The sequence below is a fragment of the Diadema antillarum genome, unplaced genomic scaffold (assembly GCF_040938485.1).
Source record: "Diadema antillarum isolate AM-2024a unplaced genomic scaffold, OU_Dant_1.0 seq00001904_RagTag, whole genome shotgun sequence".
Classification (NCBI taxonomy): Eukaryota; Metazoa; Echinodermata; class Echinoidea; order Diadematoida; family Diadematidae; genus Diadema; species Diadema antillarum.
The window spans coordinates 40,686-110,384 of record NW_027272570.1 but is presented as its reverse complement, the minus strand read 5'-3'; the positions used below and the strand labels follow the sequence as shown (position 1 = coordinate 110,384).

Sequence of the window (69,699 nt, the reverse complement as noted above, 5' to 3'; positions counted from 1 at the left end):
TTCAGAACTCCCCCTCCCCCACTTCCTCCTCCCCTGGGACATTGCACCACACCCCTGGGGGCCATTTTCAAAAGTGGGGAATGGTGTCCATTAGTAAAGGTTCCCATTTACCCTAGAGCTAATACCTGCCATTGCTGCCAATGTCAATGTGTTTTCAAGATAAAATTGAAAATGTGAAATTTGGACCACAACTTGGGACCCTAATTTGCCTCCCTGTCATCAATGTTTTGGCTGTTTCACATGCTGCTCAACTTCTAATTGGTTGTTCCATTTTAGCAATGTCATCAAAGTTTTAGTCAGCAATGTCATATCAATGTATAATGTTTAAAAAAAAAGTTTTTGAGATGTCTTTACAAGTCCGAAGCATATATTCCAAACTATTGAAATTATCTAATTCTTGCATTGTTTGAAATTTTCGAAACAAAGTGTGCAGGATTCAGCCAAAGGTTCATCAATTTTGCTAGGAATAAGCTCTCTCAAAGAACTTCTCATCAACTGATGCAAATGTAGATAAAACTGCAGTCATTTACATTACAATATATTTCCATCACTTTTTTTTTTACAATAAAGTCAAATAACTACAAGAATAAGAAAGAGAAAACATTCTTACAAAAATTTGTAATGTACAACTACATGTACAAATAGATAAACTGATGAACAGGCATTGCGCAACAACATCAAACATGAAGCTAGCCAGCAGGGCCAGGGCCAGGGGTCATGCACGATGCACGGAACATGGGGGGTCTTACATATTTCCATGTTACCGTGAAGATAAACTAAAGACAATGTGTGATTGCAGGGGAACACTGCCTACAAATTTATGCCCAGCTGCGCCCTAAAAAACCCAGGCGCTAGGCAGGCCTTGAGAGGTGTTGCTGCAACCAGTAACTAGACAAACATGCAGGGGTCGCCAGCGTGATTAGCCCAGCCCCATCCCCCACCAGCTTTTAGGGAAATGTACATTCCAATGTCTTTTGTTAATCATCCATCTTAATGAGACTCTAAATTTTATTTTAGTTTAGTTTAATAAGCAATGCCAGTGATTGACATTCAGATGATGTCATAGACAGAAAGATTGGTCTGTCCAGAGGAGTCTTTCATTCTTTTTGACGTAATCACTCTCCATGAAGCCAGACGCAGTCTTCGCGGAACATAGGTAAATTTATATTATGCATCACCAATGACCAGATACAGACTGATCTTTCGGTCAAATTACGTCGCTGGACATGCCGGTAGCTGGTGGCACTGGAAGAATCATTGGTAGGAAGATTATTGGTTTGGAAGGTTTTGTTTGTTTGTGGGCATAACAATCAATAAGCATTTAATCTGAAGAAAATTATAAAAAAAATTGAAATAGGTAAGTTTACCGTTGACCGAAAGATCGGTCTGTATCTGTCCGTCGGGGAATGTTCCGCGGAGACTGCGTCTGGCTTCACGGATCCCCTCCGTATACAGACCGAAGTCAATGATTGCGGCTCCTGTGTGGAGCAGTCGCGCACAGATCAAACGTTACGATAAACCAAATTTCAGACAGCTTTTTTACATTCAAACAAGTATGACATGACATGACATATTATGCAGCAATATTTGGGATAAATTTCTCACATTGTGCAATCGAAATACTCACATAACCTCGGTTATAATGCAGAAATTTTATCGATATCGCAACATCGCCGTTCGCGAGCAGTAAGTCGCCATTTTGAATCTGTAACAATTGCTAAGCCAATCACATGCGAGGTACGTGTTTTAGTAAAACAAATACGTAGAAACTACCTCGCATGTGATTGGCTAATAGATTCATAGTGTATGTTTCTGCAGTTTGAATGTGACGACGCGACAGGCTGTGTTTTACGTTGAAAATTCTCCTAAAATGTTGGATTATTCATTAATCTGGTGAGTGTAACGTATTCTTAAAAAAATAATTTCACCATACAAGCTTAAATTTGCCGACCTAGGGCCGTGAATTAGACGCAATCGAGAAGGGTGAGGTACCTCACCCAATTTTCCATAGAGACAGTGGTTAAGAACATCCACACAGCAATAAGTACTGTAACCTTCCGTCTGTCTACGGAGGACAGCGTTAATGGCAAAATATAAAAGAGTCCTCCGGACAGACGGATCTTTCTGTCTAAGTTTACCGGTACCTATAATATAGACGTCTATGGCATTGGTTCTAACATTAGACAGTTTATATTGCCTTCGTCTCGAGTCCACATGCACATCTGAGCTGCATTAGATGCATATCAATTCGACCTTAATGTCAGAATGTCAAATTAAATTTACTAGAAAAATTCTACTAATGTTTGTTAGACGATGACTGTGTCCTGTGATGACGCTTGTTTAGTGCGGTCATCATGGTACCGTTGACAATCACAGATCTAGAACCTAATTTTAGATCTTTACATGTATAATAGTATGATTTATACTCACGTCATTTAATACTCGCATAGCTGCTGAGTGCTGTTTGCTGTCATCCGTGGTACATTTGGCCAGAACATCGTATCTTATAGCGCTGTTGTTCTGAGGTAAATTTCACAATTCTTGTAATGTACGGGGCTACAGTGCATCCACAATGCAGTATAGTAGTACGCAGCACAGGGTCTGCATGCAGGGAGTGCTAGTGTTGCAGCAGTCGCCAGCAGTGAGCCAAACTTCGCGCACTGAGCGTGTTTATCACGAAAAGCTTACCCAATTTTCCGTGTGGTTGTTACGTTTTTGATAAGTTGGGCTGTTTTTGCTGTGCCAATCTGTCGCCAAATTCCATTAAGAACCCGCCCAATGAAGACATTACGAGCGACCTCAACGACACGTAGGTAGCACGCTGCAACTGATCATGATGTCATCTTCATAAGAGTTTCTCTTTTTGTAAGTACACTGTACATAATAATATACTTATAAAGAGTTGAATATATAGTAACATTTTACAGTAGGACAAACCGGCAACAATGCTATGAATAGATGTAGATACACGTACCAGTAAAGGGCATTGCTCTTTGAGATGCTATGAGTCTATGAATGCCGATATTCCTGAGTGGAAAGTGATGGAAGTGATGCAAATTGAAGGAATATATAAAAGTAGATCACCTATCAGAACATCAGCGAAGTGTGAGAAAATGTGACAATCTGTTCGAAATTTATGAATTTTTCAAAATTAAGGTACAGTCATCGCCGAATGAGAACTTTGCACTTTTTGTGTGACGTCATGACAACATACATGACAACATACACTAAAAAAGACATTTAAAGAAAATTCAACATAAATTATATCTTAACTTTTCTTGCATAATAAAAAAGCGTTTGACTTTACCTCTTTCAGAAAGTTGTTGAAATAAATCTAAACAAAAATGGGTTCTTGAAAAATAAAATGAAATCTCGTGAAGTTCTCTTTGTATTTTCTTAATATCGTTGCAGCTAACATTATCTTAATTACGGCTTGGAAATATATGACATCTTTAACCAAGGACATCTTCAACCACATTCATCCTAAGCAAAATTGTTATTCACATTTACTACCGTCCTTTTTTCACCAAACTATATACATGTGTAGGGCCTATTGGCCCTGGACATTCCTAACTAAAGTATATTGTATAACTGCTACGTTTGATCTTCACATTTGTTTCCATTCCATTTCTATTTTCCTTACTGAATGATGTCACTACTAGATATCATTAGCTGAGAAGTTTTGAATGGAAGAGAGAGAGAGAGAGAGGGAGAGAGATAAACTTTTTACGCGGAGTGAAGATAAAAGACAAAAAAAAAAAAGATAGAAGAAGACTATAACAAGACGAGAGAGAATCATTGTGAGAAGGTAGAAAAGGTCACTTATACAGTTTGTTTTTATACATGACGTTCTCTCTGGCGAACGTAATTGTCACGAGAATTGAAGAAATGGTCAATGTAGGTTTGTTTTATTTTTTTTTTGCAAGAGCAGTAAGAACAATATTGATTTGGACGCTAGTGAAGAATATACTAAGTCCAGTGCAGACTCTCATGAAGCTTCTTCAAAATGTCTTATAGAAATAACTTCATTCCATCAATAAGCTTTTCCGTATATTTTTTCTAGATGTATGGACTTTACAAATCAAGCCATGAATGCTGAACATAAGTGGATTACTTATTATAGTCCAACCTATTTTTTCTCTTTGTTGTATATATTTTCATGCTCCAGGGGGTGACTGAGGCATACCGTTTCCGGGTTTGCAGATAATTCGATGTTGATAAACGCGAATTTTCTTGATACTATACAATCATGATTTATTACAAAATGATGCAAACTTGCTGACAACATTTTGGGCACTTAAGGTCAATGATCTCCAACTTCAACGAAACTTTTTTTTTCTCTCTCTCTCTCCCTCACACACACACACACACACACACACACACACACAATCACACACACACTCTCTCTCCCCCTCCATCTCTTTCTCTCTCTCTCCCTCTCTCTCTCTTTCATCTCTCTTCCGGCATGACAGCGACTTATGTGTAGGGATTTGTCCAGGGTTTTTGTTTCGGATTAGTTAGGTCTTTTTGTCTTAGTTTCTTTGTTTCATCCACTTTTTACGTATATCAGTCAATCGTATATATATCTTGTATTACGTGTGGGGGAATGCATCCTACATGCCCAGCTTTTTAGCATTCCTCCCATTTCCAACATTTCCGTAAACTTATACGATTCCTTTTGTAAACTTATCCTTTATTTTGTACAGTAGCGTATCTAGGGAATACGGCGCCCGGGGCAAGCGTGAAAATTGCGCCCCTAATTTCTGAAAAAGTGTTCAACCCCAACCCCATCCCGGTAGGGACTTTAAACAAAGTCCACATGATATGCCTTTTCAAGCACTTTAAAGGGGTCTTTTGAGGGTGATTTAAATGTAATGAATTTGGATTAATTTTGGCGAGCGAGCCGAAAATGTTGGTATTTCAGCTTACAAAACATGGAATTCTTGTCATTTTTTGCTAATCAAATCAATCAAGATAAAGTGACGGCCTATAGAAAACGATTTATACCAACAAACTGCATGAGGAATTTCAAAAGTACATAGTACGCGCGAGTTAGCCGAAATTTGTATATTTCCACGTCATCATCACGTTTTGTTCTTATCTCTTTTTTTTTTCTTTCTTTTTTGATAAATTTTGGCGAGCGAGCGCAGCGAGCGAGCCGAAAATTTTGGTATTTCAGCTTACAAAACATGGAATTCTTGTCATTTTTTGCTTATTAAATCTTACAATTCTAATCGAAATATAGTGACGACCTTATAGATAACGATTTATACCAACAAACTGAGGACTTATAATACTAATACTCTAAATTAGTACGAGCGAGTGAGCCGAAATTTGCATATTTCCGTGTCATCATTACGTTTTTTTCTTATCTTTTTTGATTTTTTTTGCGCCCCCCCCCCCCATATGTTCGAAACCGTTGGCGTCCTCTCTTCATCCAATCGGCGATCGCTTCAGAACGAATGAAATTGCAGCCGCTGCTCCGTGTAACATTTTTCGTGCTTAACTATGACATGTGTGTACACAATAGACATTGTCATTTTGTGCGCGTCATCGTCACGTTTTGTTCTTATCTTCTTCTTTTCTTTTCTTTTTTTGATAAATTTTGGCGAGCGAGCGCAGCGAGCGAGCCGAAAATTTCTGAATTTCAGCTTACAAAACATTGAATTCTTGTCATTTTTTGCTTATTTAATCTTACAATCCTAATCAAGATAATAATGACGGCCTTATAGATAACAATTTATACCAACAAACTGTGGACTAATCTTGAAAAAAATACTCTAAATTGTACGAGCGAGTGAGCCGAAATTTGCATATTTCCTCGTCATCATTACGTTTTGTTCTTATCTTGCTTGATTTTTTTGCTCCCCCTCCCCCCCCCCCCCCCCCCCGTATGTTCGAAACCGTTGGCGCATTCTTTTGATCCAATTGGCGATCGCTTCAGAACGAATGAAATTGCAGCCGCTGCTCCGTGAAACATTTTGCTTGCTAAATATAAAATGACATGTGTGAACACAATAGACATTGTCATTTTGTCCGCGTCATCATCACGTTTTGTTCTTACCTTCTTTATTTACATAAATTTTGGCGAGCGAACGCAGCGAGCGAGCCGAAAATTTTTGTATTTCAGCTGACAGAACATGGAATTCTTGTGTGAACACAATAAACATTGTCATTTTGTCCGTGTCATCATCATGTTTTGTTTTTATCTTGTTTGATTTGGTGTTCTGCCCCCCCCCCCACCATTCTTCCCCCCCCCCCCTTTTTCCGGGCGAGTTTTTTTTTTCTTCTTCTTCTTCTTCTTGTTCTTTTCTTTTTTCTTTTTTCTTCTTCTTCGTTTTTTTTTCTTTTTCTTCTTCTTTTTTTTTTTCGTTTTTTGCGCCCCCTAGGAGTGGCGCCCGGGGCACGTGCCCCCCTTGCCCTATATTCAATCTCTGAAACGTTTTTATATGTTTCTGTTGGAAATGAAAAAAACAAATGAATGGATTTCCCCCCTTTTATCACTTTGTCTTCAAGGGGAAGAAAAACAGATGAGAAAACTAAATGGTATAACTTTCCGTGGCTCGTTGTGGCCATGCAGTCTTTTTAGACCCCCTTACGTTTTGTTCTGAACTTGCCTGGACTATACACGTTCAGTGCTTAGCATGGAATCTGTTCACATGATGACATTATGACACTTCCTGTCTTGAACTTTTCGACAATAGCGGTGGCAAGCTGCCACATTGTGACATGACAGCTATAGTCCAAGCAAAGCAATCTGTAGATTGAGTTATTTGCGCTAGAGTATGTAAGATTTTGAGGCAGCGATGTAGTCTGATCAATTGTCAATAGCCGAGAAAAAAAAAAAAGATCGCGGCAAGAAATCGAACGGAATACCAGTTACTAATAGTATACTACTCCTTAATTACATGATGCGCGTCACTGCACTGATGTTACGCGGGTGCTAATTGAATGTAAGCGCGAAACTCCTGTGTTTCATCACTCTCACGCATGCGCAAAAGTACAGTGGATAGCTATGGCAACATAAACGGTACCTGCCTATAAATACGATGATCACAATATAGTTGTTACCTATTTTAGGCCGTATGTACCTGGGGCCTGTCTTATAAAGACTTGTGATAGAAATCAATCACAAGTTTTTTGAGAGCTTCAATGCAAGTTGCGATTGATTTGGGGACTTGTGATTGATTTGAAGGCTTTATAAGACGGGGCCCTGAGCTCTTGACGCTTGACTATTGTCACACGTTGATTTTGAGATATTTTGTTTATCTTTCATCGAAATTTTACCAATCAACCATGAGTGACGAACGTAAGTTTTCCTTTATGGTTGTTTAGAGCATTGTTATTTTTCTTTAATGGTATGCAAATATACACCTTGATAAGAATGATCTCATCTTGCGCTGGTTCCCTGATGCCAGTGTCATTACTTTCTCACCGTAGCGTATTTCATGTATATACTTTTCACATTTCTACTTCAACTTCTGTGGTCAAATTTTCCTTTTTTTTTTTTTTTTTTGCTATAGTTACCATTCCATTTTCTTTCTTTGCCTACCGTTTTAATCGTCTTTAAAATCTTTAAGTTTCATTTCATAGGCCTTCACTCCGTGCAATCTTTATTTACTGTCACCAGAGAGTAATAAAGCGGGTTTTCTTTTTACTCATTAAAGCCCATTCCAAATTATGTATGTGATTATACGGATATTGCCTTTGTAGATTTATACAAACATGACATTCCCGCGGTTGTTATCCCTAGAGACTATTCCCCGAAGTGTACACCGCTAAAGGAAAATAATTGTCCGGGGGGGGGGGGGGAATATAACTTTCAAGGGACTGTCAAGTGCTATATAACAATAGACAAAATTATTACTTTATGGTCTACAAAAATATACATCATTTTCATTCTATGGCAAAGTCGGCCGACAATCTAATTCCTAAATTATACAATGTAACGTGACCTCACTGCTCGCAATATTGCCGACACTATTTCGATTCTCTCTGAATTAGTTGTAGGACCTATTATGATTAATCACCGACAAGTATTTTTGTAGACCATTTACTATAATATATCATTTATTCCATCCCCAGCCACTCGGGTGACTCCCGCTTTCAAGGAATATTTGAAGGCGATGAACGAATTCATCGAATTCGTCATTGTGAGAGATATCCCGGACACCATGCTGGATGATGACAACGGCAACACCAGCGAAGTCGTGTGAGATCCTGCGAGGCGACGGAGGCAAAGTGGAAGGTGCAGAGACAGACATCCGAGGATCAAGAGATTGCAGAAAGGGAAGGACTAGCTGACATCTCAGAGAAAGCTTACGACGAGACAGAAGGGGGGAATGTGTTTATAGAGAGCGAACACACGCCGGAAGAGAAGCCCAAAACAGCGTCAGTGGAGGACATCACGGCTCAGAAGAGAGAGGAGTACGCTGAAGAGGCGGAAGAAACGGATGACGACAGTGAAGAGAAAATCGTTGAAGAGAATGTGGGAGAGAAGGACGATGGAGAATTAATGTTGGAAGGAGAAGGAGGAATGACCGGTAAGGGTGACGTGACTGTTAACACATTTAAGATCCAACAACACGGAAACACTGGAAATGAGGCATCAGACAGCATTGAACCGGTTGCGAATTATCATCAAGAGTCTACGCATACTGTGGGCATGGTGGGAGAGGAGGAGGAAGAGGAAAGGAACGTCGGGAGCAGGAAGAGACGATGCAGATGGAGGAAGACGAGGACTGCTGGCTACAGGAGAATGAGCAGCTTGGGGAGGACACAGATGAGGCTAGGCTCGTGAAGGAGAAAAAGGAGATGGAGAAGGGAACAGAGAATCAGGAGCAGGAGGAGACGAAGATGAAAGCGGTTGAGGAAAAGGATTGCTGGAAAGAGGAGAATGACCATATTGAAGAGGAGGAGGAGGTGGAGGCGGAGGAGGAGGAAGAAGCGTTCAGCATGATGAAGAACATGGAGACTGAGGCGGAAGCATGAGTACAGGCTCGAGGAGATCAAGAAGCAGAATCTGGTCGAGATTGAGAAGGAGGAGGAGGAGGGGCAACAACAGAATATTTGTTCGAAAACTGAACATGGTGAGGAGGGGCAGAAGGGCAGGACAAGGGAGGAAAACGAGGAGGGCTGGAAAGAGGAGGATGTACAGATTAGGAAGGAGAAGGGTGAGGATAGGCTTGTGGAGGAAAACAAGGAAATGGTGATAGGAGCAGAGAGTCGGGAGCAGGAGGAGACGAATCAGGTAGCGGGCGAGGAAGAGGAGGAGAGACAACAACAGGAACTTGGTGTTGAAACCGAACAGGATAAAGAGGAGCTGGGTACGAGGGAGGAAAATATGCAAGAACGGGGACAGGCTCCAGGAAAGGTGGAGTCACAGTTGGACGAACATGAGAAATATGAGGTGTACGGACAAAGTCAGTGGGTGAGGAGCAGCAAAAGCAAGAAGTTGGAAATTATGAAGTAGAGGAGCATGATGAAGTAGTAGACCAGGATGAAGAGGGAGAACTAATATTACAGAAGTGGAAAATGACACAGACAGGAGATGAGGAGAAGAGGCAACCTTTAACAGGTGTTGTTCCAGATAAATCAGGAAGAGAAACAAGAAAAAGAGAATACGAAAGAGATGGAGAAGGCTCAGATAGGAAATGATTGTGGCGTTGATCCGAAGGAGCCAATATTTGTGGTAGAATCAGTGACTATTCATTCGAAGAGAGTGTAATTGTTGATGTGTAAGGACGCGATAGCATCTGAGGATGATTTCAAGTGCGTTGAAAGACACATTGAGGAACGCTGAGACCTCGGACCAGGGTGAGAAGAAGGACATGTATTTATAGCAAGGTCGCTGGTGAAAGACAAGTAGCAATTAATAGGGAAGGACAAAATCAGGATGAGGAGAGCATTATAGCAGATGTTGAAGGAAATGATATGGAAGAGTTGACCCAGGAAGTCTCATCACAAAAAGTCACAATTAAATACGCGCCTTCCAAAGGAAGAAAGAGGGCGAAGAAAACAACTCCGCGACGGTGGTGGAGAGTCTTCAACTGCTGTGTCAGTATAGGACTAGGAGGAGGCACAGCGATGAAGATGAAACTGTATAGGGAGGGAGACTCTGGGGTGCGTCGGTAGGAGGAGGCACAGCGTTTAAAAAAACGGGGAGGGATGCTCTGGGATGGGTGAAGTGAGGAGGCACAGCAATAAAGACTAAAAAATGGGGAAGGAGACTTGGGGTGGGTCGGTAGGAGGAGGCACAGCGATAAAGTTTAAAAATCAGGAAAGGGGCTTTAGAGCTGGGGTGGGTCGGTATGTGGAGGCACAGCGATGAGGACTAAAAAATGGGGAGAGAGGCTCTTCTTCTTCTCTTCTTCTTCTGATTAAGTCTGCCTCCTTCAATAGACTGAAGATTCTTGCAGACTGGTGCTATTTACATTGGGATGGATCACTATAAAAGTGAGGAGGCACAGCAATAAAGACTAAAAAATGGGGAAGAAGGCTCGGGGTGCGTCGGTAGGAGGAGGCACAGCGTCGAAAAAAATGGGGAGGGATGCTCTGGGATGGGTCACTATAAAAGTGAGGAGGCACAGCAATAAAGACTAAAAAATGGGGAAGGAGTTGGCTGACAGCCGGGAGAAGAACGTTTAATGTATAGTATCAATGCATTTGGGGAAATAAATATGGAAGAATTGCAGAGAGATAAATAATTTCTTTTACTTTTGTTTTCCTAATTTAAAAAATCCTTCTTAAGAATATTTTTTAATTCTAAAAAACGTCTCATAAAGATTCATAATGAATGAAAATGTGAACATTAAGGCTAAAATACTATAAGCTATTATTCACGATGATAACCGGGCTGGATACAAGTTGTGATTGGAAATTTGGTGACTAAGAGATTTATGGAGAGCCTAATCATGCTAATGTACTATCTCTTAATTAGCTAAAAGTGCGATCCCCGAGTAATAAGAATGTATTGGAAAAAAAAAATGTTTCTAAACTGAGATAAAACTGCCACAATTAGGGATAAAGCGGAGGCTAAATATATAAGCACCAGGAGTCTAGGAGTGTGTAATTAAGTGAGCATAAAATATGGGGATAGATAGGTCCTGAAGACATTCACTCACTCATTCATCACTAGATAAGGCGCGAGTTCAATTCTATAATGGATGTTAGACGTTTCCGTTTTGTATATGTTGACGAACACTATAGTCTTCCTTCGCGCAACTTATACTCTGCACTTATACACCACCACTATATCGCAACAACAACAACAGCAACAATATATATATATAATACATGTGTGTGTGTTGTGTGTGTGTGTGTGTGTGTGTGTGTGTGTCACACATGTCAAAAAAAAGGATGTTTTCCACAGTAATTGTTGGATGCTTTGGACAGTGCATTGCAGAGTGTAGCAGTCATGTTAATTACCCGTGTCCAGTTGGGAAGTGTATAACTCTATTATTCATAACTCATATTCTTCACGTTACAGAGAATATAAATGCATAATGACTTGATTGTTCTACTTTAGATGTGAGAAAGAAGATTGAGATGCACACCGTCCAGTTGACCGACGTCTTGGGCATTCGCCTACTATAGCCTATAGCCTACGCCACCCCCTTTCGGACCTAGCAATCCTTTGTGGAAAAAACTGAACCATTTTGTATCCTTTATCCATCAGTAAAAACTGGTAATGCTTATCTCCCCACAGTCATGAATAAGTTTTTAGTCAATATGCCCAAGAATAAGGGTCACATCTATATCAAGAGTGATGCAGGAGAAGTTTAATAAAAAATATTTTATAGTAATGGTATAAAAATCATGTCAAATGTATCCTTTGAGCTCCACGCCAAACTTATTATTCCCTTCATCACACCATCGGGCCACCATTCCAATGTCATCGAGACATATAATCATTCACCTCTCAGAGCATCGGAAAGTCATGTAGGTAAGTTTGTGATATAGGCCTATCTGCCTTCAAATATTGTAGCAAAGGACTTTACGAAAGGGTGTTGATTTGATGGATGTCAGTACGGTACCCAGTGTGAGTTTGAGGCCTTTCTCCGTCATGAAACTGGGTCATCGTAGTGAATTCTGGATGTGGGAAAAGAGCGTGCAGCATGCCTAAAAACGCTATGAGTAAAAGAGATTGCGCATACACCTCCTGCGCGCCCTTAGCAACTTTGCGCGCATTTGTTTTTTTATGCGCTCTGAATGAGTATTGTATTTCTAAAGATCCTACACATATTGCACTTCGATCTTTGGTATTTCTAGGTCTGTGGGGACTTCCTTTGATCTTGTTCGAAGAATGCTGATGTCCTGATATCTTCAAGAGTCTTCTAGAATAGAAAGGTAAGAGGGATACTTGTTTGTTTCGTTTCGGTTTTTTGGTTTTCTTTTTGTCTTCCCCGGGGGGGGGTCTTCAATGGGGTCTTACTCGGGTTATGCACCCTGCTCTTTGCGATGAATGAATGAATGAAGCGGGTTCTTTTTTTCTTTCTTTATAGGAATTATAATATTAGGTCCCTATGCAGACGCATTCAATGCGTCAGTGACAAAATACGAGTCGCCAATTTATTTCTGACAACCACGAATCTCTGTTTCTGTGTATTTCTTTTCTCATCACATAGACAACAGAATTCTTTATGAATGTCAGATGGGGACCCGAATTATGTTTCAATATCTTTATCGTGTCAAGTGTTTCACATGCACTAGAAATATATAACGTTAGGCTATAAGGATTCATTTTTCGTACTATGGTCCGTCGGAATATCGACGTAAAGCACGAATGTATTTTACACGAAGTTTCTTTTTATTGGGTTTCCAGCGAAATTATTGTAAATGAATGAAATAACCATTTCTATTCTAGAATATTTACAGTCGTACTTCCACTACCAGTGGGAGGTCGTATCCAAAAGAAAAACCTCGATTTGATCCGAAGTCGCACATCGAGAATCGAGCAATCTAACTCCCCCCCCCCTTCCATCTGACTCTATATGAACAGGGAGAAAGTACGTCTGTAGGACTAGATCTTGTTTTAGATCTAGATCTATTGCTGTTCAGTGTTTTGCATTGATAATTTCTTTACGTATTAGTAAACCTAATTTGTGAATTTACACATCATAAGTGATATTTTATTGAAATATATACGCGGTAGGCCTACATTTCATGGTGTTTTTAGGTCTGCATATTTTGCGAGTCGAAATTCATTAATTTACCCGTATCAACACAAGCCAATTCAAGAATATAGAACCTCTAGATTACTGATGTGCAACGCCGACCTCCTTTGAAAGTGACATAATAATCAGCTCGTTGATATGCCGTCACTCACGAAGAAGAAGAAGAAGAAGAAGAAGAAGAAGAAGAAGAAGAAGAAGACTAGACTCTAGTCTATTAGATACCGGTAATAAAGGTTATGATAATAATTTATCAACAGTATTATACAGATTCTTCTGTGGTTACAGTTCGAAGGTCCGAAGTTACGTTATGCGACGATTTATTATTCCGAAGATTTGCTATTGGAAGATTCGTGATTCCATTCATCCCATATCTATAGGGCCTATACATTTATATTAATTCCATACATTTGCCAAGTTTGAGAGGACAGCATAAGGGTTGCATTATTGAAGTACATCTGATAAATAAAAAACCTTATTTCATCTAGGGAATATCGTAATCATAAATAACATCTTGTTGTTTTTTTAATGTCATATGTTTTAATCATGCATAGAGAAAGTTATAAGGCAATTATCAGTATCTCTATCTGCTGCTTGCCTCCACTGTACTAAAGGCCCCACCCGTTGCCATAGCTGCTAAAGGGTTGTTTCAGGATTCAATTGACTCTACTATTTCTTTCTGCGCTATGAAAGTGTGACAAAAATCACTAAAGTGACCGTATTACCACTGAATGTATGAATAATGAGACAAGTATGAGTATATATGAGTATTATGTATGATCAATAATGAGTATAGATCTAATGAGTATATAACGTATGCGTAATGAGTAGGCCTTAGTGTGTAAAATTCTTTACATGAATTAACTCTTTACTTCCATTAACTGGCAAGTTCGTGGTTTCAATATAAATCACTGCTGTGTGTGGATTTAAAACTTAAAATGATCTTTTTCTTTGATAACTGCTATATAAATCACTCTGTATATTGTACGTAATTCATGTGAGTGATATCCATGGTGATATCTTGAAACAATATTTTCAGCGCAAATAGTCTAAACCTTCCCTTGTTCAAGTTTTGAAATGATGGGAATATCATTTTTTTCCCCAGTTTTGGTCGACAACATTTCGCCCAAAACACGAAGATGACGTTAAGTCCTAGTCCCGTCACGGCATTGTTCTTCATTGTCTTCGCTGCTCCTGTGGTGTTAAGTGCCTTCCCGACGCGCACCTCGAATGACAGTGATTGTGGTGAAGCAGCCAAAACTTGTTGGTGTCAGAATGCCTTCGCCCAATGCTGGGCACCGTACGAGGAGTCATCCATGGACATCCTGGGGGATCGCATCCAACAGTTGTGAGTTCATAATGAAGACACTGATGCACGTTAGTGACATAGTAGTGATAACCCGTCATACGAGAATGTCATCATTATTATACTATCAGCAAGGGTGGATCTATGACTCTTTGCTAAGGGGGTGGGGGTTTGGGTTGACCCAATGACGATGGGTAATACCGGGTCAAGACAAGCAAGCAAGCAAGCAACAACAACAACAACAACAAAAATCTTCACAAACAAACAAAACAAAACAGCCTAAGGGGGGGGGGGGTTAAACCCTTAAGTTGACTTTTATTAACAGTACAATAGACAAGGACACAGTTTCATATGAGCATCGCAGATGGAATGATTAAGAAAATTACGGATAGAACGGGAAAAAAAACCAAATTCCAAAGTTTCACGTGTTTCACATTATCATTGCTTTAGGTTACTGGAACACACACACACACACACACACACACACACACACACACACACACAAGTTTTGATGCAAAAAATATACGATTCTTTCTTTCCGACTTCATGTCACAATACCAATAAATAGGTTAGTGAAGATTAATGTACGTAGGTCCCTGTATGGGGACTTGTTATAGGCCATGACATCATCACCTCATCGAAGTGATGCTTGCCACTAATATCTCTGTGTGTCGTCAGAATCTGAGAAACATCAAATTTCATAACTTTCTGATTTTAGGTCTGATGTTAATGAAACCTTTATACCGTTCTGTTCGTTGTTTGATTTTTTAAGCCAGTTTGAACATTATGTACAATTTCTGATTCATATAACTATGAATATGTGTGTGTGGCAAAATGTCCCTCGAAAACCAGCATTTTTGTTGAACGTTTTACCCGCATTGATTTTCTTTCCTTATTCTAGTTTATGTTTGTTTCTGGTGATGGGATTGAGTGCTATCCTTTTGTCATAGTTTGTACAATGGTTTGTGTATAGACTCGCATGGCATTTACTCTCAAGATGATGATGATGATGATGGTAATAATGATGATAATAATAATAATAATAATAATAACAATAATAATTGCATTTATATATATTTCTAAGCGCACTGGTGCTATTTATACAAGAAAACTAGAAAACACAATAACATATGCAAAACAAAAATAACGGTAACGATAAGAAGAAATACATGTGATACAGTAATACAATGATTAATAACTGACTGTGTGCGCCTCCAGAAAAAAAAAGAAAAAAGATATAGAGCCTATTGAAATATGCCAGGGAAATGACGGGAAGATTTGTAAATTAAAGGAATATATAATGATTAAATTTACGCAGGGACTTATATTTATCAGTGCGACGTAAATTTTTGCCCAGGATTGTCTCTGCAGCAGACAAATCACTGTCACAGCATTTCAGTTTATCCATTTATACACATACCTGGGACACAAAGGAAATGTGAGTAGAATTTCAATGTCTTGTTCAAGGATGCACTCGGAAGGATTCTATAGCCGAAATCACTTGTTTACGAGTTGAGAATGTCTTTCCGCTATTATACAGGGCGTATAAAAAAAAGAACACGTTACACTTTTAAAGAAATTGTTTAAATGACATTTCAAAATATGTGAAGATTTTTTCATATTTATGGATGCCCAATAGTCTCGTCTATCAAGTGCAATCTACAAAACAAATTTTTGTTCACGCTTGGCTGAACACTGACGCTCTTTGTCCAGAGTGTGAAAAATGACTTGCGCCAAATTGAAAGAAGATGGAAAATTCAGCCAGCAGTTCAAATAAGTGCTCCCATTCAAACAAATTGCTCTTTTGCAAGCTTTGATTATGTTATGATAGTCTGAGATTTTTTGTCAGCTTTATCGTAATTTTAATGATTTCATTTCTAAACTAATTGGTGAGAATTAGAGTGTGTAATTAATTCAATATCTTTTAAGCACAGTTTTCACAATACACGGACACAACAATAACATATGCCAGTTATCCATCAATGTGGTAGTGGTGCCAAATTAATCAACATTCATATCATTCATCCCATCAATCAATCAATTGGTTGACCAATTAATTAATCAATCAGTCAATCAATCAATCAATCAATCAATCAATCAATCAATCAACCCATCAACACATGAGTAAAGGGGCTGGTGGTGGAAACAACAAGGGAAGAGAGCAGTGGCCATTTTGGATGAACAAAATACCAAAAACCTAAACAAAACAAAAATCCGAGCCTTTAAGCCACGGGGGGAAGGTGATATTCTTTATGTCGATCTGCCACTGTAAACATGCATACAATTGTGACTGACTGATTATCGATTGATTGATTGATTGATTGATTGATTGATTAAATGAATGAATAATTGATTGATTGATTGATTGATTGATTGATTGAATGATTGATTGATTGCTTGCTTGATTGATTGCTTGCTTGCTTGCTTGATCGATTGATTGATTGATTGATTGGATTGATTGATTGGATTGATTGATTGGATAATTGATTGATTGGATTGATTGAATGATTGGATTGGATTGATTGATTGGATTGATTGATTGATTGATTGATTGATTGAATGATCTTCTTGACTGAGTGACTGGCATGTGGGTTCGATATGTCTGTGCATGATTTGTGATAATTGTGCTTAAAAGATCTTGATGTTGTTAATCAACCTTCCATAACACAATGGAATGATCTAAAACGTTACAGAAAATCGCCAGAAAATTCCTAAACTATCATAACATAATCAAAACTGTGAGCAAAAGACCAATTTGTTTGAATGAGAACACTTATTTGAACTGCTGGCTGAATTTTCCATCTTCTTTCGATTTGGCGCAAGTCATTTTTCACACTCTTGGCAAAGAGCGTCAGTGTTCAGCCAAGCGTGAAAAAATTGTTTTGTTAATCGCACTTGATAGATGAGACTATTGGGCATCCAATATGAAAAAATCTCCGAAACATTTTGAGATGTAATCATGAAAAAATTTTCAAAAGTGTAACGTTTTGTTTCATACACCCTGTAAACATGTAAAAAAAAAAAAAAAAAAAAAAAAAAAACAACGTCAGTGAGGGCATTAGTAAGACTTATCAACACAAGGTACCCAGTGGCGGATCCAGGAGGGAGCGCACCGCCCCCCCCCCCCGTCTTTATTTTTTTTTGTTAAAACAAAACAAAAGAAATAAAAAAATAGGGGAGGGGTGCGTGCGCCCCCGCCCCCCCCCCCCCTTTAATTTTGTAAAGGCGCCTCCTCTTTACGGAACTCCTGGATCCGCCCCTGCATGGAACTAACACGCCCGAGGCGATAGCCATGCAAAGGAGGGACTGTTTCGAAGGTACCGAGTACGGCCCGAACAAAATGATGCACATTATTTGCTTTATAAAATCTTGAAGCAGATTCTTGTCGTATGATTATTCACCCTCATCGCGAGTAAGTGCAACTGTAAAATCTCGTCCGGTTTTCATTGCGACGTGATAGTTATAATGATGACATATTACGTATCAGCAAAATAAATGCCTGATCATCTGAATCCTTCCAACCAATACCCTCATTGTTAACTCCTAGACGTATTATTTTTTAAAAGGCGGATGTTATAAGAAGAAGAGGGAGAGAAGAACATTTCGGCAAGAATTAGAGGGGAAGGTTTTCTTTGTTGCCTCTGAAAGACACTTGTCACTGGTATGTAACTGTCGATGCATCTCATTTTGTTCTGTTTACCCTAGGGATTTGGTTGGACTGTCGAGCGGCGACGCTTTGGCCTACCTTGATAACTTACATGCACTCAGAGAGATAAAGTAAGTATACCTGATGAATTGTGAAAGAGACAATTTTTGCTACAATGCCAGAAATCAATATTGGTTGGTGTGTGTGTGTGTGTGTGTGTGTGTGTGTGTGTGTGTGTAAGAGGGGTCTCGACGACATGCATTAATAGTACATATTCCAATTCCTTTCTTGTCTCAATCGGTGATTTTCAGGCAGGTGCTGGTACTGACTCTGCCATGTTCCCAAACGTAAAATAAGTAGATCAAAAATTTGTTAGCAGGTCGACATCGATATCCGCATTGGCGTACCCAAATCCCTTTAGGGAATTATACAGATCTTTGGCCGACCCAGCAGTGCCTAATTACAATACAAAATCATTATAACAAATGCGTCAATTCTGTACAGTTCTCATTGAACTCCTTTTCTTCTCCTTTTTTCAGTGCTCATAACAATTATAGAAATGAATGACTATTTAAGTTGCTTATCGAATTCATAACATTGTGAGCTTCATGCACAGTTAAGAAAGAAACACCAATGCAATATACCCGTCTGAATTCACCCTTTACCCGCGAGTGGCTTCCTGCCCTGCTGCCATGGGCGTAAATCCCGGGGGGGGGGGGGGATGGGGGATATATCCCCCCTGAAATGGAGGAGGGGGGATGGCCTGTACAATCATCCCCCCTGAATTTTGAAGAAAAAAAATGGAGGAAGCAGAAATGTGATTGTATCAATTTTGGCATATTGCATGACGCGTGTACGCCGGCCTTCAGACAGGTAACAGAGCTGAACAGTATTCTATCTTGTAGGAAATCGAATGCATAATTTTCTCAAGCGCTCGCTCGCTTCGCTCGCTCGCGGACATGGACATACACTGTAAGGTATGGCTCAGACGTTGACAACGTCAAATAGTGTAGGCCTACATGTAAACATGCTAAGACGAGAGTAACTTGGGACCATCTGCTAAATATGTACGAAAACAAACAAACAAAAATAACAAAACTATATTGCCATAATTGAACCCCCTCCATTTCCTGAATCATTCATGAGGAACGACAGTGACTGATGATTCAGTCAAGATACATCTATGGGTATACCCAGGGAAGATCAGGGGCGTCGAAAATATCTCGGGGGGGGGGGGGGGGGGGCAAAGGGCATTTGCCCCGCCCCTACGAAAGTGTTTAGGCAGGCAAATCATTTATCCCCCAAGCAATTTCCGAGATGAGGACAAATTTCGAACTTTCTTAATGGAATTATTGTCCAAATACCGCCAGAACTATGCACCAAATCGTTGAATTGCAATCATAAACATGCAAAAGCTCCGCTATACTGGATCCCTTTCGATAAGTACACTGTTGAGATTGACGTATATTTCCCTAATTTGTCAAAGAGTGTGCAGCATATCTTTCACTTAACAAAAGCTCCCTCATATGCAGAGACGTCGATGGGGGGGGGGGGGGATCAACGGCGTAGCCAGGATTTCATCTTAGGGGGGGGCGGTTAGTCTGCGAGGGAGCGAAGCGACCGAGCCCGAGCGAGCGGAGCGAGCGAGGGGGGAGGGGGAGGGTGTGGGAGGGGGGTGTCCCCCCTCCCACGGTAAGAACTTTTTGCATTTTGATGTTGTAAATGGTGCAATTTAATGATGTTTTTGCGTGTTTTATCGACGTGAAACACTCCCACTTGTTTATGGTGGCAGTTTATTTTGATGTAGATTATTATTGAACAATTTGCCTATAAAAGGGTATGATTTAGATACACTTCTTGTATTAATTCTTTTCACTGAATATCATGAACACGACTGAACCCGAGCGAGCGGAGCGAGCGAGGGGGTAGGGGAGGGTGTGGGAGGGGGGTGTCCCCCCTCCCACGGTAAGAACTTTTTGCATTTTGATTTTCCAATGGTGCAATTTGATGCATGTTTTTGCGCGTTTTATCGACGTGAAACAGTCCCACTTGTTTAAAGTAGCAGTATATTTTAGTGTTGGTTATTATTAAACAATTTGCCTATAAAATGGTATAATTCAAACACACTTCTTGTATTAATTCTTTTCACTGAATATCATGAACGTGACTGAACCCGAGCGAGCGGAGCGAGCGAAGGGGGAGGGGAGGGTGTGGGAGGGGGGTGTCCCCCCTCCCACGATAAGAACTTTTTGCATTTTGATATTGCAAATGGTGCAATTTGATGCATGTTTTTGCGCGTTTTATCGACGTGAAACAGTCCCACTTGTTTAGGTATATAGCAGTATATTTTAGTGTAGATTATTATTGAACAATTTGCCTATAAAATGGTATAATTTAAATACACTTATTCTATTAATTCTTTTCATTGAATATCATGAACGCGACTGAACCCTAGCGAGCGGAGCGAGCGAAGGGGGAGGGGAGGGTGTGGGAGGGGGGTTTCCCCCTCCCACGGTAAGAACTTTTTGCATTTTGATTTTCCAATGGTGCAATTTGATGCATGTTTTTGCGCGTTTCATCGACGTGAAACAGTCCCACTTGTTTAAGGTAGCAGTATATTTTAGTGTAGGTTATTATTGAACAATTTGCCTATTACATGGTATAATTTAAACACACTTCTTGTATTAATTCTTTTCACTGAATATCATGAACGCGACTGAACCCGAGCGAGCGGAGCGAGCGAAGGGGGAGGGGAGGGTGTGGGAGGGGGGTGTCCCCCTCCACGGTAAGAACTTTTTGCATTTTGATATTGCAAATGGTGCAATTTGATGCATGTTTTTGCGCGTTTGATCGACTTTAAACAGTCCCGCTTGTTTAAGGTAGCAGTATAGTTTAGTGTAGATTATTATTGAACAATTTGCCTATAAAATGATATAATTTAAATACACTTCTTGTATTAATTCTTTTCACTGAATATCATGAACGCGACATGATGTTGCTGCCAGTAATTGCCACCAGTTTTCGCCCGGTGCTCCCCCCTTAATCTCCACAGCGAAAAACATAGCTATATACAAACGGCAGTTTTGGGACTGTAAGATGTCAAAATTTTGAAGCTCGCTTCACTCACTCGCATTTAATCATTATGCCATTCTCCTGATGTTGCTGCCAGTTATTGCCAGCAGTTTTCGCCCGGTGCTCCCCCCCCCCCCTTAATTTCCAAAGCGAAAAATATAGCTACAAACGGCAGTTTTGGGACTGTAATAAGTCAAAATTTTGAAGATCGCTCGCTTCGCTCGCTCGCTCGCATTTAATCATTATGCCATTCTCCTGATGTTGCTGCCAGTTATTGCCAGCAGTTTTCGCCCGGTGCTCCCCCCTTAATTTCCAAAGCGAAAAATATAGCTACAAACGGCAGTATTGGGACTGTAATAAGTCAAAATTTTGAAGCTCGCTCGCTTCGCTCGCTCGCATTTAATCATTATGCCATTCTCCTGATGTTGCTGCCAGTAATTGCCAGCAGTTTTCGCCCGGTGCTCCCCCTTAATTTCCAAAGCGAAAAAATACAGCCACAAACGACAGTTTGGGGGACTGTAAAATGTCAAAATTTTCAAGCTCACTCGCTTCGCTCGCTCGCATTTAATCGTTATGCCATTCTCCTGATGTTGCTGCCAGTACGAACTGCCAGCAGTTGCGCCCTGTGCGCCCCCCTTAATTTCCAAAGCGAAAAAATACAGCCCAAAACGGCAGTTTTTTTACTGTAAAATGCCAAAATTTTCAAGCTCGCTCGCTTCGCTCGCTCGCATTTTATTGTTATGCCATTCTCTTGATGTTGCTATCAGTAATTGCCGGCAGTTTCACCCGGTGCCCCCCCCCCCCTTAATTTCCAAAGCGGACAAAATACAGTCACAAACTGCAGTTTTGGGACTGTAAAATGTTAAAATTTTCAAGCTCGCTTGTAACAGTTTGTCAGAAATATATCACTCTCCTCCCACTTTATATTTCATGCAAAATAGTGAGACATCCGATCCCTGTAAACCAAGCTCCTCTCACCCCCCCCCCCCCCCCCCCCTCAAGGCTGCGCCGGTTCGGTTATGGGCTTGTAATCGTGGTGATGGTGACTATCGCCGATCATCCCCCCACTCCTCAGTATGGATTTACGCCGTTGCCTGCTGCCCTTCTTGACTGCATGGAATCTATTTGATAGAAATAATCAGATAACGTTGCTAAACATGATCACTAATATGACAAAAATAACAAGCTTTGTCTTCTCTCTATTCTCGAAGATTCCAAGGCCAGAATGATGTCGAATGTTCTTGCAAATCTCTGAGACCTTTCTTGAAATATTCCAACGTGACTCTGGTGAATGCTGCATCGCTCCTGTTCACTGGTTGTCGAGCGCATGGCTGGGAAGACGACTCCATGTCTGCACTCTCACTCACCAATCTGTGTTGTAAGTGCGCCTCGTACGGTTCACTCCTCTTCATTGTTCTTATGGCTCCTAACTTTTGATCCCTTTGTCCGTTTGTAAGCAAATTTGGATGGCAAATGTCCCTTGGGGATTTGAAGGTCACCACAAGATCAAATGTCATAGGCGGCCACCAAGGCGGGTCAATGAACTTCCGGGAGTTAGAAAAAAAAATTCTTCTACGCGAATGGGCGAGACACAATTAGCACTTGCCTTAATTGTTTGTTGTTTATTTTTATTTTTTAGCAACGCGATATGCTTAGGTATATAAAGAGAATTCCAGTCATATCGAAGAAATTATTCCTTAAGTTTAACAATTATGAAAATTACATAGTCTGTACTGTAGCACTGAGTGACGACGAGTTAAGGACCAAAATGATACACATTATACATTGTACTTCTTTGACCAGTCTACAAGGAGGATGGGGGTGCCGGGGGAAGTCGGCTGTGCCCCTTGAAGATGATTATTATTATGTCTATACAAACGTGAAGGAAGGAGAAGCAGATATATAGTTGATAGTATTAAAAGTATAGAATACGATTTAAGAAATAAAAAACTACAGTGATATTAACAAAGACATCATACGCATTTTTTTTTTTCACTTAAAAGGTGATTCCAGGTAGGGGAATGCTTGGTAAAACTCGAACGACACTAAAATAACTGGACTGCTCAAAGATGAAGAAAACAGACAAACAAACATACAGAAAGGAACGTGGACGCTTGTAGAGAATAAATGAAATGCCAATACTTTTGATATACTAATTGATACAATAATATTGGCCATAACAGCACTTTTTTGTCCTCTCTCTCTCTCTCTCTCTCTGCCTCTCTTTCGGTTTGTGTGTGGGTGGATTCCAGACCAACACCGCTTGTCCATGAATCTTGTCGAGAGAGCAGCTGATGACGAGATGGAGAAAACAAATCAGATGAAGGGCGCCCTCCCCATCGTCGAATCTGGCAAGAAGAAAAGTCCGCCTTTGTTCGATTTCTTTATGGGACATCGCAAGCGGAGATCAGTGGGCAACAGGCAGACTGATGAAGCAGGCTATGAGCAAACTGGGCGTCAGAGGCGGTACAATCCCACAGGGAACGTCGGTAGGGCGGGAGCCCAGCAAGGGGGTGGTACACGAGCAGCTTACCCCCCGGCCCAGTCAGGCCGGCCCAACTACTATGACCCCAGGGCCAATAACCCTCAACCTGCGTACGCAGGGCGTGAGTATGGAGCGCCCGGTGCCCGCCAGCAGCAGTACATGGAAAACCCATCGCTTCCATCTGGCCGTGCAAATGGTGCAGCACCTGGTCCAAGACAAGGTGCGCCTTCCGGGCATATACCTGGACCTGCATATGGACCTTCGTATGGACCAGCGCCAGCTGGGCCTGTTATACCACCAGCTGAAGGTGCTGGTGGGGATTTCGATAGTGTGTCTCGGACAATGGAGTCTGATCAGCCCCTACACGAATACTCTCTCAGCAGCTCACAAGATGATACCATCAGTGCGGAGGGTATGTCATTACATAATTATAATGATAATAGTACTAGTAAATGATGATTGCTGATATTGTAAACCGATTAAATGAGTATTTTGATGCAGAGAGAAAAAAGCTGTACATTCATGGACAACGAAACGTCTTTTTCTACCAGCAAGACATTGTCATTATTAGCTTATTCTTGTTTTCAACTCTTAAAAGTTTCGGATTACACGTTGGTAGCCTTCTTATCAGCTATCTATTGATTACTATTGCTTATGAAGAAATATATGCCTCACTAGCTACCCGAGACGATACACAAGCAGATCTATCCAGTGTTGCAGGTAGCAGTCCCCGGCGTACTACTCCCCTATAACAAAGGGAAGAAATTTGTCTCTCCTTACTGTCTGATTGCTTAGTACGAAACACAGTACAAGACGAAATGTGATGGTCTATGATTATCATGCATGTGTGCCACATATAAAACTTCTAAATCATCTTGTATTTATTTCTTCTCAATGTACTTAGTCCTGGAAAAGATAAAAGCTGTACTCGGTGCGACAAAGATCGATCTTCCCGTCGACATCAACGATCCATACGACCTGGGGCTTTTATTACGACACTTGCGGCATCATTCCAACCTTCTGGCAAATATTGGTGACCCAGATGTACGAGGTCAAGTTTTGACCGCTATGCAGGAAGATGAATATGAGGAAGAACGCGACGCAGCCACTGGGGCTCGAGAGGAGTTGATGGCTCTCAATGCAGGAGGTGGAGAGGGAGCGGTGGAACGGAGACATATTCGAGCCAATCAGGATTACAGTGAGCAGGAAGAAGAAGAGAGTGACATCAACCAGGATAGTCAGGAAGAACCGAGCGATTACCCTGACAACGGGGAAGGTGTCCAAGCTTCCCAGTATCAGAATAATATGCGAAGCGACTTCGATCAAGAAAGCCAGCAGGTTAACAGATTTCGCTCTCCAAATGAAAACGACCGGAATGTTGGCTTCCCCTTTGATGACGATTATGAGGCAGTTTTCGACGATGGCGGCATGGAGGAAGAGCAGCATCGTTCTGGGTTCGAAAACGATTTTGCTCAAGATCGCGATAACGATGAGCAAGAGGATGATTATATTGATGATGACAGCGATTACGATGACGAAGACGAACCAGAGTATCAGCAGGAAGCGAGACGCTACGGGCAACGCCCACAATACAATGGTCCTGCATACAATGGACAGGAGGACAATTACCACCGGCAAGAAACGCGGAACAACCCCTATGGGCAAAGACAGGCTCGTGCAGGCCGTCAGGGAGGCTCGCGGGGTGGTGTTTCACAACGGAGAGGCCGGTAAACATTAAGAGAGTGATGTGTTCCGAATGCTCGGGGTCACTCAGTTGAATGCTATATGCGTGCGAGGGATATTCATATGTCAGCGGTGGACTGTAAAGTAAAGCTAGTCAAAGTGATATCAGCAATATGTTGTATTCTGGAAAAGGGTCTTAGCAAAATTAATTTCCTAGGATTGCGCGGCATTTTTTTTTCTTGAGGGGCTCTCACTCCTACGTTTCAGACGACGGTAGTTTGATCTTGAGCTATTTGTCATTGAACGATAAAGTATCTGTCGGGTCTTAAACTCTTGTGCATGTTGTTATGTTGTTTAAGTATTGATATCTTTTTGTTCATCGTTCACCCACAAAAATCAATCATTATACTGATATATTTTTTATTCAAAATGTGAATTCTAAGCTCTTCAAAAACTTACTGAAAAATAGCTATCACGCCACTATTTCATTTCCCCAAACGAGGAACCAACTTAAGATTAGATATGACGACTTCATATGCAGTTGTGATCGATGAAGTGAACTGGCAAGTATCTCTTCGTCATTGATAATTGTTTCGTTAGCTCCTGACGCAATGTCTATTGCCATGAGGAGAGTGATCATTTTTATCTAAAACAGAAATTACTGGCATGATCATCAAAACAAGAGTTCTTTCAACAGCAGCGTACATCTCAGACCGTCATTGATCAGCTCTGAATGCATGCATGATATGAAAATTTGCAAATATGATGTTGACCAACAGTGACTGTTCTCCAAATAAGTAACGCTGTATAAATCATGAGCTGCACGTGTGCTGGCCTTCTTCAACGATTAAAGGTACATTGTACTTTAATTTATATCCACTTACATAGTGATGTGCACCTTGTTACTGTTCAACGTGATTTACAATGAACATGTTGCAACAACATAAAGTCGTAAGTTGGTATTGCATCATTAAAAGCTGAAAGATTCATAAACCCGATAATATTGACTGTTTCTCATTAATTTTTTTTTTCTTATGGGAAGGGCGATCCACCGCTCTCGCGTTGTTTGGATGTGTATTTGAAAACAAGGTATCATATCTGCGTTGATTTTTTTTTTCATTTACCATTATGCACTAAAAGCATTAAAAATTTTTTTTTCTTTATCCTCTTACAAGGGACTTTATTTGTTCGTGATTTCAAAAGATATAACTTTATAATCTCACTCAAACACTGCATGATTCTACAAACGTGCACAAAACAGTGACAACATCAGTCGGTTCAAACTGAAATAAAAACAAAGTTTATTGTTTGTTTCTAGAGTAAATATTCGTCTATCGTTTAGTGCCACATGGCGTCTGTAAAGTATAAACAATGTTTTATGGACTATTTACATTCCTGCCTAACAGTAAACTGTATTTTGTGTTTAAAGAGGTCCATAAAATTCCACGCAACCAATATGATAACTACAACATCTGTATGTCTTCTCCACTCTTGATATTTGATCACATCATGATGCAGTGTATACAAATCAATGTAATATGTTGTTAATAATAATAATAATAACAATGATAATACAAGATAGTGGCTACTTGTATAGCGCACAGGTCCACTTTTCAGTGCTCATGGCGCTTCAAAAATGAAAAGATATCATATATTTACATGCATATATACATATTCAAACATTTCAACAAAGAAGAAAAGGGTAAACAAAAACAAATATATACCAAATAAAGAATACAACATATACCAATTGAAAATACAATATTGATCCAACATTAATGACATATAGCAATTACAGTCCTCAGTATGAAAGGAACAGATAAGTTTTAAGTTTGGATTTGAATGACTCTGTAGATGACAGTTCCCTTAACAGAAGAGGCAACTGATTCCACAATTTTGGTCCCATAACGGAAAAAGCACGATCACCATACCCATGTTTTACTCTGGGTGTTTGGAGTAAGAATGTATCTGATGGTCAACGTAGCCCTCGTGTCGAATTGTATTTTTGAACAGAATTACTTATGTATATGGGGGGAAAAGAATGAACTGAATGATGTAATAATAACAGAATCTTGAAAATAATCCCTTTTTTCTACAGGTAACCAATGTAAGGAACGGAGAACTGGATCAAACTTATTAGTAAAAGTTAACAATCGGGCAGCAGAATTTTGCAACCGTTGAAGTTTTGTGACATAGCCATAACATGATTAAAGTGAAAACGTAGTTCTGATAAGGGTTTGAGAACCCGTCTTGCACCATGTCATATTTTCTTGCAATATTAGATGCGACCAGCCAGAACGCGAAGCGCTCCCATAATTACAACATAACATTCGGTCCCGCCGTCAAAGCGAGGCCGAGCTGTCTCCGGGTCCGAGTTAGCCGACCCCATTCTCAGATTACCACTCCGGCAAACCTGTTTGGTTAATATTTTGCATTTTTATAGTTGCCCAACGAATATTTTGTTATTACAGCATCATTCCACACATTCTTTAGGCATATGTGTACATTTTGGAGTAAAATTCGACAATTCTGTTGGCGTACCTGAAGTGTTGTTATATATCAAACAAACATGCGTTGGTACGCAATTTCTCGCAGAAATTTGAGAGGTGACTTCATATACCGTATATCGCAGTCTAACTCCGAAGAGTCGAAATTCAAGTATATCATCATTAATTCATCGTATCATATACAAACGACGGAAGCAAAAAACAAATACAATTAAAAAAGCAATATCTATAATGCGTTTTTGCTGCGTTGTTTTAACCACCTGTAGGCTAGTGTGCAGTCAAACACACACCTTTGCTCTTGAACAAAACTAACCTCATGAGACCAACAGACTGTGAAAAAGCTTTGCTCGAGGCGACCAAGAATAACACCACCAAGGAATCACCGAATCTGTGTATAGGGCCAACACTGTAAACGAATATAACCTAAAATGTTTGCATAAGATAGATCATACACATCCATTGGGCATACCACGATGATACTCGTCCTGTATTTCCATGTTACCTCAGATATTATCTGCAAAGTTCATTCATATCCTCCACTGCTCACATTTGAAACGCCAAGAAACAAATGAATGTGTTCACGGCAGTTGAGATCAACAGGAGCCAGAAACCACCTGGGAGTCCGATTAAAATCGCTCTGAAATTCTTGATAAGCATTATAACGATTGCATCAAACTGGGCAGAAGTCAAGCCAGGTAGACCTCAAAAGTATCTTATCTTTAAACAATAAAAGCAACTTCTTAATACCTCCACGATGTTCGTTGAAAGGTTAAAGCTAAAACATAGTTCTCGGAAGGGCTCAAAATTCATCTTCCATCATTTTAGGATTTGCTTTCAATACCATGAATAGGGCGTACATCGAAAGGGTCTACCAAAAAATTTACCTGGCTGACGCGTTTTACCATGATGACGAGTTGTTTTGGCGTGTTTTAAGATCAAACGTGTAGAGATATTTTGATGGTAGAACCTTTACACGACTCTTTACTGCAGAAGAACCTCCCCCCCCCCCGTTATCCCCACAATTAGCATTGTAGAAAAGTAGAACCAATGAGGTTCGAGAGATGGAGTTATAACTGACTATGATTATTCAATCAGCTGTCAGTTTTCTATGGATGGACTAAAGAATTCCACAGGTGCAGTTGTGCCTTTGATGTTCAATGCTTGAAGCCGCCATCTTTCTGAGCAATCTGAAGATTCCTTTTTAACGCTAACATAATATTGGGTATATGCTGCTCGTTTATATATCAAATTCAATGAAATTTCACCTAATGATAAACATATAAAACGAAAGTCAATTCCGTTCGAAAATATGTGCAAAAGTGTAAATCTGAGCTATATTTTGTGAAAGTGTTTGAAATTTTACCCTTATGGAAAGCCGGTTTTGTCACTTTTCTCCTTATTTCCGCCAAATGAAACTAATATGGTATCATCTTCAAGTACAGTTCTTTATAAATTAATATGTCAGATTAGCGTACAGACACGTACAGGCGAGTAATTTTGATATCTATTTCAGCAATATTTGAGTAATTTCTATTCGCGCACCCCCGTGCCTTTACCATTGTCTCCCGTCCATCGTTTGTAACTAGGGATAGCGAAAAGTAATTACCATCACAAAGACATAATATTCCTTGGAAAGTGGCTGGTGATTATGCAGTGAGACATGAGTCAATTGTCTTCGCATCTGAGCGGCAGATCCAGTTTGACACATACTTCAAGTATTTTTGAGTGGCGGCTTCGAGCATAGGATCAAAGCGAATAAGACTGTTGTGACTCCATTTCTCGAACCTCCTTATAATTGGTAGAACATTATATAGATGATGACTGGCGAGGGAGGGAACATACCGAATGTTCCACCCGAAGGGTTTGAAATACTGTTGAGGGACTTATTGCCTCCCGAAATAGCATTTCAAACCCTGAGGGTGGAACGTTCGGTCCATGTTCCCGACAACAAAAGTCATCATCTGTTATATTATATGGGGTAGCAACCTCATATGGGGTCGTGCATCTGCCTACCTTTTAAAGAGACTAGTGGTGTTACAGAAGCAGGTTATTTGTCTTTGCACTGGCTCACATTGTGCGCATACACATGATCTATTTCGACGCCTCGGCGTCTTATCTCTGTCTGATTTGGTTTTGTACAAGACTGGAATTTTTATGTTTAAGTTTATTCACAATACACTTCCATCTGTTTTCATGGATTATTTCAAACGTTGTGATGAAATTCACTCAAAAAACACACGGCATCAATTCAATATTCATCCATTTTGTTTCCGAACAACTCGTACCCAAAAACAGTCGATAAGGTTTCATGGATCTAATATTTGGAACTCCGGAATTCCGGAAAATCTTAAAAAGCTGCCTCTGAACAATTTCAAGAAAAAAATTCGATATGCTCTTGCCTTCTCATTTTAGTGAAAGTAGGAAATTTGAATTACATTATTTTATTATGTATTTTACATGAGCTGCAATCGGTAATGTCTTCTCGTACTATTTAAACGTATTTTTGTAGTCTCGTTCTAGATACCTCGTTCTGTTTTGTTTGCTTTGCTTCTTGTGGTGTTATTTGTTTTGTTTTGTCCTTTGTCTTAGTATGTTTTATTCTCTCCATGTTCCCTTGATGTTATTGGTAATTTTTTTTAATTTCAATTCTGTGCTTGTTTTAATATGTTTCAATGATTTTTCTCTGTGCTACTTTTATCATTTGGTATTTTAATGTTCGAATTGCAATATGTGTATGATTTGTTTTCAAGGGTACATTCTATTCTAACAAGCCTCTGGCTTTCTCAGAACTGTACCTGCTACATTTTGTAAACATTTTATATCGAAACGATTTTTATTATTGAATAAATGTATGAATTGAATTGAATTGAATAACGAATGTGCTTCCATCACGTGACTGTGTTTAGCCAATCACTAACCGGTATTTGACTAACCCATTTAATATAACGTGATGATCTATTGTGCCCTTGCAATCGTATCTTATACAACAAGCTGCATGTGATTCAATCTGGCCCGGAAGATCGTTGATATCACTGTGGCCCGATTGGTCGATTACCTATAATCGATTATGAAAACTACGTTGTAACCAAGGTGGGGGTAAGCTCTGAGATTATGGACCTTCTGGCGAACTTTTTTGCGAATGAAAGAAAAAATATTATTCATAGGGGTGAAGGTTCAGGTGCGAGTTTCTTCACTTTGTCTCCCTCTAGAAATCAAATTTGTTAAGATCGCAACTGCTGATCTGTAAATTAACAAACATGTCTGAAAAAAGGAACCAGCGGGACTCGAACCTGTCATCTACTGCTTTCCGGGCAGCGACAATACTACCAGGCTGTCCCTGGTTGCCAGCAGTGAAATGATGAACATGGAACAAAATACCCACGCTCCGAAATTCCGTGTGGACATTTTTTGGTGAAAATTTCGCATTTTCGTCGTTACCCCACGCGAAATCGATTTTATGTCACACATTTCTTATGCACACGTTTATAATCTTTAGAGCAATAATCGAGTTCTGCTGGCGTATATTATGAGAACTATGTTTTGGCTTTGCATTCAGCCATAGTATGTGCATGTATACCCCTATATCTCAGAGTTCTTATAATACGTGATCTTAAGGGTAATTTCTGTTGTTGATATACCCGACGCGGTAGAATTCCGTTTTGATTGCGCCAAATATTAATAGATCATCATGGTAGTTTTCCTGTTCATATCAGATCGTCTGTCCTTAGAACATGACGATACATTGGCTTTCGACTAAAAAGGCGAAATTTGGAAAGACTTCTCGATAGTACGAGTCTCGCTCTCAGCTTTTTTTCTAACTACTTATCAAGGGGCGTGATTACTAGCGTTGACTTCGGCGTATATGTGTATATGTGTACACAATTTAATGACATTGCATAACAATCGTAAACACCCGATAATATTTGTATACTGCCCATTAACACGTGTGACAATAAACTGTGTTTGTCCAACTTTTCAAACGCACTTAAAGATTGACTTTATTCCTTCCACATCCTATATGTATATACAAACGGTTTACTATGTTTTATTTTCATTCCCTTATTTTAACGAAAGATAAGAAGTTTTTACGGTTTTAAACGTGTACCATCATAAATTGTTAAGAGGCTCGCGTTATGAATCTCACCTCCCTGATCTCTATAACTTTTTTTGCCACATACCAGGCGATGTCAACTGAAAAATGAAGCCCAGTATGGCCTGCAAGGCAAGCGATTTTATAACAATATAACTCGTCACTAAACATGGCTGTATATTATGGCTCGCAACATTCACGAAAGTGGTGTTGTGTCAAAATCATGGTTTGAATGAAGTCCATGGACTTAGATAAGCGTGACAATGACGATGACTTGTAACTTCAAATTTATGTTTTATGCCATTTTATTGTTATCTTATATTCTTAAGTTGTTAATTTTACTCGACACTATAACCATTGAATATCTTAGGATATCAGAGTATGTGTTTATTTGTTCGTTTGTTTGTTTGTATGTGTGTGTGTGTGTGTGTGTGTGTGTGTGTGTGTGTTTAATTGGGAAGGAATCAAAAACCTAGAATTTATTTAAACGGCTACAAGTTAATTGGGAAGAAATATTTCTAAACCTACAATGTCTGTACTTCGCCTCGTCAGGAAAACAAATTACAACTTTCGCCTACCCTCGTCAAGGGCTATACTGCTGTATTAAAATTGCGATAGGAATTGGCTTGTTGCCTGTTCAGATAAGGATACAAGTAGAATAATGACGTGCACTGATGATACGTGAGATTAATGTTTATTCTTCACGTCAGCATTGTTGTTTGGACAAATTTATGGACTGCAAGGTTGAAATCATTTGAAAGATTGAAATAACATGATATGTAATTCTGTGGTTTTCTTAGATTAGGTTATTTGTTTTTCTTTAGGGTAGGGCTTAGTCTTTTTTATCGATTTGATAATGATGATGCTCAGAGTCTGTTACGATTATTCTGTGTCGGTTAAAGTTAGTTTTTTTCCTCGCCATTGATTGATGAATGTAACAAAAGGGAAACAACGGAGGTTTAATACCTAGTTGAGTAATGGCAAGTGAAAAGAAATGTTAGTACTGTAAAAAAGACACAAAAAACCTCTGTATTCATTTTGTATTCAAAATGCTGGTATGAAGGGAAATAGGCACAAAGGATTGAATAAAAAGCACAACACACAACAACAACACAAAAAGAATGAATGGAGTGAAAGAAAGAAGGCTATAATGATTAATTTTGATGATGTTAGATCTTCTTACAGCCAGAAAAAGAGAACCATGGGTAAAATGGTCTTAAGAAAAACAATGTTTGTGTTTTACTATTCCCTCCCCTCCCCCTTCCCTCAAAAGAGAAGAAAGGAATCCCCTTGTCTAATAACAGTTTGTGTGAGTTTGAAACAGGATTACTGCGTCCAAAGTGATTTCCAAGATGCTTTATAATACATGGCATGTGCACACACACACACACACACACACACACACACACATTCGATATCAGGGGGGTGTTTCATCAACGTTTGTCAGCGCTGACAACTGTCAGCGTTGACAATTTCAGCAAAATCCTCGGTTTTCATTGGCTGAGATGCTCTGGTCACTGACTGTTACCATGGTGATTCAAGTTGTCAGCGCTGACAAACGTTGATGAAACACCCCCAGGACTTTGGGGGATTTTTGCTTTAACGCCAAGGGACGAGGGGGGTTTCTATACCCTATGCACGTTCTCCACTGGTTTTACTAGCATCGTCAAAAGTGTCTGTGCACACATATCAGGGGTAATTCATTTGTTTAGAGGTCGTGTTTCGCCCTCCTTTTTTTTGGAGGGTCATGAATGTTTGACAATGTTTATGCCATTTTTATTATCAGATTACTGAATCAAAATCTTAGTGATGGACTATTAAAAACCAAATGCATCTGAAAATTTGCGGCAGATCGAATTAAGCAGGCAGGCTTTATACTGAAGAGAACTTTCCAGGAAGTTCATTGTTCGAAGCTCAGGAGGTGCAGCCACTTTCTCATTGCCTTGAATTGTATCGAGACCAGTTGGTAAGTAAAGAGTTTCGGTGATTTTATTCAACTGTTTCTTCCTCTATATTTTCATGTATCGCGATGAAAGATTATACCTTACGTCGGTTTCATTGACCAAAGGTTTGTTAGGCCTGTAGGAACCGCAGAAAAATGCGAGAAGACCCCTAAGTGACTGCGCTAGGGATGACACACTTAATGGAGATCGCTTAGTAAGGAAGCAGACGGCACCGACGGTTAACTATGGAAATTCAACAGTAAGTCCAAGGTTACATGCATGTGAAGTCTTTTCGCTGCATTATGAATTGCCTGGAGTTTATGTAGCTGTGAGTCAGAGATACTATACTAGTACAACAAACTGTTACAATAGTCCAAATGACATGTAACAAAAGCCTGAACAAGCTTCTTAGTGGTCTTTACATCCAAAAACTGACGAACTTTTCCAAGCTTATACAAAGCGAAGGATGCCGATTTACATTTCTGAAACAAATTTGTACATGACCATTAGGTTCAGACGGTGATCCTTATCCTCAAGGATAGCTATCTTTGAGGATAGGCTCTGGCCCCCTAACTACGACGCGCGTTCACACAACGAAGCTTATCATCGAAGGTAGCTATCCTCGAGGATAGGCTCACTGCTTCCCGTAACTACGCTATCTACGAATTCCTATCAAAAAGTTTTGTCGACGCGATGCTTAACTACGAGTGGGGACCCCCATGGCTAGTTTATAGATGAGCGCTAACCCTGAGATATCTCGTGGAAAGCTATCTGCAAGTTAACTTCAAGATCCTCGAAGATAGCTCTCCTTGAGGTTAAGGATCACCGTCTGAACGAAACTACATGACATTGTATTACATGTATTAGTGCTTCTCCTGCTGTGTTAGAGAAGAAGGAGGAGAGTACTACATTGCATTGTTATGGCTCGACACCAACTTTGTTTTTCTCTGGGGTCACTTCAGCCCACTGAAATCTTTACATATGAAATTTTGGTGGCCCGGAAAAGAAATGTAGTAGCCAAAAATAAACAGGAGCATAACAGATAGGGCTACCAAAAGAAAGCCTTTTCGAATATTAGGTGGCTCGATATCACGTTTTAGTGGACCCGGGCCACCGGGCCACCGGGCCACCGGGCCACCGGGCCACCGGGCCACCGGGCCACCGGGCCATCGGGCCAAAGGGCCACCGGGCCAAAGGGCCACTGCCAATGTCGACCCTGCTATAGGTTTGTACTGGGTTAGTCCACATGGTCAAGGAAGGTGTTGTTTGGTCATGATGATAGTCTAACGGTAAAGTTTGAAAGGGAAGCAAGAGAAGGCCCCTTTGCTTTCCTCAGCAATGTTCCATTCTATTAGCTTGTGCAGAAAATATTTTCTTTTCACTTGATTAGGCAACAGTTTATATCCGCACAGCAGATAAGAGCGTCTTTTATGATATAAACCAACAATTCAGTGATATTCAGTGATCCACAATTTGCAGAAAGCCTTGGACAGGGTTCATCATGTCTGTTGCATAGAGTTTCCTCCAACTGCATCATTCTGTGTAAAGCTCAAGAAAATATTATAATCACAATCTTCTGCTTGATGGGGAATGTTGAGGTAAGTTATTGTGGTTTGCTGTAAACATCAACGCAATGCCAAAACTGATAGCAATACTATAGTAATTGGCACATGGCTGGCGATCAATCTTCAGTTACTCAGCAATTGCCTGACGAATAAAAATCGTCTTTTATTGCCAGCAATCATTGAATACCAGTCCTGAAAATGCTAACCTACCATGTCTATCAGTCTACGGACAAGACAGCATAAACAACGAAAAAGCATACCGAATAGCTTATAGTCAATCGATTGGTCGCCAGTAGGTCCTCCTGGACACAATTTGCCAGATCCACGAAACATCTGTGACATTTCACAATCAACTGCCAACCAAAGATTAGGAGGTTGTATCGGAAAGGTCGACTTATTGAATAAAAAAGTATCATCATAACAAAACAATACTTATATGAAATGCGTATAAATGGGGACATCCTATTATGTCGTCTTGCGCATGTACCTGTGATCGCATGCTGTTCAATCAGTTCATTATAATATATAGAGGTAAGTCATAGTGAGAATACATTGTTCCAATAGGATGTTTTATACATTTTATTGAAGTGCATGAATACTATACCCCATCATGGTTGGAACATAAGAAACTATCGTCTTATATCTACGGTATATCTGTACAACCAAGTATAGGAAAATGTATTCTATTTCAAGATCTTTTAGGTGTCCGGTTATCATCTTCTAGCGATATTCCAGTGTGACCAACTGATGAGTTTTGTTTCAAACTAGAACGATAACAATCATCTAAAATTATGGACCAATATGAAGGGTACACATTAGTATACGGCTCGTCCACAACAGAAAGGGAAGGAGGGAAACAACAGAACCATACTCGGCCAACAAGCTATCGCTATATTCATTACATCATTTTCTAAACTATTTTCAAACATGGAATATATTAAAAGAGATTAAACGTGAGCTCGCCAATTCACCAAAGAGACACTGTTTGGTAGAATCAATGATAGTCGGTGAATGCTCAAAAAAGAAACTAACTTTTACCTACCTTTATATCTCGTAAATTACCAATTCTACCCAGGCTGAGAATAAACCCTTTCTCCTCCCCCTCCTTCATAATGAATGGTAAAGTACCAGTGTATGTTTCATTTCATACATTGGTTAGTGGATTCACTGATAGAAGACGAGTGCTCCATATTATGGGAAGCTACTTTTTGTGTGGGTGTGACGCTGGGCACATGCACTTATGGGCAGATCTTAAAGACACAGATTTTGACACTGAGGAGGCTCAAGTTCCGAAATAGTCGACCTTTCGTGATTGATCTGTATGATGACATTGAAATACGTGAAAACAGTGAAAATCATTGAAAAGAATAATGAAACACGGTATCATCGTGACGATGAAAGTGTTACTGAATGAAAGGTATTGCAACATTCCTATCTGTTGTAACAATAGAAAATGTAGAATGTCGTCACTACTCACAGATTTTCGCCTCTTCATTTTTTTTCTCATTACTTCAAATGTGAATTGTGAATATATGAGACACTACAGAATGACTAACATTTCATCGCAGATTTTGAAATGTGACTTTTTTGCAGTATCTTTGCCATAGGCCTATGTATATATATATATATATATATATATATATATATATATATATATATACATTGTACATAAATAAATATATATTTTGAAACAAGAAAGGGAAGACTGACCAGAAACAAATAACAAATACTGAAAACTTTGAGCAAAGGAAAAGGGTTTTCATCGGGATTCGAACCCGAGACCTCCGGATTACTAGACCGGTGCTCTACCGACTGAGCTATTGAAAGCCGTAGATCTGTATTCGTCCCAAACCCTTAACTATCTCAGCGGTCAGGTACTCGAGAACAGCAGCTAGGTACACTGGTGCACCAGCGCCTACTCTCTGGGCGTAGTTGCCTTTACGAAGGAAGCGATGAACTCGGCCGACGGGGAACTGCAGGCCGGCGCGTGATGATCGAGACTTGGCCTTGGTGCGAGCCTTGCCAGATTTTCCTCGTCCAGACATGATTGGAGACGGAGAGACAAAATGTGTTGACGTGATCTGAATGCTGATTCAACTGAGAGTGTGGTCAGAAGCTATAGTGCAGTCTTTGCTCCTGTGGTCAGAAGCTATAGTGCAGTGTGTGTATGTGTGCCACACACACACACACACACACACACACACACACACACACACACACACACACACACACACATTAACCTGACATAAACCCAAAGGATGTAAATCAACTTTGGAATCAATGCGAGGGATCGCCGAAGCGATGCAGCTTTTTGTAATATATTTTGAAACAAGAGAGGGAAAACTGACCAGAAACGAATAATAAATAGTGAAAACTTTGAGCAAAGAAAATGGGTTTTCATTGGGTTTGGGACGAAAACCGATCTAGGGCTTTCAATAGCTCAGTCGGTAGAGCACCGGTCTGGTAATCCGGAGGTCTCAGGTTCGAATCCCGATGAAAACCCATTTTCTTTGCTCAAAGTTTTCACTATTTATTATTTGTTTCTGGTCAGTTTTCCCTTTCTTGTTTCAAAATATATTACAACAAGCTGCATCGTTCCGGCAATCCCTCGCATTGATTTCAAAGTTGATTTACATCCTTTGGGTTTATGTCAGGTTAATGTGTGTGTGTGTGTATGGCACACATACACACACTATAGCTTCTGACCACACGAGAAAAGAGAGTTAAGGGTTTTGGGTCGAGACCGATCTAGGGCTTTCAATAGCTCAGTCGGTAGAGCACCGGTCTAGTAATCCGGAGGTCTCGGGTTCGAATCCCGATGAAAACCTATTTTCTTTGCTCAAAGTTCTCACTATATATATATATATATATATATATATATATATATATATATATGATACATATTTTTTATCCTTTTGTTCGTGTGTTCAGTTCCTCTGCCTTCTCGGGAAAGCATCTTAATTGGCTTGGAATTGACATTGACACACTGCTCTGTCGGGACACAAACTTATTGCCAAAACGTCATTTAAGTTTTTCTTTATTCAAATTCATGTGTGCAATTACCTGTACAATCTGCTCGAAGCATTTATAGAACTTGCAAATTAAATCACTGTGCTTTGACAATTTTTTAACAAAAGTCACTATGGAAGGTGCCAGGCAATTCTCAGTGTGGGACTACGTGGTGTTCGCTGCCATGCTCCTAGCTTCGGCAGCCATCGGTGTTTATGCAGCGCTCACTGGAGGACGTCAGCGAACGACCGACGAGTTTCTTCTCGGAGATCGCAAGGTGAACATCTTTCCTGTCGCATTCTCCATGACGCTGAGCTTTGTATCTGCTATTTCAGTCATCGGTACTCCAGGAGATGTCTACGTCTACAACACCATGTACGGTTGGCTTGCAGTCACCTTGTGTACTGGTGCAATTCTCGCCGTCAGATGGTTCCTCCCAATCTATATGAGACTCAACTTGACAAGCATTTACGAGGCAAGTCGTTTTGCAAGTTAACTAGAGCAATTCAGTTTCAGTAATTCAGTTGTACAAATGACATCATCATGACAAATCAGCAACAACCTTCTCATCAAAACATGAAAACAAAATCTATAATACCTATACTTTACAAGTACTTATAGGAATGATTATAATATATACGAGAACACAGTCTTATTCCGGTTAAGACACAGGAGACCGTCATCGATAAATAACCATGCAGTTTGCTTGACGGGATAATGACAGATCTGTGTATATGACATGATTCTTTTTCTTTAAACTGAAAAAAACCCAACAACATACAAACGCACACACACACACACACACACACACACATACACAAACATACAAACACAAACATACGTATATACTGTGAATCTCGACCTAAGGGGAGTCAGTCTATATGTACAGGATTTGGGATAAACCCTGTGATCCAGACATCAGAAATGATTCTGGCCGAATTAAAAACAAAACAAAAACAAAACAGTCTCATCTCAGCTAACAGAGAATTCTTCCCCACCCAATAGTGAATGTATAGATATGGAACTGCATTTCTGTCTATCAAATCATGTATTTGACTTCCTTAGAATATATGGCTAATTATGTCAAAGTTTTCACACTATTGGTGCATGATTTCTTGGAACTTACATGCACCAATAGTGTGAAAACTTTGACATAATTAGCCATATATTCTAAGGAAGTCAAATACATGATTTGATAGACAGAAATGCAGTTCCATATCTATACATTCACTATTGGGTGGGGAAGAATTCTCTGTTAGCTGAGATGAGACTGTTTTGTTTTTGTTTTGTTTTTAATTCGGCCAGAATCATTTCTGATGTCTGGATCACAGGGTTTATCCCAAATCCTGTACATATAGACTGACTCCCCTTAGGTCGAGATTCACAGTATATACGTATGTTTGTGTTTGTATGTTTGTGTATGTGTGTGTGTGTGTGCGTTTGTATATTGTTGGTAAATTAGGGTCAAATGTCATAAATGTTTCAACCTGTATCTTGGTGAATACATGTTCTATCTTTCCCATATTTTGCACACGCAAAGACCATGTTACAAGAATCATTTCACAAAATAACCACTTTTTGCTCAGATGCCATCTTGGCTGTGCAAAGTGGGGTCAATGGTCAAATATACTTCATTCTGAATCTTCGTTATAGTGTATACCGTATTTGGTACCAAAGATGGCAGACCTGACTCTCTTTTCTAAATGAGAATCCAAATATCACACGGCCAATGTCTCTAAACACAGATGAGACCTATATGGTCATGCCTATTGCGATCAGGACTCGAATCATTGATTAAAAAAAAATCGGATCACCTAATTTGTCAGTCTTGACAAATTCCAAGTCTAGTTGTTATTGTGTCTCTCTGCTTTTGACAGTACTTCGAATTGAGATTCAGCCGAGCAATGAGGCTGAGCGGCTCAGTGGTTTACTCCCTTCAAACAGTGAGTAATGGTTCCTTCACTTGTTCGTCCACCTGACAGCATGATGCCTAAAACTAATGCAAAATAACTAGTTTACTCATACGCAAGTCATTAATTGCGGATATGCCTTTAGAGTTTCCGGTTAAAATTATGGGCAGAGGTGACTCCAATTATAATAACTATTCACTGATGGGCGCAGTCCCGAAATGAATAGTGCTATTGAAGGCATTGAGGCCCATGGTTTTAACCAGAAGCTCGAAATTAGGTAGAGTATCATTTTCACATTTTGGATCAAATTTTTAAAGAATAGAAAGGTATCCTAGGAGGGATCCCAAAGTGACCATACGATGTCAGAATCGCTCTGCGATGTCTTTTAGCCAATCACTTAGATGATAAAATTTTATCCAGAATATAATACTCTCCACCTAGCTTCTTTTTTCAATCTTGATTTAAACTTGATTTTTACTTGTTTTCAACAGAATGTACAAAGAAATATTTGAAATTTGACATGCGCGTCGTTGAAAATATACATAGCCCGCCAGAGATAGCAAGATATTCATGTTAATGTCTACGTGATCAGTAAAAAAAAAAAAAAGAGTCATACAATCGTACTTATACACTCTGCGAAGAAAGTGGAGGTACCCATTGAAAAGACTAGGCTTATGTGGGCACCTCTGAGGAAGGGGGATAGAGGGGGTGAAGAGCTTGCAACTACAAAGAGTGCTTTCACTGTCATTTCGGATTATCAATTTGACAACTAAATTGTCGGCTTGAAGTCTTATCAGTGGATATCACTAACTTACACAGTAAGTCGGTGAGTTTACTTTGCAGACCTATTTCAGTCATTGTTCAACGAACGGTCTACCGAGTTGGTATTTGATATTTACGTACCACTTTTTACTTGAATATACAGCTACTCTACATGGGTGTCGTTCTCTACGCTCCAGCCACAGCACTAAATGCAGGTAGGTAATAAGACAAAAATTAATCACACTTAACAATTCCACCATTTGTTGCACTTCGGTATATGCAAACAAAAAACGATACCTATCAAGGTCGAATATTGTTGCAAAATGTTCATGAATAGCCACAATTGATTCACAAATAAGAGAGATACAACCTTGGTCTGTACAATGGCGTATACAATTATATAATAAGAATTTAAAACCAAGAAAAAATCCATAGCAAAGGATTCTTTGTTAATCCGTATATTGTTTTCCATTTGTTTCTATAGTAACCGGCACGGACTTGTGGACTGCCGTGATGTCTACTGGAGCAGTATGCATCTTCTACAGCACAGTGGTATATCTTACGTTTTAATTAATGCCCTTTTACTCCAGGGAGCATGAAGGCAAGCAGTGCAATATTTGATATTATGATAAATTGGTCGTCATTGTAACTTTTGACTACTTTTTTAAAATCAGGCTTCTGCACTAAGCAATATACATTAAGTCTTACACTCATCTTATTAAAGGTTATTATGACAGGTATATCATGGCGAGCAATACTGTATGTCATTCTAAAGACCTTGCAGGCTGCGCAGATACAGTAGCGGCAATAACGGTTTAGCGTACAAGTACCCGAAGAACGACGAGCAAATGCCCCATGTAAAACGAATCTCTATACAGGTCTATTGTATACCCTTCACATTACTATTCCGTTTATCTTCTTTCTCACTGATGAACACTGTCTGATGCACTGAGATCAGCAAGCTGTAAGATTTAATTCACTGTTGGTCAAGCCCTCTTATTCTTACATATGCAAAATGTTTTAGCACGAAACTAAAACGAGATTTACAATAATTCTGCGACACAATATTGTTGAACAAATCCCGCGGCAAGCAAGCTTGTATCTATAGGCCTATTTCAACGTATGGTAGCCTACTTCGGCGATAAAGAGGACTGGTCATCTATATTATTAAGTCACACTATCAAGTTAAATAGGTATCATAGCCTTTGTTCACTGCTGAACAGAACTGCCCTCTATACATTCATAACTTTCGGTCCCTTCTTCCTTCGGTCCGTCCTTCTGTGTCCGTCCTTCCCTCCCTCCCTCCCTCCGTAATCAATTTTGTGGACAGCATAACTTAAAAAGAGTTTGAGGTATCCTGATGAAACTTGGCATCATGTGTGCATGAGTCAACGAAATTGTGCCTATCGACTTTTGGATACGCATGCTCGAGATCAAGGGTCAAAAGTCAAGATCAAATTCTTAAAAATTCACCATTTCTTCAAACTTAGTATAATTATACATGTATTACCAGATAAAGATTCTATGGGGAAAGTTTTTGACTATGGGGTCAATGGTCAAATGAATATGCCAAAAATTAATTTTACTTTTTCCTCCATTTCTCAGAAATGGCTTAAGGTATATCCATGAAACTTAATAATACATACGTTATGCATGTTCTGCCTGACAGTGATTCTCTTGGGAATTTGTGATAGGGTCATGGTCAGGTTAGAATGCTAAAATTCTATTATTTCACAGGGACGGATCCAGGAATTCCGTAATGAGGGGGGCGCGTTTACAAAATCAAAGGGGGGGCGCACGCACCCCTCCCCCCATTTTTTTCTTTTTATTTCTTTTGTTTCAGCAAAAAATAAAGGGGGGGGGGGCGTGCGCCGGTTGCGGTCCTCCCTGGATCCGCCCCTGTTTCATGCCAAAATTACACCTTTTTTCCATACCTTGGAGATTACTCAATGCATGAACTTAATCAAACTAAGTATACATGTACACTACACATGCATTACTGCACTATAATTCGGTCGGAAAAGATTTGAACCCTGGGGTCAAAGATCGAGTGAAAATGTTTAAGTGTCAAATTTTCCCCCATGTGTTGAAAATATGTCAAAATATTGTCATAATAATTGCTGTTACCATTTAGTGATTATTTGAAGAATTGTGGGCCATGGGGTTAAAGGTCAAGTGAAAATGTTCAAATTCCTCAATACTTGGTCTCTTCAACAATTTCGCAATCCATCTACATGAAACCTACTTCTGAGGAAAGTAGACACCCAACACATTTGTGACAAACATGTCATTTCAGTTGGGTTTTTTTTGTCGACAATTATGTGAAACTGTCATCTCACTTTGTCAAGACGTACTGACCTATTGGGAGAACCATGCGATATGGTGGAGGCATACCAGTCGCCATAGCGACATTTCTAGTTTCTGATGGTTACATGATTTAAGGTGATAAAGCCAAATCGAATGATGCATTTCTTCGATCCAAGAGGGTGTTCAGATGTTAAAGAAGGCAGCCCAAAATCCCCACCAAAGTCCGGAATTTTTGTGTAATTTCTTTTCTATAATGTATATAAACATCTATTATAGAAGTGTACGATTATTCTTACAATTAAATAAAACCAAAAAAAATCAATCCCAAATCAAAATCAGCAATTTGTTATTTTTGCCTTTTGACCCAGGGAGGCATTAAGGCAGGTCTGTGGGCAGATAGTTTGCAAGCCGTGGTGATCGTCGGTAGTTTGATAGCCATCATCGTCAAAGGCACAATCGACGTCGGGGGCGTTGACGAAGTGATCAGGAGAGGTTTGGAAGGAAACAGGATATATTTCACTGAGTGAGTTTGTGCATTTCAAAAACTTGTGACTGTATGCCAGAACTGACACAGTTGGTCCAAGAAATCTTAAATCAATCAAACGAGAACTATATCATAAACACAGTGTATGTATTATGGCAGCAGAGAATGCATAGGACAACATAATGGATGTTATTAAAGCTGTTAAGCTCAATAAACAAACTAAAAAGTATCTCTATCCAAACCTTTATTATGCTTTGGAATTTCCTGTACGACTGCAATGAATGGAATCGTTTTTGTTCATACAGGACTAATCCGGATCCCCGTATTACATATTCAGTCTGGACTATGCTGTTTGGTAATACTTTTCTACAACTCGGCCTTTACACGAATCAGATGATTGCTCAGCGACTGCTGGCCTGTGGATCAAAGAAAAGAGCTCAACAGTAGGTACCATGCTAGCTTTCAAAACAATTTTGGAATTTCGGAATTGTACAGTTTTGTTGTTGCTGTTGTTTTGAAGATGTGTGCCAGTCAGAAGAGTTTTGTCCTTTGTGAAGGATTTTGTTTATTATTATTGTTCAAGTCTCAAGAAGAAAATTTGTGCTATCGGATTATCAAATCTATATTCGAAATATCGGTTACAGCTTCTTATTCCGAAAGTTCGTTATTGCGATGTAATCACAAGGTAATTCATTAATCCAAAAACTAAAATAAACCTTGAAATGACAAAGTTTCTCATCCGGAAATAGAAAATAAAGGTTTCCGTAACCCGAAAATGAAATAGTTTTTGCTATTCCGAAAATGGATTTAGATTTTGTAATTGTAAAGTACTATGTACTTTCCAATTTAAAATCATAGGATATTTAATTATTCATGATATGTTCTCAAAGAATTGAATTGAATTGAATTACTGAAAATGCACCGGTTTTACACTAGTGACGCAGTGATTATAAGTTCCAACACGTTTATTTTCATATTTCAGTGACATTGATGTCATAACAAGGCAAGTGCCAAATTGTGTCTCGCCCATTCGCGTACAAGGAAATAATATTTTTCATAACGCCCAGAATTAAATTGACCTGCTTGTGACCTTTGACCTTGTAGTGACCTTCAACACCCCAAGGGACATTTACCATCCAAGTTTGGTCACAAACGGACAAAGGGATCAAAAGTAATGAGCTATAATGCAAACGCGCCATAAAAACTTAACATTGAGCCCTAAAAGTTTGTTGACCCTGTCTGTGACCTTTGACCTTGTGGCGACCTTCACCTCCCCAAGGGACATCCGCCATCCAAGTTTGGTCACAAACGGACAAAGGGATCAAAAGTTATGAGCCATAAACGAAATGCGCCCTAAAAACTTAACATTGGGCCCTAAAAGTTCGTTGACCCTGTCTGTGACCTTTGACCTTTTAGTAACGTTCAACTTCCCAAGAGACATCTACCATCACCCAAGTTTGATTGCCATTGTAGCGACATTTGCTGAGTTACGTGTGATAAGAGTCTTGCAAGTAAACTTTAACGTATGACCTCAAATGACCTTTAACCTTATCATGTGACCTCTTACGGCACCAAAACATGAAGGTACCCCTAGCGGATCCATCACCCAAGTTTGATTGCCATTGTAGCAACATGTGTCGAGTTACGTGTGATAAGAGAGTCTTGCAAGTAAATTTTAACGTATGACTTCAAATGACCTTTGACCTTATCCTGTGACCTCCAACAGCACCATAACATGAAGGTACCCCCACTGCATCTATGACCCAAGTTAGGTTGTAATCCAAGCAAGTTATGTGAAGTTATTTGTCAAAAGAGAGTCTTGCACATACTCTTTAATATATGACCTCAGATGACCTTTGACATCATCACATGACCTCCGACAACACCATAACATGAAGATACCCCTAGTGCTTCTATACCCAAGTGTGGCTGCCATTGCTGTAACAGTTGCCAAGTTATGCAACATAAGAGAGTCTTGCAGGTAAACTTTAACATTTGTGACGAACGGACGACGGACGGACGCCATTTGGATCCCTCAGTCTCGCCTTCATCTCCAGTGGGCGAGACAAATATACATGTACTAGCAAACAAAAAATCCAAATAAGCAGGATACAAAAAATGACACAAAAGCGGATCATGACTAGAAAGTGTGTCAGCATATTAACATAAAAGACTAAGATGTGAAGTATGAGGGAGCCGCAAGAGCAAAGCATGTAACCGCGTGGTCCAGGAACAAATACCAATGTGAATACGTTTTGCAATGGGGATAGGACACAAAGCACTGATGACATAACTATATGAAAGCTGAGATAGCAAAGTACAAAGGGCAAAAGATGAACAAAAAGATAATGAGAACATATTGAAAGAAAAACACTGACTAATAAGTAAACAAGTATACTAACATATCTACCATCAAGTTCATAAGGAATTCAGGTATGAGAATTATAGTGTAATGATTATTTTGAAGCAAAAACGCTGAAACCAGAGGTACAGCAAGCGTACACTTCAAAATTGATCCGCCATGCATTAAAAGAGGATTATGTGAAATAACAGGTCAAAAGGTTCTAGTTAGGCAATTTATAGTCATTAAGTAGCATTGATTTCAGTTTTAGTTTGAAAATGAACAAAGAATATCATTTGATTAAATCTCCGGGAAGATCATTGTAGAATTTGGGTCCTGTGAAAATAGTTGTTTTTTGAGCTAAGAGTGTGTGGGTACGTTTTTGCCTTGTGGGGTAAGCATGGACGGCAGTGTTCTTCTGCACCATTTTTTGCTGCAACATATTATGCACAAATATGTCAGGTAAGTCGTTGGCAGATAACTGAGACATAAATGTGCCTCTGTAAGTTGTATAAAAACAAATCAGCAACCTTAAGGAATCTCTCTCAGATACGGTGAAATAAGCGTGGAATATATATATATATATATATATATATATATATATATTTATATATATATCTTTGTTTTCAAAAATATACTTGGGCAAAAATTGTTTTAATTTGTTCAAAATTTTTCTTATGAATTGGAACAATTTAGCAATTCTAATCTATAATTAGGCACTATGCCTGTAACAAAGGACATTATAAATTATTCAGTTTGTATTTATTATCTAAAGGAGACAAATTAAAATTGCGGATATAACACTTTTCAGTGAAAAATTCTTTATGCCATCATATCAAGGACTCTTCTTTTTTTTTTTTTTTTGCTTTCAACTTTTGTGCTGTGTCAGTCATTCACTCATATTCCTGGATTTGAGTAAAAAACATAGATTGAGGATTGGATTAGTTAAAAAAAACAATGGAATTCTTTATTTTTTGTTGGGATATTACTTGCAGGACTGGGAGCTAAATCAACAACAACAACAACAAAGTTAATCATTAAACGCATTAGCCACCCATGTACAGGATTTTAGATCAAGATACCATGTTGAGAATATTTCCGAATAACCGAATCCGATCTATCTTTAATCCGGAGTACTCCATTAATCACCTTCCACGTATACTCTTGGTGTCATTTTTATAAAGAACAACTGTCTCGTGAAATAATTCTTGTTAGCAAGTCTCAAAGAAGTTGTAAGAATATTGCGTACTTTTCGTATTTTCATTTGTATTCCTCTCATACTAGGAAAATAAATTATTCTTCTGATTGTTATTATTGGTGATCCAAAGCATTCTTGGTCTTCAAAGCGGATTGCCGTAAATGATTTAAGGAATAAAGAAGGATGATAAGGCCAGATAAGGTCATTTTCCGGAAAGAAACAAAATATGCCTTAAGTATAGTGGCGTAGATTGGTTTCCGTTTGTGCAAAGATATTGTCACTGAGAGAGTAGAATGACAAAGATAAGGAGTTCTCCTTATCCTACCGCCGCTAAAAGATAGTGATAATGGGTATTATTACAGAAATAATACTAATAATCATAATAACAATGACAATGATATCAAACATGATAATTACCTTAAAATGCCGACAGTTATACAAATGATCCTTGTTGACATAGAGCATTGATTCATTTCAGGGATCAGTTTGTCGGTTTGGGTGGACGTCATGAGGCATAAGACATTAATTAGTTATACACCCCACGAGTCACGAGCTAGACACCAAGTGAACAAGGCCCACGCGCTCGACATCAATAGTTAGTGAAAGAGGCCCACGAGCTATACGGTCCACGAGCTATCAGACATTTTGCCATATTGCCTAACTAGTGTCTAAGTAGCTCGTGGGCCTATTTTAATTTTAATAGTGTCTAGCTCGGACCCTCGGAAGCCTGTTTGACTTATTAGGGAGCTTTCGCTACACGACGGGAAGACCGAGAGGACGCAGAAGCAATCAGCTATGACAGTCCCCGCACTCGGACTCCCGTCCCCATATCTAAGCAGTTTCGCTTTCCTGTGTGGACGGAGGCGTGGCGACAAGATTGCTAATTGGCTGGCTGGCACAATCCTGCGCAGCGCCGGGACCGAACGCTATTTTGGCCGAGTACCGTTCTCGTTTTCCCCTGGACGGGACGTTTCTATATAGGATTTGATCATGCGCAGAAGCAAATTTTGCAAACGGCACGTTCAACTACCGGCCGCGTCGTGCTTGCGAAAGCTCACTGTTGTGTCGTATAGGTAGGTCGTGGGATTATGACTCGTGGCTATATGACTCATCGACGTTGCTTTCAATGTTTAGATCTTAGGTTTTACGAAGGATGGGTGTTCAGCTTGCGGGATGACCCTGTTTGTATGTGTAATGAGGGGAGGAGGTACACACACCACGCTCTAATGTGAGGTGCCTACCTCATCCTCCCTCCCCCTTGTCTGCATATCTATTTCATTATTGTTCAAAGTGTCATAAGAGTCAAAACACTTCTATTTTTTTGCCACCTTACAGGGCTGTAGGAATCTTCACTATCTGTCATATATTCGTGGTTTCCCTCTGTGTTGTTTCTGGTCTGGTGATGTATGCATACTACAAAGACTGTGACCCTTTGGCCCAAGGTGTGGTCAGCAATAGGGATCAGGTAAGATAAATCACACACTCTTGTTGATAATCACGATATACCTATATCATTTCCAGAATGGATTATCTGGAATAGAATACCTTCTCTTTTGTTTCGCAATGTGTTTCATGAAGTGAAAAAGTCATTATATTTTGTGATATATCCCAAATGTAGATGTTATCCACGGTAATTACAGGGTTAGCTCTATTACTATATCTTACGACTATCCGTCAATCTCCACCTATGAATGCATGTGTATACCTTTTCAAGTTGAACTCTTATTGATAAAGAATGACAATGGCTTCACCATCACTGTGGGCTCGCATTTTTTTGCCGCGGTCTGGGATAGTCTCGCAATATTTAGAGTTTCTCTCGAGTGATGACGACGTTCTTTTGTACTTACATGTGATTGTAATGGTCATTCATTTTGTTATATTCTTTGACGTATAAATTTCTTTATTCAATATTCAAACTCCTCATGTTTCAGATATTTATTCTCCATATTTGTTTGTATTTTTTCAATTTTCATATTCAATTCTTGATATGTTCATGATTTACCTAAAAATGAAGAATAAAAAACAATAATGACCAACGAACAAACTATGTAACAAAACTACATGTAATTTACTCTTTAACAGCGATGACGTCACGAATATGTTGGAGCAGCGTCTCCAGTATGATAACAATAATTGTGTTTATAAGGACGACGAGACAAAAACATGGTGCTCTGCTTTTTTCGCTTCTTTTTTGGTACACTTCCGAAAAAAGAAAAAAAATCATTGAAAATGTAAGGAGATCGAAAGCCCAAAAACTGTTGGTTTGACAGCAATAACAAATTCTGAATCCTTAAGTGTTATGTGCAAACTATACAATACGTCTTTTACAGCTCATGCCGCTGTTTGTGATGGACATATTCGCTGACATGCCTGGAGTTCCGGGACTCTTTCTCGCTGCAGTTCTTAGTGCCTCTATCAGGTGACTTCCAGAATCATTCTTTGTGTTCACAACATGAGGATTCTTCAATCCTCTTAATGTGGTAGTTGTGTTTATGCAAAACCAAGCGCCTATGACTTGTGATAATAGAAAAGGACGCCGTGGAGAAGCATTAACGAACTCTCTGGAAATTAATAGGTAATCTTTAATCCCACGCAAATACATGAAGCATTCTGTGCACCCGTGACTCAACAGGCTGACAGGGGTGATGCTCCGAACTTTCTTTATTTCGAACTCGCAAACTTTCTGTTTTGTCTGTTAATTCGTGTATGAAATGGTTCGCTATCAGAACATTTTGTTGCATTAATCAGAGAGTTTTTTAAGGTTAGTTGAATGAGTTCGTCAATCAAAATATGAAATATAGGATTCGCTTCTCTGAAAATACTAAGGCTTATAGAGGAGAAGCTCATCTGCATTGGAAATGCAGCTGAAATTAGTGTTAAACTTTTGATCTTGATACAAGATATTTACCTCCGGAATTTATTCAGCTGTTAACGCTATTACAGCCTTCATCCTTTTGGAAGTGTGTAGCGCCCCCCCCCCCCCATCTTTGTAGAGAGAAGGTTGGTAGGTCCTGATGTAGATTGCTTCCTTAACTCCCCTTTCAAAGTATCGATGTTCCCGATCTAGAACCTCCACCTTCTCCAGGTCCGCGTGATGGCATGACGACGTGGATGTGTTGAGATACTTCAGAGGAGGTGGAGCTGGGGCGTCTGTGGCAAGAAATCTGGTCCTAAGTGATCGTTCTGCATGTTTCGCCAATGTACGATTCATGACAGGTACCTTAGAAGGTCTTCCCTTAGCAAGGAATTCTATACATGGGACCAGTGAAATCCTTGCTCTCAATTTCGTCCTTCGGCGCTACTAAACATGACTGGTGGGCTTGAAGTTAACTTTTATGCTAAGCCTGTTTAAGTTCCTACATAACGCATCAGAAACTCCTTTGACGTAAGGGAGTACGATCTGTCCTCTCAATGGAGTTGTAGAGTCTGTGATGGTACTGGACTCTTTCTTCTTGGGCTGGCTGATCTTATCGAAGGCACATTGAGGATAGCCGCAGTTTGAGAGAGCCTTTTTGATGTGGAGTTTTTCTTCCTCTAGACTTGAAGTTGAGATATTGATCTGTGTGGGTTGCTTGCGATAGATCCTGATGTTCAAAGTTCCATCTGTATATATAGATTACCCTCAATGTGCAAGAAAAGCCAAACAATGGTCCGTTTTTCTCTTTGTTGTGAACTTGATGTTTGGGTCTATCGAGTTAAGATGATCTGTAAACTCTTGTGCGTATTCATTCCCGTGTTTGGTGTGTTTGTGACCCGCTTATCGACCGTTACGTGATCAAGGCAAAGACGGGTCGTTTGGTTGATGAAGGCTGTAACGTTAATAGCTGAAAATTCCGGAGGTAACTATTTTGTATTGAGATCAAAAATTTAACACAAATTTCAGATGAAAGGGTTTGTTTACCCGAAACTGAAAGAAATTTTTGTGCATATTCCACACGTATGATTTCTTCCACCTCTATCTCTGCTCACCTATAGTACCATGTCGTCTGGAATGAATTCCTTGTCAGCCATAACCGGGGAAGATTTTATCAAACCAGTTTGGACTGATATGAAACCAGGCACGCATATTTGGCTTTCCAAAGGACTTGGTAAGTGTACTACGAAAGAAGATACCAATATGAGATTGAAAAAAATGAGGCAGAAATGTAGTTCAAGTTTTGAGAAATGTCATGATTCAAGTTCAAGTTGTTTCATGTCATCTCCAACAAATTGGGGTACAATGAAATGTCTCGGTGTACAAAAAGAATCGACACGAAATCAGTACAACAATGTAGTGGGCATATTAACTTGTAATAAAGACACAGTTGATTGTTAACAGAAATACAAATAAATGATATATCTTTATAGTTAACTCCGAAACAAAGTTGTTTAGTTCCTTCATTTTAAAAAAAAATGGTTAAGCTAGAAAAGAGAGAGAGAATTTATAGTCAAGGCGCTAATTCCTGTAAGAGGCTTAATTAAGGAGTTCGTTCAACCCACCCCGCAGAAAAGGTTTGACCAGACAAGGTGGTAGATGGGACCTCTATGAACATCCCCAGGTAGTATGTGGTTCCAAATTGTGGTGTCAGTAGAAATTTACTGGCCACTTTTCATCATGATTTGTTGGAACAAACGTAAAAGAGTCTGCGCACGCCAAGACTATTACACGCACCACTAGCACTGCTACAGGCGCAAGTGCCAGTGCTGTGTGTAGTAGTCTTAGCGCGCATATACTTTTTTTTCGATAAACAAGGGTTTTGCCTGCAAACTAAAGCCCGCCGCACACTACACGATTTTGCCCCGATTCACCGGTCTTAAGACCTTAAGACTAGAAGTGTGACGTCACAGTCTTGCCAGTTTCTGGTCGTACGACTGGGTCTTAGCGCCAGTCGTAGAGATTTGACATGTTGAATTTCTACGACTGGTCGTAGGCTTTCAGCCATTCACAATGCAGTAAAATGCAAGCGCACGCAGTGCGCACTGCGCGCGCTTTTACAGTCGGGTCGTATAGTGTGCGGTGTCCGGTCGTACGACTGGTCTTAAGACCCAGCTTGGCTTAAGACTTTAAGACCAGTCTGATCGTGTAGTGTGCGGCGGGCTTAACTTTTCACGCCAAGCTGGATTCGGTGTAGTGTAGTTTTTAGCCGTTTTTATTTCGTCTTTATTTCAAGAGTTCAAGCAAGCCGAGTGAGAGCGCATACCCGGTGATTGTGACGACCGAATCGCAATCACTGGGTGTGTGCTCTCACTTCACTTAGCGCAATATATACAGCGGGCTTCTGCATAATACACAAGCTGCAACTCAGAGAAATAAAGACGAAAAAACGGCTAGAAATTAAGACTAGGGTCGGTAAACGCTTGTCGCTATTTGGGGCACTCAAAACGACAAACTCACACAGTTTTTGCATTTATTTCATGAAGAATTCATCAAAACTGCATAAAACTATATATGTATATGTTGCTAGAGATGTCATTCATACAGTGGGATTCATTGTAAGTTATAATATTGTGCATGGTTACCATGGTAACCGGATGCCTAAAGGTGAATGGTAACCCCCAAAATGCCTCCTGCTGCTGCAAACATTGTTTGTTTGTTTTTTAATCTTATAGATGCAATAAAAAAAAACCACACAATTTTTTATTGGTTTTCGTTAAAAAAGTTTTCCCTGTTGCCATGGCAACCAGTATTATCCAATCAGAATTTAGTTGTCAATAACTCGAAAACTAGAGCCCATAATTTCAAAAAGCTCAATAAGCATGTCCTTCCTTCTGCATAAAGTGTACGACATCAGGTATATGTGAAGAATATTTTGAAGCATTCTCAAGTTACAGCAAAATTTGTAAGCAAAGGCATAATAAACGGCCATTGAAAGAAAGATATCATTTTCAAATAGTAAAATGCATGAAAAAGTTGCATCCGTCGTACTTTCAACACAAATTTGACTTCAAAGCATAGGCAAATGTATATAGTTTTTAATAATGTATGGACACAAATTTCGGTAAACTGGCACCTCGTCTACAACCACACTGTCCACTGTTCACCTAGTGTAATGCCATCTCGTCTAAACTCGTTTCGTCTACTACCAACTCGTCTACCAACCATTTTGTCTAAATGCCAATTAGTCTAATTGCCATTTCGTCTACTAACCATTTAATCTAATCTCTAATTTGTCTAAGTCACATTTCGTCTAATACCCATTATGTCCATAGACCATTTCGTCTATTAATCATTAGGTATATGAATGAAATAGTCTACAGCTCATTTTGTCTAATAGCCAATTGGTCTACATCCACCTTGTCTAATACTCAATTAGTCTAATAACCAGTTAGTCTACTCCAAACTGGTCTAAACCCAACTCGTCTACTCCCAACTGGTCTACTCCCAACTGGTCTACTCCCAACTCGTCTACTCTCAACTGGTCTACACCCAACTGGTCTACTCCCAACTGGTCTACTCCCAACTGGTCTACTCCCAACTCGTCTACACCCAACTGGTCTACTCCCAACTGGTCTACTCCCAACTGGTCTACTTGTTATATAGTTTGTTTGTTTGCTTGTTTTTTGTCTACTCCAAACTCCTTACTTAGGTCTACTTCATCCAGTTTCCTTTCCCATTGAAATAGCTTGAACGCTCTTGGTGCCCCATTTGGTTTAAATTTTTTGTTCTAATTATGACAATTTCATTACTTTTATTGGGTATAGACGAGTTGGAAGTAGACCAGATGGGAGTAGACCAGTTGGGAGTAGACCAGTTGGGAGTAGACCAGATGGGAGTAGACCAGTTGGGAGTAGACCAGTTGGGAGTAGACCAACTGGGTATAGACCCGTTGGGTGTAGACCAGATGGGTATAGACCATGTTGGGTATCGACGAACTAAGGGTTGGACGATATGATAACTAGACAAAGTGAATGTAGACGAGATGACTTGTAGACGAGGTGGGAGTAGACAATGTGGCAGGAGGCGAAATGAATATTAGACAACATGACAAATACACATTGTGAGTGCAGACGACTTGGCTATTAGATCAATTGCTCAGTAGACGAAATGCTCCTTAGACGAGTTGGGTATTAGACAGTACGGGTAGTGGGCAAAGTGACTATTAGACAATTATGTGTACTAGACAAAACAAGTTGTAGACCAAATGGGTATTAGACGAATCGGTAGTAGACGATTTGCCAGTAGACCAATTGGAAAATAGACAGAGTGGCTATAGACGAGGTCACTATAAACCCAAATTTCCCTTAAAAATAAGATGAATGCAGAAAGCAAAGCCAATGTTCTATAGCAGCTCTTTCGAGTATTTACAGAGCGATGGTTATTCAAAACAATCCTGGAAAAGAGCAGAGGAAAGCAATTGATTGTTTATGTTCTTAAAGGAAGTTTATTCAAGAATACTGATAAATTCCTTTCTAAAGAAGGAATATACACGTGCGCTGGATTATCCATCAAAGAATTTAAGCGTACTTCTGTGTTCGTTAACTATTGTAAATATATATATATATATATATATATATATATGTATATATATATATGTATATATATATATGTATATGTATATATATATATATATATATATATATGTATATATATATGTATATATATATATATATATATAGAATAAAATGAAATATCATGATATGTAAATTTTATTCAAAACGTGTAGTAATGAATTAATACTAAGGAGAGAATGAGGGAAAAATCTTGGGCGTCTTTTCCCTTTTTATCCAGACTAATTTTACAGTGTAGACTGTAGAGCTCATCTACAATGAGTGATGTGCACGAAAGGCAAAAGAAACAAACCTGTCTAAATTCCAGATATTTTTGGGAGTTACCAATCACCTGTAGGCATCCGGTTACCATGGTAACCATGCACAATATTATACCTTACAATGTATCCCACTGTATTGCTGACATCTCTAGCAACATGCACATATATAGTTTTAAGGCGTTTCGATGAATCCTTCGTGAAATAAATGCAAAAACTGTGATAATTTTGTCATTTTCAGTGCCCCAATAGCGAAAAGCGTTACCGACCCTAGTCTTAATTTCTAGCTGTTTTTATTTCGCCTTTATTTCTCTGAGTTACAGCTTGTGTATAGTGCAGAAGCCCGCTGTATTGCGCTAAGCCGAGTGAGGGTGCATGCTCAATGATTGCCACAAAAAAACGGTTCAGGCGTCACAATCGCTGGGTATGCACTCTCACTTGGCTTGCTTCAACTCGGAGAAATAAAGACGAAATAAAAACGTCTGGAAACTACACTACACCGATCCCAGCTTAGCGTGAAAAGTTAGCTTGCAGGCAAAAACCGATGTTTGTCGCGGAAAAAGTCTTTGTACGCTAAGACTATAACACGCACCACTGGCATTGGCGCCTATAGCAGTGCTAGTGGTACGTGTAGTAGTCTTATAGTGTGCGCAGACGCTTCCTCGAAGAATGTGGTCATGTCGCAACTAAAATGGCCTGTAAAATTTCATTGATACCACAATTTGAAATCACATACTACCTAGGGGTGTTCCAGAGGGTCCAACCGACCACTCCATGCAGTCAAACCTTTTCTGCGGGGTGGGTTGAACGAAGTCATTTTTTCTGGGTCGCTGCGCCTGGACTATTAGTATAGTATGGTACAGACAAAGACGTATAGGACATGATAGAGCATGTTCTCCTAAATGTAGTCGTATTCACAATCTTCCCACGATTTTGCAATATTGTCGTTTATAATATTGGATTGTTATTGATAGCATGTCTTGCTCCTGTAGGACATGCTATCAATATACGAAGACAATTATATCTCCAGTGGGAACCGATCACCTTTAGATGTGCAATGTCTATATGTGGGGATTTCAGGAACATGTTTCGAATTTGTTCCATTGCGTTTGACTCCTTTACTTGACAATCCGGTCAGGAGTTATATAAATAAAGCACGTGCCACCATGAGGGTCTTCATGAGCAAGTAAATTCAGGAAAGATGATTACGTATAAAATAATGAGTGAAAAATAATCCTTGAATTACGAATTACGAATAATCTCATCAGTGGAGCATTCACCACTTTTTTTTCTAATCTTTCGGGCCGTGGTCCTCATAAATTATGAAGTGTATTCTATCCACATCGCCTTGTGTTTACGTATTGCTTTTGTATTCAAATTTATATTAATTTACTTCCTACATTCAATCCCTCACCAAGCTTTCTGTTACGGGATTCTGGCCATGGGGACTGCCTATCTGGCCAGTCTTATGGGTAGCGGCGTTCTTCAGGTAATTTAAGGGATGCTGATTTCTATGTATAGGCCTATGTCTGGTTGTTTGTATGTGTGTGTTATTGAAAGTGCACGTTATCCTAAACGCTTTGTACCTTATACCCTTTAACCTCTTACTGCACCCCTGTACTCCTCACACACACAAAAAGAAGAAGAAGAAGAAGAAGAGATTAGAAAGATAAGTAACATAACAGCTTTTCTTAGAAATACATGACAAGTGCTGATTCTGGTACTTTAGTATAGCATATTCAAAGCGACTGATTTATGTGTACCAAACATTACGACATACGTACTTATCGTTCTTATATGTACATCCAAATTTTGCTCCCTAATTGTTCTCTTATTAACTAGATCCAACTCCTCCCAGTGAACTTTCAGGCGTAACTCTTAAACTAGTAAGAGATATCGGCTCAGATCTTAAAATATATGAAACGAGGTCATCAGATAATTAAAATTTAGCATGACTAGAGTATACTGAATGTATCCATGACTATACAGTTGAAGTATTTCAAAGGGAAAAATGCAATGCGAATATGATACGCCTTTGTTTCATTGTCCAAAAACGATAAAGACATGACCATGCCACATTAATTCATGTTTATTTCAGCTTGGAGTTTCTCTTGTAGGAATTCTGGGAGGATGCCTGATTGGTGTTTTCTTACTTGGAGTTTATGTTCGTCGTAGTAATTCAGCTGTAAGTATATATACATACATACATAAATATATATATATATATATATATATATATATATATATATATATATACATATATGTATATGTATATGTATATGTATATGCAATGTACATATACGTTATTTCCTTTGAATGTTTGTTATCCATTGTTGACTTATACAACTTCCAGAGTCTTACAAGTTAAAATACATATAGATTTATGTACATTAGATGCATTTATATTGATAATACATTAATGCATTTGTGTATACATTATTATTATATTACTATCAATATTATTAACATTATCTCTCTCTCTGTATATATATATATATATATATATATATATATATATATATATATATATATATCGTTGACTTATACAACTTCCAGAGTCTTACAAGTTAAAATACATATAGATTTATGTACATTAGATGCATTTGTATTGATAATACATTAATACATTTGTGCATACATTATCATTATATTATTATCAATATTATTAACATTATCTCTCTCTCTCTCTGTGATATATATATATATATATATATTTATATGTGTATATATATATATCATATACATATACATATACATATATACGTTCTATGATGTATTGCTATGAATAAAAATTACGATGGTCGCACTGAATTATCGCAGGGTGCCCTCGCTGGATTCTTCACCGGTGTTATACTGCTGACTTGGATCAAGATCGGTTCCATTCTTTACCCCACTGACGGAGGTCAAAACGTGCTATCAACGGACAATTGCCCCGACCTGAACACTACAGACATGGCTTCGACTTCTAGCTCTCTTGTGACCGAGTATAGCACAACGCCAACCAGAGGGGAAGAATCCCGGTAAGACTCGAGAGATGGTGGTAGAATACATGTATAAAGACATGCAAGGCAGTTTGATTCAATATACAGGGACTATTATATATGCCATGCATTGCATGTTGACTTGTATTGATCAATTATACCCTGATTATCGCTTTTGTGACCAAAAGAATATTCAAATACATGTATGTCTTACATACTTTATCTTAACATTTTTCTCCTTTTTTTTTTCTTCAGAAAAAAACAAACACCGAGACCACCGAGCTTTCGCCCGACATTTATATGTCGATGAAGGGCAATCTGCTGATCAGTTGCAATGAAAACGCCTCGACGGAAGAATTTCATGAATTTGAATACGCACTACTCGCTGCATTCTATTAGGATTAGAACCGACACTTGCTGTCGGGCGAAAGCTCGGTTGTCTATAATAGTGGAGATGACGCCCCGGTGATCAGGAGGTCGTAGGTTCGAATCCTGCTCGAGCATGTACGCCCGTGATTTTTATCATGGCTACTACTGATCAATAATCAGTGCTTAATTACGTCGATGAAAGGCAATCTGTCAATCAATTACAATCAACATAATCTATTGTGTTGCTGTGTACACACGGAATTTGTATGATAACAGCTTTGTTGTTGTTGTGTTTGCCAATTTGGTATTAATGAAGATGATAGTTCTAAGAAAGCACATCACTCAAGCTTTCCAGCAGTTTGTGTACCGTGATTGACGAAGTTCTCTACTATTTTTTCTTGCGCTGTATATAGGGCTGGTATCACAGATCTGTATGCTCTCTCTAGTTTTCTCTACCCAACCATCGGCCTTATCGTGTGTTTTGGAGTCGGGGTCTTTGTCAGCGCAATCACAGGTATATCCTTTTCCAGTTGACAATCTTGTGCTACATCATTTTTCCATACGTATACACCATGTCAACATTACTTTAAACGCTTAACATTACTTAACATGCTTACGAAAAGTGGAATGTGCCCGATGTGTTCGCATGCAAATGTTTCCAGTATGTTGCTACTAGTAGCAGGACAATGTTGCTGTTGAAATGCTGAACTCTTTCAAAATATTGATAACACCTCTCCATTCCAGGTTTTAATGAGCCAAAGTCAGTTGACCCCGATCTAACCAGCAGTTGTTGCCACGCTCTGTGTTGCTGTGTGCCAGTATCGTGGAGAAAACAAGCTGGGTGCGGTGCGCACGATATAGAAAAGGTATACATTTACGGCTATTTTGAAAATGCAAAGAGGTTATTGCAAGTCTTGAATTACTTTTTTCCCCCTTCTGCGTTATCTACATCTATATATTTCATCAAAAATCAGTATACATTCCGTAATCATAAAGATTTTTTTTTAAGCCATTAGGGAAATTGAATTTATTTACACTTCGAAAACGCAGTTCAATAGAAGAGATAGATCCTGGCATTATGCATTTGAAGAATACTTTATCATTAAGCACACCGGAAAGACAATTATAGCAAAGACAGCAGCTACGACATGGCATTGGAAGTTAAAACCTACCCAGACCAATCTGATTTCTTCTCACTTGGCCGCAGGATTCTTTAAACACATAAAATATCATAATAACCGAAGAATTGATATACATACTGGGCATCTTGGCCAGTCTATTCAACTTATTCTTTCCTTAATTTTCCCTCTAATCAATATTTTCGCAGTGTATTATCCATGTCTGTAAATGAGTATGCAGAGGACGTTAAGTTGACGAAATGCGACGAAAAAGATTTGCACTTGCCTGAAAATTATCGCAAATCATCACATGAAAATGTAAATGATTGTATTATTTCTATGTTTTGAGACAGGATGCGCTAGATACATGTTTAACTTGAAAAAGAATAAATATTCTAAAGTTAGGTCGTAGCTGCAAGACAGAATACCATATGATACGTTAACAATGGTAACTATTTTGATTCTTCTTCTTTATTCTCTATTTAGTGTAATGAGGTTGAACTGAAGACATGCCAACATCTCTCCACGGACTCTGATGTCAAAGAAGTTAAGTCAGTTTCCTAAGACTTGGCTGCCAGCATGAATCAGTTAGGACATATTACTCAATATTGTAAGACGTACTCCTTGTTGATGAAGGACTTTTATAGCGTCGATCCATCATCACAATCTGTCGAGTCAGTTTGAAAGCCAGTCAGGTACGGAGTGTAATATGCTTATCGTAAAGTGTCTTTTCTGTATTCTGATATGATGTAGAGTGAATCTTGAAAAAAAAAAACAAGCAAAATTTCCTTTGTCTGACTCCTGAAAGGGACTTGAATGCAAGGGCAACGAAATATTCCACAGATTGGAAGAGTTAAAATTGTTGTTACAGGGTTTCAAATTGTGTATTTCGAAAAAAAGAGCCACCCTATAATTTTTAAGTTTTTTTTTCTTTTCCTGGGCAATTTCCAGGAAAAGAAGAAAGGTGTAACACGTATATAATTCGAACAACGCACCTCTAGAATCTGTTGAATCCATGAAACGATAAACCATCACTTCTGATTTGAGTGGAACCAACACATCAATAATACTGTCGATAAAGCCGATGAGTGTAATGTCCTTGTATTTCTAAAACTCAATCTTGGCATAAAATCCTCTGATGTCAAAGCCAAAGCTTGCACAACGTTGGTTCGAGCAATTGTAGAGTATGCTTCCTCAGTTTGGGACCCATCTACCAAGAACCTCATCATCAAAATGGACATAGTCCAGAATAGCGGGATTCGCTCCGAACCGCTACCATAATACCTCAAGTGTCACTAAAATGCTGTAAGAACTTGATTGAAACCACTCTGGAGCAGCGCAGAGAAAATGACGTGCCAACCATGACGTACAAAATGCATAATAATCTTACTCATCTTTCGGCACAGGACTATAATATCAAACAGGTTACTCAGTTAGCGAGAGCCACCCAAGCACATTCCTATCAGATACCATGCTCGAGACCTGAATCACATCTCCATTCGTTCTTTCCGAGAACAGTCTTGAAGGAGCTTGCATTCCCTGTCCTCGGATCAGAGCCTTAGAAGGCTCAGCCTCGGATATTGTTGCAGCGCCATGTGTGGGAGCATTTTGTATAAACCGACTACTAATGGTTGATCACATTGGTAAGTCTTAGGTTGTTACGTGCATGTAAATTATTCTGTAAATAAGCTGTATCATAATGTAAATAACACGGTCTGCAAGAACCTTCAGCTTATTGAAGAAGAAGAATAAGAAGAAAGTTATTTTGCAAACAGACAAACCAACGTCAATGATCATGTAACCTTATCCTTCCTTGGTGGATGTAAAAATGGTGCTGTAATTGCTGGATGAGCAGACTGCAATATTCTGTGACGTCACAATACAGAAATTGTTCTTTTTACTTTTCCAGTGAAATGAAGGAGCACTTGACTTACCTCTTTTCATGAGAACAAGGCAAGTGCCATAATGTGTCTCGCCCATTCGCGTACAAGAAATTTTACTCGAATGGGATGTAACAGATAAAAAAAGAGATATAAACAGATAAAAGGAGGTATAAAAGGGTAGAAATTTATGGCAAAAAACAAACGCGCCATATAAACTTAACGTTGGGCCCTTAAAGTACGTTGACCCCTGCCTGTGACCTTTGACCCTGTGGTGACCATCCACTCCCCAAGGGACATCTACCATCCAAGTTTGGTCACAAACGGACCCATGGATCAAAAGTTCGTTGACCCATGCTTGTGACCTTTGACCTTATGGTGACCATCCACTCCCCAAGGGACATCTCCCATCCAAGTTTAGTCACAAATGGAGTTATGGATCAAAAGTTATGACCAATAATAGAAATGTGCCTTAAAAACTTAATATTGGGCTCTAAAAGTTCGTTGACCCCTGCTTGTGACCTTTGACCTTGTGGTAATCATCCACTCCCCAAGGGACATCTACCATCCAAGTTTAGTCACAAACGGACCTATGGATCAAAAGTTATGACCCATAATAGAAACGCGCCATAAAACTTAACATTCGGCTTTAAAAGTTTTTAAAAGTTTTTAAACGACGGACGGACAGACGCCGCAGGCGATCCCTAAGTCTCCCCTCACCTCCAGTGGGGTCGACAAAAACCCTAAATTTTATGGAATTCTTTTTATATTTCTTTATACTGTTTTCCATGTGTGACGTCACGAAGTGTATAACTGTATACTCATCAAAAAGATTTTTATCCCCACCATGTAATCGTTATAAGCTCTTTGATACTTTTCCAGCGATGGCTGTACCGAATCTTAAAAAGTGCACAACTTTTTTGAACGGATCGTCCGATTTTCGTCAAACTTTCACTGTTACAACACCTAAATGTTGCTGTATTCACTCAATGCACTCTTGAGTTCAATTTCCCTTTAAACGTAAATGCTGCCGAACCTAGTAAATTGGGAGCTATGCCAAGATATACCATGAAAATGATAATTTGTATCTCTTAAACACACGGTATGGTAATTTGTGCCATTGTGCTACTGAGTTATTCATCATACCTAAACTATCTTATGTTCATTGACAGCATGCACACAATCTTCTCGAAGGGAAATGAGCGTCTCTGTCACGAGTCAAGTCGAAAAAAGTCTTTGTTTTCTTTGAAATTGATGTGTCAGCTTGTGAGCTCGGGTGTAATTCTTCATTAATATGATCAATATTTTTGAAAAATGAATAGGAAACGAAAATTATAAACTTTTTTGTATAAAGTTTGTGTCTTTCCTTCGTATGGTGGTCCATTTTGGCGATTATTCCAGCATTCATTATAAATCTATTTCGCAACAAGGAGAAAGACAAAAATTATCGACTATTCATTCATCTGTTTGCTTCCAATCCCACCAGTCCATTTGAGGAATGACACCACTCATTTAAAAGAACAGAAGTATGTAATAGTAATGATAACAATATAAATATATATATATATATATATATATATATATATATATATATATATTATATTCATAACATTTATAAACACACCCTTGTAGCTAAGCACAGGAATGTCAGTTTTGATGGAAAGGCTGTATTCAGGCCCTAAGAGTATCAAAGTATTGTCATCCTTTTGTGTACAAAGTACACTGTAGTCTATTGTAGGCCTATAAAGTAGATGTATTTCAAGCCCTCTCTTTCATTTTAACTGTATCATTGTCACATATTCATGCCCAGTTTATATTTCATTTTTCTCGATGGTAATTTGCGAATGAATATGAAAATAAAAGAATCTAAAAATGTTTATACTGTATACAGAAACCTGTGTTAATACATTGGTTGAATCCGTTCTTGGTCGAAACACTTTCACAGACTGGATACGAGCATGTGGAATCACACAATTTCAATATTAGACGTAAACTCGTGTTCAGACTTGTGTATCAATAATGATAAAACCAATGTATTTTCTATATCATCATTTAAAATCATCCTTGAATGAAAAAAAAATTATCATAACATTTCATAAACTGTGCTTGTTCCAGTCGTGTGTGTGTGTGTGTGTGTGTGTGTGTGTGTGTGATGAGCATGCTATACATTCAGTTTCAAACGTTATTATGTATCATGGAATGGACCTGGACAGATATGAAGATGTGGTGGATGTAAATTTGTAGGCTGCGTCTGCAATGCCTAATTAGTATATTTTTAAATGTATTTCGTGTGAGATGAGATAAGATGAGTCACCTTGTCCACACTCATACCACAGATCTCTTGAACGAATTTTATCCCTTAATTCACACAATCTGACTATTTTCAACTCTTTCTTTTTGTTTCAACAACCTTATTCTATCATTATCCAACCTCAAAAATACTACATCTTCTAATATCTCAATTACTTTTACCATTTTCTCAATTTTTGTTCTTACTTTTTTTTGCCAAATTTACCGAATATTTTCTGAGTGAAATTAAAATTTTTATGTTAAAAAATACCACAAATCCGTTCTATGTTCCATTTCATTCCGACATTTTTGCAATAACTAACATATTTGCCATCTTTACATAATTCATTGCTAAATTTCCATGTGATTGCTGAAAAAAAAAAGAAACATCTATTACTTTCCTCATCATTGGATTTATTAAAAAGTTACAAAAAGAATAGCTGAATGGTCTGGCGTAGAAGTTAACATCTTGCTCTCCTTGACACCATCAATCAATTCACTCGAAATGAACCAATAATCAAATCTGCACCTTGCACAAATGGAAATACTTGTCTGTAAGTAGATTATCTATCCAAAATATGAGTGACTCTCCATACATCCATTAAATTACATGTTTCAGAAAAAAAAACTATAAAAACACTGATCAAAATTGGTATACTTCTTTTCCGCTGCTCTCTCATTATAACCTAACTCAAGATTTCGTATCAAATAAAAATCTCCACCAATAAAAAATCAAAATTCCTTTACCAACAAAAGGGTACAGAATCTTTTCAACTTCTATAAAAAAAATCTCTCCTTTCTGTCTCTTTACCCCTCATTGGAAAGTGAACAGTTACAATAACAATTTCCGTGCGTTCTGAAATATTATTTCTTTGGTCTATAGCCAACATATTCAAGATTTAATTTGCAATAACCAACAACCAAACACGTTTATATTAGGTGGTGTACCACAACTCAAATCTGATACTCCATTTCACTCCTCTCCTCACTTTCGTTCAACTTCCGGGGAACTTTACGTATTTTGTAATATCTGGAATTTTTTTCATGCACCAGTTAGACATGCATTTTCTTTTCCCTGATTTATGCATCCATAATACACCCATTTTACATTCAAGGAAAGAAAATTACAACAAATAATGTCTAAATCAACATCCGCTAGAATCACAGACGAATACTGAGTACTGCTCAAACAGACACAGTTCACCTGACTCCGAAATACATCCACAACTAACATCTACACACACACACACACACACACACACACACACACACACACACACATCACTCAGACTTGTATTCACAACCACATTAACAGAGTCCGAAAAGACATACTCTTCCACAACCTGCTGATCGCGTCTCCTCCTCCTCCTCCCACTATTGCGAGGACAAGATCAATCATCGCGTATCAGTCTACCTGATATACCTACAATGCTGAACAGGGATGGCCCTTCTGGAATAGGCCTACATGTAATGCGACCGAAAATATTGTACATTTTTTTATCTCAATACACTCCAAAACAATTCATCATCCTGCCAAATCCCGTCAGCCTGGTTATTTCCTTGGCATACCCTTTCGATATATTGCAAGCAAGATCTATAAGATGGTAGAAAATGATTTTTAGCTCTTCCGAAAACTATGTTTTAGACTTAAAGAATATTGAACAAATTCTTTGTATGGTTATGCATGTAATCCGCATTCATGAGGTCTTCATTGTGTTAATAGCGTGGGGGTACTTGGGTGTGTCTACTGCCTCGCGGAGCCTCCATGTAAAAACTTGAACAGCCCAATGAAGAATAAAAAAATCCTTGGTACTCCTTTTAGTGCGAGGTCAGTGGTTAAAAACTTATGACCCTTAGGCATATTTTAAAGACTGGTCATAATAATTACGATTGTTCGGTCCATCAGTTTAATTAGGTTCCGTAAAACCATTTTATGAGATCTACAATATATGAATTTCGAGCTCTTCAGAAACTTACTGAGGGAGGCGCAGGGAATAGCTACCTTGTTTCATTCTATTTCATTTCCCTCAAACGAAAAACCAACCTAAGAAACTATTAAAGAAACTTCAAATTCAGTTGTGACCGATGAAGTGCAACAGTAAGTATCTCTTCGTAATAATAATATGATGATCATTCTTGTTTGAAACAAAAGTGGCTGTAATGATAGTCAAATAAGAGATTTTCGGCAGCAGCGCACATCTCTGACCGGCGTTGAACAATTCTGAGTGCATAATATGAAATTTTGCAAAATGATGCTGACCAACAGTAACTGTTCTCCAAATAAGAACCTCTTCTGAGTAACGCCGGGTAAATCATGAGCTACGAGTTAGATACGATGGCCTGCCTCAACGATTTTAGGTACATTGTACTAGTACTTTAATCTATAGCCACTTACATAGTAATCTGCACGATGTTACTGTTCAACACAATTTACAATGAACATTTTGCACCGACAAAAAGTCTGCTAAATTAGTGGGTATTGCTGAAGGATTCAGAAAGCCGATGTTTGACTATCTCGCATCTGTTCTTATGGAAAGGGCGAAACATAATCCTACAGTCTCATGCTGTTTGGATATTGTATTTGAAAACAAAGAATATCATTTTGGCACCATTTTACTTAATCCATAAGCCACGAAACCCATTAATTGGCAAGAGATTTTCTTTCTTTCTCCTCTTACGAGGGACTTGGATTTTGTTCATAATTTCAAAAGACATAACTTTATAGGCCTAATCTCATGAAATCAAACACTGTATGATTTTACAAACATGCATTAATTAGTGACAACATCACTCTGTTCAGTTGAATTGAAATACATACAAATTTTAGCGTTCATTTCTCAGGTGAATATCCTTGTACTTTTTAGTGCTTCTTTTTATTAAATGTTCGTCAACAATGGTCATTATGACGTCTGTAAAGTATAAACAATGTTTTATGGACTTTTTTACATCTCTGACTAACAGTAAACTGTATTTTATGTGTAAAGAGGTCCATAAAGTTTCACGTAACCAATTAGATAACTACAACATTCTGTATATCTTCTCCACTGTGACTGCTAATACTGGATAATAATATGATCTTATGATCTTAAGGGTAAATTTTGTTGTTGATGTACCCGACCTGGTAGAACTCTGACTTGATTTTGTCAATATTAACATCGTCATGATAGTTGTCGTGTTCATGACAGATCGTCAGTCTTAGGACGTGACAATTCACTGGTTTTCGACTAAAAAGGCGAAATTTGGAAAGATTTTTCGGCAACACGAGTCTCGCTCTCATCTGTTGTTTCAGCTACGTATCAAGGAGCGTGATTACTAGCGTTGACTTCGGTGTATACTCATCTGACACAATTTTGGTGACACTGCATAACAATCGAAAAACACCCGATAACATTTTGTATATTGTCCATTAACACGTGCGCGTTAAGAGAAAAACTTGATAAAACGTCTGACAATAAACTGTGTTCAACTTCTTAAACACTTCTAAAGAATGACCTCATTCATTTCACCTCCAGTGTAAACGGCTAGTATTTTTTCGTGTCATTCTCTTTCTTTTTTTTACGAAAGATTTCTATCCCTGACTTTGGTGTACACTCATCTCGAACAATTTTATGACACTGCATAACAATCGTTAACATCCGTATGTCATCAGTATATTGTCCATAAACACGTGCGACTTAAAAGAAAACTTGAAAAAATGTCTGACAATAAACTTTGTTTATCCAACTTGTTAAACATGTTGAAAGAATGACCTCAATATTTCACCTCCCATGTGAAAAGGCTTATGTTTTATTTCTATTCTCTTTCTTTGTACGAAAGATTTCTAACGTTGACTTTGGTGTATACTCATCTAAAACAGTTTTGGTGACAGTGCATAACAATCGGAAGCACCCGATAACATTTGTACATTGTCCATTAGCACGTGCGCGTTAAGAGGAAAACTTGATAAAACGTGTGACAATAAACTGTGTTCAACCTTTTAAACACTTCTAAAGAATGACCTCATTCATTTCACCTCCAGTGTAAACGGCTAGTATTTTTTAGTTTCATTCTCTTTCTTTTTTTACGAAAGATTTCTATCCCTGACTTTGGTGTACACTCATCTCGAACAATTTTATGACACTGCATAACAATCGTTAACATCCGATGGCATCAGTATATTGTCCATAAACACGTGCGACTTAAAAGAAAACTTGGAAAAAATGTCTGACATTAAACTTTGTTTATCTAACTTGTTAAACATGTTGAAAGAATGACCTCAATATTTCACCTCCCATGTAAAAGGACTTATGTTTTATTTTTATTCTCTTTCTTTGTACGAAAGATTTCTAACGTTGACTTTGGTGTCTACTCATCTGACACAATATTTTTTGACACTCCATTTAACGATCGTTGAACACTCGATAACTACTTTGTATGCTGTCCATTAACACGTGCGAATTAAGAGAAAACTTCATAAATAGTATAACTTTGTCTAGCCGACATTTAAATGCGCTGAAAGAATAACCTCAGTTATTTCACCTCAAATGTAAAACGGCTTAGTATGTTTTGTTTCCATTAGCCCCCCTAAAAAACAACAACCATGAATTCTTTGAAAAGGCTACGTGTTACCATCGTTTTACTTTTCAAGCAATGCTTATAATGGCGGCCCTCTGCATAATCGCTTCTACAATCGTAGAATGACTTACAACCTTCTACATAGCCGTAAAGCCAAAACATAGTTCTCGTATGCCGGCAGATCTGTCGATTATTGCTTTAGAGGCAACCAAACCCCAAAGAGAAATGTGGATTGAGTGAAAACAGCAACATTAGTACGACCCATCAGTGAAAGTTTGAGGAAAATTTTGATTTGATTTGATTTGATTTATTGGTTTCTGTATCATCATTGTACATACACATTTGATGCAAAAGTTACATGAATATTAAAGTTTTGGTGTTGGAACCGCTGGATGAGGAGACTACCAGAGGTTATGGTGTCACGTGTGTACAAAAATATATAAAAGAAGAAATATAAAGGGAATTCCACAAAAACATTTAGTATAATGAAAGAGCACTTGACCAACCGCTTTCAGAAAGCAGGGGAAATTATATTGCTACCCTTAACATATGTGTCAGTATCAAGTTGATAGAATGTGTAATTTTCATGTAAAGTGAATTTTTGTGGAATTCCCTTTATATTTTCTTTGTATTGTTGTCCACACATGACGCCATGGTAGAGTCTCCTCATCTAGCGGTTTCAACACCAAAACTTTAAAAATTCATAACTCTTGCATCGATTGTCAGATTTCCTCGAACTTTCACAGGTGTGTTCTACTGATGTTGCTGCTTTCACTCAATCCACGTTTCTCACTGGGTTTTGGTTTCCTTTAAAATATACACATACGCATAGTGAAATAACTCTGTAATAACACGATTTCAGTTGGGTAAAAACAAAAATGGGAAATATTAGCCGAAAAGATTTTGCCGGAAGTCCGCAATATAGGAGCTTAGCCTTTAGCACTTTTCATAATCATTTATAGGTAATCGACACATCGGGCAACAACGATTTACGTCGATCTTCAGCACTAGAGTGAATCGCATGCAGCGTGTTGGAAAATACGATTGCAAGGGCACGATCGATTATCACGTTACGTTCTACCTTCCCACAATGCTGAGAGCGGGGTGAACGGGGAGGGCTCTTCTTGAACAAAAGTAATGCATTATGATCGAAATTATTCTACACTTATGGTCTCAAAACACTCCCGAACAACTCATCCTGGCAAATCGCGTCAGACGAGCAAGTATTATTTTTAGTAGTATAGACCCTTTCAATGTTCTGTAAGTTGAATTTCAAGTGATGG

General features: G+C 38.9%; 2 protein-coding genes and 1 non-coding gene across 3 annotated transcripts; all 3 read left to right on the top strand.

Annotated features, from left to right (window-relative positions):
* Positions 1 to 14,311: 14,311 nt before the first annotated feature.
* Positions 14,312 to 25,592, top strand: LOC139713094 (bindin-like). The gene is made up of 4 exons (XM_071624852.1): positions 14,312 to 14,520; positions 22,408 to 22,574; positions 23,449 to 24,093; positions 24,586 to 25,592. The coding sequence occupies exons 1-4, from the start codon at positions 14,312 to 14,314 to the stop codon at positions 25,410 to 25,412; spliced, it is 1,848 nt and encodes a 615-aa protein (XP_071480953.1). The 3' UTR covers positions 25,413 to 25,592.
* Positions 25,593 to 37,897: 12,305 nt separating this feature from the next.
* On the top strand, positions 37,898 to 37,971 carry Trnat-ggu (transfer RNA threonine (anticodon GGU)). The gene has a single exon. It is a non-coding gene; the product is annotated as a tRNA-Thr (tRNA).
* A 640-nt stretch (positions 37,972 to 38,611) lies between these two features.
* Positions 38,612 to 50,600, top strand: LOC139713093 (sodium-coupled monocarboxylate transporter 2-like). The gene is made up of 8 exons (XM_071624851.1): positions 38,612 to 38,953; positions 40,356 to 40,421; positions 41,314 to 41,365; positions 41,635 to 41,702; positions 43,826 to 43,980; positions 48,816 to 48,945; positions 49,811 to 49,899; positions 50,528 to 50,600. Exons 1-8 carry the CDS (start codon positions 38,612 to 38,614, stop codon positions 50,598 to 50,600), a joined length of 975 nt encoding a protein of 324 aa, XP_071480952.1.
* The last annotated feature ends 19,099 nt before the right edge of the window (positions 50,601 to 69,699 follow it).

Bases quoted from the DNA above. Each gene is read 5' to 3' on its own strand.
- LOC139713094 (XM_071624852.1), top strand. From the start codon at position 14,312: ATGACGTTAAGTCCTAGTCCCGTCACGGCATTGTTCTTCATTGTCTTC. The intron at 22,575-23,448 runs GTAAGTGCGCCT...GGTGGATTCCAG, and splicing joins CTCACTCACCAATCTGTGTT to ACCAACACCGCTTGTCCATG. The intron at 24,094-24,585 runs GTATGTCATTAC...CAATGTACTTAG, and splicing joins TGATACCATCAGTGCGGAGG to TCCTGGAAAAGATAAAAGCT.
- LOC139713093 (XM_071624851.1), top strand. From the start codon at position 38,612: ATGGAAGGTGCCAGGCAATTCTCAGTGTGGGACTACGTGGTGTTCGCT. The intron at 38,954-40,355 runs GCAAGTCGTTTT...TGCTTTTGACAG, and splicing joins ACTTGACAAGCATTTACGAG to TACTTCGAATTGAGATTCAG. The intron at 40,422-41,313 runs GTGAGTAATGGT...TTGAATATACAG, and splicing joins TGGTTTACTCCCTTCAAACA to CTACTCTACATGGGTGTCGT.